The sequence below is a fragment of the Solanum stenotomum genome, unplaced genomic scaffold (assembly GCF_019186545.1).
Source record: "Solanum stenotomum isolate F172 unplaced genomic scaffold, ASM1918654v1 scaffold21764, whole genome shotgun sequence".
Classification (NCBI taxonomy): Eukaryota; Viridiplantae; Streptophyta; class Magnoliopsida; order Solanales; family Solanaceae; genus Solanum; species Solanum stenotomum.
In genome coordinates, this window is record NW_026026690.1 from 56,745 (window position 1) to 128,833 (window position 72,089).

The following is a 72,089-nucleotide window of genomic DNA, read 5'->3' on the forward strand; positions in this document are numbered from 1 at the left end:
CGCGGACTTGCTTCCAGACATTGATTTCTTGATCGCGTGTTTAACTATAAAAAAACACTCCTAAACATCATGAGATCCTTTCTATCACAAATCACAATCCTTGAATTCATAAATTCAAATTCAAAGAAAGTTAAGAGCCAAGTCTAGAGAGTTTTTAGAATCATTTCAAAAGTCTTTTGCAAACGTTTTAACTTTGTTTTAAGACTTGAGTTTTGAGTTGAGGAAAGAGTAAAGATCAAAGTTTTGTTCTTCAAAAGAGTATACCGGGACTATGTATTCCCAAAAGAGTAAATGTTTTCACATTTAAACAAGAGAGAAAACACCGATTTCCAAGAGAGCCTTTGAGCTAGTTTTTGAGTAATTATCTCAAACCATAGAAAAAGTTTTGTTTTTAAACATGTGAGCTGAGTATATTTTGGGATTAATATTGAGCACCGATATGGGGACGAGCTCACAATAACTCAAGTCTCCATAAATCATGTAGCCATCGTGGGTAAAAAGGGTCATACTTTTTAGATGATTCCTTAGTGGTTTTTAGCATAGACTAGTGGATCCACTTAGTTGAGGTGTTCTATATCACGGCAAGGTATATGACAGTTCTAGCAGCGTGGCCGAGATGTTGTATCATCACTTTAGCTCATAATGATGGTTGTCGGTTAGAGAAACTCCCACAGTATTATATTACTTTATATGTAAACTGACTTGTTATTGTATTTCTTTAACACATTGAGTTGTCACCTACTATTTTAAATGCTTTGTATAAAATCTTTATTGTTGTTTTACTTTGCATTTGAGTTGAGTAAAGCTAAGGTAAGTGTTCTTTTCAGATTCCTTTCAAGCTTATGTCATGTTTAGTTTTCCCCTCGCATGCTCGTACATTCAATGTACTGATGTCATTTGGCCTGCATCGTTTTATGATGTAGATACAGGTAACCAGGATCAACATCCAGCGCCTCGTTGATCCATTCTAGTACTCAGAGTCAGTTGGTGAGCCTCTTTGCTTTTTGGAGGATCCTCTTTGGTTATGTTTTTTTTTTTTATTGATTTTGGCTATTTCAGTTGTTAGGATGATCGGGAGTCTTGTCTCGACATCCCTCTTAGTATCTAGAGGCTTCATAGACAGTTAGTAGTTCATGTGTCGTTATCTTATTACTGGCTTATGTTTTGAGATCTGAGTTGCCATCTTGGCTAGTTGAATGTTCTTTTAAGACATTCTAAGTTATTTCATGAGTTTATCTTTTAAGACTATTATCTTGTTAATTAAGTCTTCCGCTATGAGTTAAGCCAGGCCAAGGATTGGCTTAAGGCCAGCAATGGTTCTTGAGTGTCAGTCCCACCCAGGGTGTAGGCTCGGGACGTGACATCAACCCTAAAATCTACACCTTACTTCAACCTGGACTCCCGACCTTAACTCGAGACCCAACCTAGGTTCCGCCTCCTGACCCCAACCCATACCAGAGATCAAACTTCCAACCCCAATTCAAGATCCAACTTTTGACCATGACCCCAATTAGGAACAAGACTCCCAATCCTGATCTGAAATTGATCTTGACCACAATATCAAGACCTTGACCCGACCCATGATCAAACCCTGAACCTGACCTCAAGATTAATGGGACCTGACTATTGATTTTGATTTGGGAACCTACTCCTAACTCTAACCTCAACTCCCGACCCCCGACCCAACACAAGAATCTTGACCCTAACACAAATCCATGATCAGACTCCCGACCCTGATCCAACCCGAGATCAGACTCCTAATCTCGACCTTGACCTTATCTCATCAAACAAAATATAATTAAATTTAATCTCAAATTTAGTCTTGAATATCCTATTTTAATTTGTCTCTTCAAACTTGATATTATATTATTCCATCTCCCAGTTATAACAAATTAATCCAAAGATTATAATCCTCATCAAACTTGATGTTATTTTATTCCACCTCTTAGGTGGAAAAAAATAGCTTAAAGACTATAACTTGATTGCTATAATTCCACAATAATTTAGTACGCAAACCAAACGAAATATTTACACGGATAGAAGTGTATTCTTAACCTTCTTTAGGCGTAGTAAACAAAAGAAAACACTGTTTTTGTTGTATGTCTCTTTACAGCATTGAAAATTAACTCCCACTACTGACATATACAGATATATTTAAAATAGTAGTAGGTAACAACATAATTTGCTCAGGAGAAAGTGAAATGTACTCATGTCCCCTAGAGTCATGTAATTTGTACCTTTAAATAGGTTTGCAGCAGTAAATAAATGCGCCATTTTAATTTCAATTATACTAGTGGTAAGAAACCTTCTATAAAGAATTCTATAAAGAAGTATCATCCTGCTAGGAAGCGCTTCCCCCCTCACTTACCCCCCTAAATGTAGCCTATGCTGCGTGAATTTATTATAATTGAACTCCAATTAATTCCACTCATAAGATTTCATCTAATTTGCGAGAGTTCGATTTCTCAATAATTCTCTCCCCATTTCACCTACCTCTCTTACTGAAAATTTACCATAAGAAGAGCATACAAGATCATGTGAAAATATGAGTAAGTTAGGGGTGGTGGGGTATCAACATTACAAGTGACTTTAAATAGCAACAGATGAACGAATGGGAATCTAATACCTCCATTCATGAAAAATAAGAAAAAGGCCCACACACACACCCTTTAGAAAAATACCAAATCCAAATTAGTCACCACTCCTATCCCTTCTCTTACCCATGCTTCATGTCCCCTTCCAACTCCCCATTTTTCCCTTACACAATCCCAACTTGGTCGGAAAAACTAAATTAAAATATATTATAAAATGTCCAAACACTATATATTATAATGGGGGTAACAAAATTTGTTGTGTAGAATCAGATTCTACCAAAAAAGGTTAAGTGAATCAAACTTTGCCCCCTTTTACCTGTCTAATAGCTGGCAAAACTTTGACATATCATTAGGCAAGTGTATATTAGTAAGAATGAAGATATTATTATATTTATTGAATGTTAACATAACCTTTATTAATTAATGTGTTATTTTTGAAAGACACTAAATTATTTTAGTCTTTTTTCAATGTACAAGAAAAAAAGTGTATATTACAACTTATAAGGTGAACAGTGTCATTTCATTATAAGCTACTCAAATCACTTTCAATTTGCAATGATTCAAGAAAATCAAACATTTAATTTGATGACTTTATTATACCTAAGAAAGCCAATGTTGAATTTAACAGGAATTTTCCACCCTGTCATCAAAGAGAGAGAGAGGATTAGAGAAGGCACCAGAGATAGAGGCTTAGTGGAATTTTGTTTCCTTTCTTAGGATAAGAAAGAAAGAAAGATATAAAAATAAAATCTTGAAAAACCATAAAGTTGTGGTTGCAAATCTCCCATAAGTTCTCATGTTACCCCACCACCATAACCAATCACACTCAATCTCACTTTCTACCCCCTCTTTCTGTAGAGGGTTTTTTTTTTGGGTGGCCAATGCCTATAGTAACTTCAGAAGAATAGCATCTCATCATACATCCAAGAATAACATTTGGGGCTTGTTAAAGTTAGGTTCTTTACTAGAATTTTGCCTTAAAAAAAATCATCTTTATCTCCTCAGTGAAAGCTACAGGGAACAGTCAAAGTATAGATAAGATTAACCCCAATATACTTCTGTCCAAGAAAGACTCAATAACATGGTGTTTACATAGAAAGAGAGAAAAATAGAGAGAGAGAAAAAGAGTAGTCTTTGGTGTTGTTGAAGGAAGATGTCAGGTGGTGGTTGTAGCATAGTATGGTTTAGGAGGGATCTGAGAGTGGAAGATAACCCTGCTTTGGCTGCTGGAGTTAGAGCAGGGGCAGTTATTGCTGTGTTTATTTATGCTCCTGAAGAAGAAGGGCATTATTATCCTGGTAGAGTATCAAGATGGTGGCTTAAGCAGAGCTTGGCTTATCTTAATTCATCTTTGAAGAGTCTTGGAACTTCCCTTATTACAAAGAGATCTAATGATAGTATTTCTTCTCTTCTTGAAGTTGTTAAATCTACTGGTGCTACTCAGCTCTTCTTCAATCATTTGTATGGTTAGTACTTGTTTCCATTTTTTGTGGTTTTCTTTCTTTAAAAGATAAGAGTACCACTTTTTTAGTTCCTTTTTTGGCTTTCCTTTGTAATCATTTTCTTTGATTTGATTATTCTTTATGTTGTTTTAAAAGTTAATAGCACTATATTGTTGGGATGGCTTAATTGAGAATGGTGCTTCCTGTATATCCTTTTAAGAATAAGATATTGAGTTGTCTTCTGGTAAATAATAAATTATTAGTATGTGTCTTCCTCATTAACTAATGAATTTTAGGTGCAATAGATTTTGCTATGCTCAATCCTCAGTGCTTGTTGCATTCTCTGGCCACTAATTTGTTTAGTGCCTGAATTAGAAATACAGTAATCTGGATTTGTTGTACTAAACATATTCCATATCCTTATTATTTGATTAATAGAAGCAGAAAGGGTGTTGCTTGGCATTTGATCTGATCATGGTTGAATGGAAAATTGCTAGTAATAGATATGGATGGATTTTATTTTAAGCATTTCTTTTCAGTAGAAGGATTTAAAAGATGCATAGTTTTGCTCAGCCAATTTCATCCACTGCCTTATCCTGACCAACACCTTAACTTCTTTTGCTTTAGATCCTATTTCACTTGTGAGAGATCATCGCACAAAAGAAATCTTAACAGCTCAAGGTATATCTGTGCGTTCCTTTAATGCTGATTTGCTCTATGAACCATGGGAAGTTAATGACAATGAAGGTCGCCCGTTCACGACATTTTCTGCTTTTTGGGAGAAATGCCTTAGCATGCCTTATGATCCAGAAGCTCCACTTCTTCCTCCTAAAAGGATTATATCTGGTTTGTAGCTTCTCCTATATCTTGTTGGCTTTCTGGATAAATTTCTATTCTTGTTTGTACATATTTTGTTCAACATACGGTGCTTAGGGTAGAAGGTTAGTAGGGCATGGAGGGTCTTTCAGAAACAACCTCTCTACCTCCACAACGTAGGGGTTATGTCCGCGTATACTCTACCCTCCCCAGACGCCGCTTGTGGGATTATACTGGGTATGTTGTTGTTGTTGCTTGCCTTACTGTTATGTTCCACCAATGATGCACACAAATTAGGAGATCTCCCTCAAGGTAATAGATATATTAATTGTCAGATAAAAATAATGTCATTGCACCGTAATGAACGTGTCGCTACACTCTAAGCTCGGAGATTGCTACATGGTGCATAATGTGCATGTTGGTAGGTATTCAAGTCCTACAAAAATAGAAAGATGGTGCTGAACATCTAGATGTTTGAGCTGTCACTAATAAGCTAAGGGTTAAAACAAATTCCTAGGATGGTATTAATGTACTTATAAAACCACTGCTTTAGATTTTGATTTGGTTTTTACATGGTTTCATGTGCAAACATTCAGGTGATGCATCAAGATGCCCTTCAGACAACTTGGTATTTGAAGATGAATTAGAGAAAGGAAGCAATGCACTTCTTGCTCGGGCATGGTCACCTGGCTGGAGTAATGCTGATAAAGCACTAACTACTTTCGTTAATGGACCATTACTTGAGTACTCGCAGAACCGTCGGAAAGCTGATAGTGCAACAACATCCTTTCTATCTCCACATTTACATTTTGGGGAAGTCAGTGTTCGTAAGGTATTCCATTTTGTTCGCATCAAGCAAGTTCTCTGGGCCAATGAAGGAAATAAAGCTGCTGAAGAGAGTGTTAATTTGTTCCTTAAGTCCATTGGGCTGAGGGAGTACTCAAGATACATGAGTTTTAATCATCCTTATAGCCATGAAAGGCCCCTGCTTGGTCACCTAAGGTACTTCCCATGGGTAGTGGATGAGGGCTACTTTAAGGCATGGAGACAAGGTAGAACAGGTTATCCTTTGGTTGATGCTGGTATGAGAGAGTTATGGGCAACTGGCTGGCTTCATGATCGTATCCGAGTCGTGGTTTCTAGTTTCTTTGTGAAGGTTCTGCAGCTTCCATGGAGGTGGGGAATGAAGTATTTTTGGGACACATTGTTAGATGCAGATCTTGAGAGTGATGCTCTTGGTTGGCAATATATCTCTGGTACCCTACCTGATGGTCGTGAGCTTGATCGGATTGATAATCCACAGGTATGTTAGGGTAATCTTTGATGAGAATCTCTTCTTTCAATTGAAATTTTTCATAACTTCATAGTTGAAATTCCTTTCTTCTATTTCTTCTCTAACATAGTAGAGTTGCTGGAACACTATAATTTTTTGTAATAACTTTACGACTAGTGTATACTTCGAATGCTTATAGCCTTCCACATTGTGGTAATTGTTATTTTCAGATTGTAAGTTAGTTCCAAGGCACTGACTTGCTAGTAGACTTTGCATGAACATCTCATGGGCCTCAATCTTCTTGCAGAAAGTGCTAAAGCTAAGATAGAATGTGTATGTGATTGCCTAATTGCAAATTGTACTTCTTTTATATCCTGAGATATTGCTTATTAGTACAGTGTTTGCGAGCTTCTTTTGGTATTGTGTTGATATGCGAGTCTTTTCAATAGAAGGAATCCTTCCTTCTGTTTCTCTTTCTTGTTTTTTCATGTTAAACAAAAGGGAGGCTGCAGATTCTCTATATCCCTTTTTCCATTTCTGTTCTTGTTTTTTCATGTGAATTTTCTTGGTAAAGGCTGACTAGTTATTTGAACCTGTTCTCTTTCTGGCAGTTTGTGGGATACAAGTGTGACCCTCATGGGGAATATGTCCGGCGGTGGCTTCCTGAACTTGCTAGGCTGCCCACCGAATGGATACACCACCCATGGAATGCACCAGAATCTGTACTTGAAGCTGCTGGCATTGAGCTGGGTTCGAATTATCCTCTTCCAATAGTTGAAATTGATTCAGCAAAAGTTAGACTAGAACAAGCCCTATCAGAAATGTGGCAGAATGATGCAGCTGCAAGAGCTGCGATTGAGAATGGAATGGAAGAAGGACATGGTGACTCTGCTGACTCCCCAATAGCATTTCCTCAGGCCATGCATATGGAAATGGACCATGAACCAGTCAGGAACAACCCCGTAATAGTTACTGTTCGACGCTATGAAGATCAAATGGTGCCAAGCATGACGTCATCTTTGTTCAGAGCTGAAGATGAAGAGAACTCTGTGGACATTAGGAATTCAGTTGTGGAAAGTAGGGCAGAAGTTCCAACAGACATCAATGTAGCTGAAGGTCATAGGAGAGACACTCATGACCAAACCGTCATGCAAACTGCTCGAACCAATGCCACCCCACATTTTAATTTTGCGGTAGGTAGAAGGAACTCTGAAGATTCAACAGCAGAATCTTCCAGTAGTACTAGAGAAAGGGATGGGGGTGTAGTGCCTACATGGTCTCCCTCAAGTACCAACTATTCAGACCAATATGTTGGTGATGATAATGGTATTGGGACCAGTTCATCTTACTTGCAAAGGCATCCACAATCTCACCAGCTAATGAACTGGCAGCGGCTTTCTCAAACAGGGTAAGCTACGTGAGTATCTTGAATAATCAGTAGAAGAAGACATTCATCAAAAAGAGATGAAAATGAGGAAATGGACAAATTTTAACATTCCAGTTTGAATATAAACATTAGCGTTGCATCTAGCACAAACGAACATGACTACTCATGAATGGCACTAGTCACAGATATTCACTGATCATATTACTCATGTCCTTCATATTTCCTGTATGTTATGGTTAGCTGGGGAAAAAGCATTGCAAATTGCATTGGTACGTTTCTCTTGCATATCATGTTTGATACAGCTATGGCTAACTTTTGATAGAAAATCAACTAAAATTAGATGAGCAACAATATAAAAGATTACATTAAATTTAAATTTGGCCACTGACAAGTGCTACATGAAAAGTCTGATTTAAACAAACGCAAGCAAATATGAATTGTGCTTCCTTTAAACTAACTACAAACAAATCTGTATACAAATATGATGCATATTTCCATTTTTAAGACCTTAGGCTCAAGACGACCACCTTGAAGTTTCCGGGAAATGTCTTAACGTTTGGCTTGTTTAACTTGTTTACAGGTGATCATCTATGTGGAGCTACGATAGCTACAAGGAGGAGAAGCAAGTGGCTAATATAGACATTTGGCTCAGCACATTTAGTACAGCATTCACCTACTCTTTCTCTCATAGTCTTGACCTGATCAGCCATCTTTGTGTCTATATCTCTAATTGATCAGGTGGTTCGTCTGGATTTTCATCCTCATCTGTCGGGCATCCCCCCCCCATTTACCTATCATACCATATATGTGTCTCTGCTGTATAGTATAGAAGTTTTTCATAAGGCCAAATAAGTGTTAGAAAGAGGTTGCAGTCCTCTGTCAAGCTCACACTTGTGCCTTTTTTTTCCTTCTCTTTTCTGCTACTTACATTTTGATGGCAATAACGATTATCTGAAGTCCTGGAACTAATTAGATTTTTGTGGATATCATAGTTTCAAACTCTGTTTGACGGATGTACATGTGGTTTAAGCAGCTTCATCTTATATTTTTGTTGTCGGAACATTGTCATTATTCTATAAGATTTCTAGTTTGAACATTTTCATTGTTCTGCTTGGCAGTTGTGTGTCTGTATAGCTGAAAGCTGTAGGTTGAGTTGTTAACATTCCCGGTTTGGCCTTGTGTGTCTGTGTGTTTGTATTATATCAATTCATCAGAAGATATTTGTTGTTCATCTTGTATTCCTAAGATACTTGGAACAAAACTTTGAAGAACTTGATAAGACACAATAAAGTTTAAGAACATTTTCACAACTAGAAANTGGCAGTTGTGTGTCTGTATAGCTGAAAGCTGTAGGTTGAGTTGTTAACATTCCCAGTTTGGTCTTGTGTGTCTGTGTGTTTGTATTATATCAATTCATCAGAAGATATTCGGGTACTTGAACGAGCAGTTCTTATAGGTAATTGTATTACACTTGAATAAGAGAGACTCTTCTGTGTTTTGGACAGAAATGCAGCATCATTTGCAACTTCAGCTAGTCCTTATTGTTGTTGAACATGCATTAGTCAAGTGTTTAGCCAGAAACACCAAAAAAGAAAAGAACATTTCAGTTGAGTAGAAATGATAAGTTTAAAAGAATGTTATGTACATGAAAAATATAGCAATATCTTAGATGACAGATACTAAAACTGAAAGCTTTCAAAATCTAAAGTCAGACTACAGTTTGTTTCAGTTGAGCATGTGAACTAAACACATGGTATAGACACTATTGGTTCAAGTTCTTAATATACTTCCGCACATCTTCTCAAGTATCTATTAGGTAGTTAAGCTACCTAAATAAAATATGTCATCTTTTTTAATTGCACATATCAATTTTAACTGGAACATATCTTAACTACCTAATAGATACTTGAGAAGATGCGTGAAGTTTATTAATAGTTTGAACCAAAAATATTTAATAGAAATAATATGTGTTCAATTGAAATAAATCATAATTTAAATGTGTACGGTCGTTGACAAATTAATTAAAAAAAGAACTCTGATAAAACAAGTATAACCCAGTTTTTTGTTTTTTTTTTTTGTTTTCTTGAATGTTTCAATAATCAAAGCTTAAATAACTCTAAATTGATGCCCTTTAATAATTCATAGATGGGATATGAATTATGATGAAGAAAAGTTGTATGCATAAAATCCATGATTAGCATTTAGCTACCACAGAAGTCAACCACTATCATTCTAACATGAGAATTATGAAAATAAAAAATATTTAAGATAAAATAAATACTCCATAGGGAGGGATATTCTTATTTGAATGATTCCAAAAAAAAAAAAAAAAATTATTTGAATGATTCCCCCTCCTTTTAAAAAAAAAATTAAAAAAATGGTTTAATAGTATGACGGTCCAAACTTATGATACATGCATATTGTTTATTTTGATCCAGTATACTTTATGTATTTAATTTGTCATTTTAGTTGAATCATCAAACATAGAAGTTAATTTGTATGTGTATTATGTATATATATACTTGTTTTACGTTATATTTATTTTTTAAACAGGTTATCTATTAAAAGTAAATTGTCAATCTTTTATCAAGCTCCGTTTAATCATTTGTCTGGACGAGTGTATGTAAGTCGATTTAATTTGAATTTTTTATTTACCAAATCAAAACAACTACGTCGACTTTTAGAAAATTATACACTTTCAAATTAACAAGAGTCATTTTTCTGATCTCCATTTTTTTATTTGGTTCAATTTTTTTGGAGTTCCTTTTCCGATTAAGTATCCACAACAAAAATTATGTAACTAATGCATGCTTCCAATTTTATTTTATTTTTGTCTTAGTAAAATATAATTAAACAAAAATAATATTAAATAAGTCTTGACATTATGCTAAAATATAGTGTCATCAATAATAAAGATAAAGAGATGGTGAAAATGAAGAAGATTTAGTTTGAGTTTTATTTGAGTTATTAGATGTTTATAGCATGTAATAATGCTATCCAAAACTATAAATTCAAACTTGAAATAATCTTAAGAAACATGAACTATGAAAAAGATTAAAATTACTTACAAATTACATTATAATAACTATATTATAATGTAACATACAAATTACATTATAATAACTATATTAAAGTATAATATGTATATATTTATTTATGAAATTTATATAAATATAATGTCAATTTAATTTAAACCTTTTTAAAAAAAAAAAAAAAACAAATGTACGACATAGAGTTCATGAAACGTACCTCAAATAGTTCAATAAACTTTATTAGTCGTAAGTTATCGTACAAAGATTAATAATTGAGTCTGAATTTAATTATACCTAGTGGAAAAATAATTGGTACTTAGTAACAAAATATAGATACAAATTACATCAAAAGTTAAAGAGAGAGATATCACTGATTCTTGATCAAACTTATTGACTTTTTCAAGCATAATTTAATTTAATAATAACAAGTAAACAATAAGTTAACACCAATTATAAGGTTTGTGATTGGTTCACAGACTAATTATGCTAGTTTATAATATAGAAATGGTCTATACAATAAATAATAATGTACAATAGACCTTTTCTTTTTGGCTTCATAGTGAATAACATAAAATTAATCCTAAAGATACATACTCCAATTATATGTGTTAAATATCAGGATCTTTTTATCATATATACTCGATAGAAGGTCAATCGATATATTGTAACACAATAACCCTTAGAGTATACTTGGAAATTGACAAGTTTTTAGTCTCCAAATAAGTTATACACAAATGTTCTAAGAAATGTGCAGTAAGGTTGCACTTTATATAAGTAATTATGTAGAGTTTAATAAAACTATATGTGTTATGGAATGTGCCAATGTGGGATGAATTCTTCAGAAGTATAATATATTTTAAGAATTTGACGTGGATGTGATATTATTTTTTAAAAGTTTGAATAATACACATAGGTAAAAGATTTAACAACAATGAGATTGATTATTATTAATCAACTGAAAAGAGAATTTACAATAGAAAAAATAAGCAACGAAACAATAAGAAAGAAGGAATGAGACGTAAAGAAAGAAGTGAGACGTCAGAAGAATCAAAAGTGAGAAGCATAGACTTTGCTTAAGCACAATACACAATGATTCATTTGCTTGCCTCACATTTTGTTGTTTAAGTGTATTCTTTCCGTCAGTCGGTTCAAACTTACACGCTCGAGACATATTTGTATATTAGGTTCATGACAATAGGTGCTAGCTGGACACTAATTATGGATAACAGTACTCGTGAAGAGGCAGACTTACGTGTATAATTGAGATTGTACAGGCATTCATTAGTTTTAATTCTTTTTAACGTATATATATCTTGAGAAACAATATATATATACACATGACTTATAAAATTTTATTTTAATTTTATATATAAAATAAAATTATGCACCCTTATAAACACTAATGCACTTGGGGTATTGGTTGAAATTGTTGTTTTCCTAGCTGCAACCCTGGATTATATCCGAATTATTGCATATGATTTTAAAGGACTAATTAACCTCAAATGAGGTGAATGCATTTTAGAATTTGAATCCCTTTTTTATATTTTGCACGATACTTATATATTTGTGCACGTAATTAATAACCAGTCGAATATGATATTATTCTTTAGTTATTATTAAAAATTTTGTTATTTGTTTATATTAAATTAATAATATTCATGCGATCTTCCAATTCTTAATTTACCTTGGTGTGAGACTACTAAAATTCGCATTTGTACATTACAATTTAAATTATGATCTTTAATCAACACTCAATTAACCAAATATGATTCATTAACTATAAGCAAATACTATATTAAAAGGCATGCATATTGTAGATGGTCAAAAATTGTGTTCTGAATTTCTATTATAAAATGCATAACTTGATCTCAAGAATTGTCAAGATTTTTGTGGATTTTGTAAGGAATGCTTCAAAGAGAAATATATTTGAAGTCGTACATATAGTAGATTTTTTTATTTTTGGTTTTCCCACAATTTGTTTTTGGGATTAATTAATTCGAGTTTAATGTTGAGAAATTTCATTTTGAAGGTCTCCATTAAAAAGTGACTCATATTCAAAGTTTGAACAGAAAAATATGTATTTTCGTCGTTTCAAAATAAGTGTCTTTTTAACTCTTTTTTTTTCACATTCATTAAGAAAAAACAATAAATATTCCTTCTATTTCATATTAAGTGATTTTTTAGGCCTTTTTTATTGTTCAAAATACTCCCTTTGTCCATTTTTAATTGTTATGTTGCACTTTTTGAAAGTCATTTTGACTAATTTTCCAAGTGAAATTAGATTACATTAATTCAAATTTTCTAAATAAAAATTTAGATAATAAAAAACTATACGAAAAGTACTATAAATTGTATTTTTTTGCATATCAATATGATAAAAAAAATACATCATAAAACGTTAGTCAAAGTTCTTATCGTTTGACTCTAAAAAAGGAAATTGTGACAATTAAAAATGGACGGGGGAATAATTGAATTGTTCAAAGTTCAAGATGAATGTTTGAAATTTTTTTCTCTAGATTTGTCATTTCATTTATTAAAGTTTCATATTTTCTAGAAGATAAATTACACTACTTATAAAGTTATATTTATGATTTCACAAAAAACAATACTCCATAAAAATTATGGTTTAAAGAATGTCCTTAAATATCTTTCTTATATTTGTGCATTGCTTGAATTTGTGAGGCAATATACACATTAAGAAAAACATTCAACAACATAATTTTTCCACTATTGTCTTTTATAAAATCTTAAATATAATTTTGTAAGTAGTGTAATTTATCTCCTAAAAAATATAAAATTTCAATAAATGAAAAGACAAATATAGAAAAAATCTCAAACATCCATCTTAAACTTTGAACAATTCAATTATTTTGAACAATAAAAAAAAAGTCTTAAAAATTTACTTATTATAGAATAAAGAGAGAATATAGGATATAGTTGAAAACAATTTAACATAATTATGTTGAATTTCCTAAAATGATCTATTTTAATTTGTTTTCTAATTTTAACTTAACACGAATTTTTTTAAAAATAAATAAATTTAAATAAAAAATAACTATTTTAAAATAACTTTATTTTGCTATATTACACTAATTTCGAGAGAGATGAAACAACACATCTTCAATATTTGGTCGTATATGAAACCGTAACGCTTTAGCAAAAATAAAATAACATAAAATAAACATTGAAATGTTCAAACAGAGAAGTCAACATTTTATTTTTTAATATTCCAATTTTGCCCCTCCATACTTTCTCTGTAAACAGCCAAAAAATCCTCTCTTTGAATTTTGTCCTGAAGACGGTTGAGAAGAAAAGAACAAGATTCACAAAAGGTTAACAAAATTTCGTAACGTAAAAAGAGGAGTTTTTTTTTTTTCTTTATCTTTTGAGTGTAAAGCCAAAGGGGTTTTTGAGTGTTAAGCTTAGCTTCCTTGCTGTTCACCGTCATTGTTGGTTCGGCAAAAGCACATAAGAAAAAAAAGAAGAAGAAAAGGGGAGTTCTTGGTTATGTAAGCACCCAATTAACCCATCATTTGTTTGAGTTTAAAATTGGTAAGTTTGATTGAGTTCTTGAATACCCTCAAAGTAAATGTTTTTACCCTTTTTTTGGTTTATGGGTTGTGATGAATGATTGAGTTGTAGAGTTTTTTTCATGAGTTTATGGTTGTTTCTTGAAAATTTGGTTGATGTGTTTTTACTTTTGTGGCAGATTATTTAGGATGGTGAAATTGGGCTGTTTTGGTGGACAGGTAAAAATGTGCTTTTGTTTAATTTTGATTGTTCATGTTTATTTGATGATTTTTATGGTGGTGTTATGAGTTCATGTACAGTAATGATAAAAAAAGAAGTGAGCTTTGAGTCTGATTGAGATTCTGCAGAACTCATAAGCAACACTCAGTAGATGTTGCAAATGAATTAGAGTACTTTTTCCTTTCCTCTATGAATGCTACAATTGTAATTGACTACTAAGGTAAAGTTGACCGTCGTTATATTTACTTTAGGATATCTAGCTACTAGATTTCTAAGTGCAATGACTAAAGTTTTGCATATGTTCCTTGTTAAGAGAAAAAAGAAGAAGAAGAAGATAGCCTAAGGTTTTGTCTTAACTTGCATTTCATGGAACTTCTGATGGAAAATTGAACTATATGCTGTTAGTTGCATCAAAATGATGTGAATGGTTGATGCATCCTTGGTTAATTGGGACCAACTTAAAAAAAAATGGGTTGAATATGCTCCACTTAGAAGTTGATTATTTCATGTCTCGTCTTTTCTAGGTTATATTCTTGCTCTTCTTATTCAATCTTCATTATTCTTAATACCTTAGTGGATTTACTTCTTTCAATTTTTCTTTTACTTTAATACTCAGTGCGTAGTTGGAGAGTCTTCTTCTAGCTCTAAAGGAAGAAGCCACGAGGGTAATATTAAGTATGGTTTTAGCCTAGTGAAGGGGAAAGCTGATCATGCGATGGAAGATTACCATGTCGCAAAATTTGTACGTATTGAAGAACACGAGCTTGGCTTGTTTGCTATTTATGATGGTCATATGGGGGATGAGGTTCCTTCTTATCTGCAGAAACATCTGTTTGCCAATATCATAGAGGAGGTAAGTTTTCTATGCATCCTGAATTTCCAATTGCTGTTTGAAATATATAATGTAGTGGAAAACTTTGAGTAGTTGGCATCTCATCTCCGGGTCTGATTTTACTAGGAGGAGTTTTGGGTAGATCCACGACGGGCAATCACAAAAGCCTATGAAAAAACTGACCAGAAAATACTTTCAAATAGTTCTAATTTGGGCCGAGGTGGGTCCACTGCTGTCACTGCTGTACTGATAAATGGCCAAAGATTGTGGGTAGCTAATGTGGGAGATTCACGAGCTGTTCTTTCTCGGGGTGGTCAAGCTATTCAGATGACAATAGATCATGAGCCAAATACAGAACGAAGCAGCATTGAGGACCGAGGAGGTTTTGTCTCAAATATGCCAGGTGCTTTCCTGAAATCTGAGCAATGTAGTCAGTGATTGACAAATTTTTGTAGATAATCTTTGGTGCAATTGACACTCCCAATAATTAACTTGTAATACTCATTGGTTTATTGTTTTATGGCAGGCACGGTTTATCCTTTTTTCTGTCTTATATTTATGTTTCCAGGAGTGAGGAGACTTGAACCATCCAATAAAGCTGTTGTATTTATTTACATCATGCAAAATATGCTTTTGAATGCACTCATGTACCATAGTCTGAACCTCCATCATCTTTTTGTGCTTGTGAACCACTTGCAGTTTTTATATCTGAATGTCACATGACACAATAATAGAAGAACCTTTTTCCATTTTCGATTCCTTTGGTGAGCCTTGGGATAATGTGATGTCTGCTTCTTTCTTCTCTTAGCTACCTTGATTTCCTCTTTGTCTCTTTCTCTTTCTGAGGAAGAGGTCGGTTTATGCTAAAAATTTTATGAAATATATGATCACAATTTTTTGTCTAGAAAGGAAATATTCCTATTTGTCTTTTGAAATTCTTAGAATTAATCATCCACCAAATATAGGATTGGTTTAGAGTGTATGGGAGAGACACTATTTGAAGCTTGAGGGTCAAATAGTCCAAATTATACTTGAGAAAAGACCTCTGAATGATGAGGAGAAAGTAAGGAAAGCAACACTATTTATGGATTACGAGGACAACAACAACAACCTAGCTAGTGAAATCCCACAAGTGGGGTTTGGGGAAGGTAAAGTGTACGCAGAGCATACCCCTACCACGTGGAGAAAGGCCGTTTTCGGAAGACCCTCACCTCGAGTACAACATATCAAAATAGGCATGAAAAAGGGAAACAACAATGGAGAAACAAAACAACTAATAAGGGAACAATAATAACCATAGAATGATGTGATAACCTAAACACAATCAACAACAAGTGATAGTGGAATCTAAAGCAAGACCTTATAAAAATACGACTGAACCCCTCAAAATTCAAGACAACACTCCTTACCGACTAACCTTCTACCCTAATACGCGACCTCCATATCCTTCTATCTAAGGCTATGTCCTCGGTAATCTGGAGTTGCGGCATGTCCTATCTAATTACCTCTCGCCAATACTTTCTCAGCCTACACCTCGTACCCATTATATCCAACCTCTCACACCTCTTCACTAGGCATTTGTGCATCTCCTATTCACATGTCCAAATCATCTCAATCTTGCTTCCCTCATCTTGTCCACCACAGAGGTCACTCCCACCTTTCCCCGGATATCCTCATTCTTTATATTATCTCTCCTAGTGTGTCTACACATCTATCTCAACATCCTCATTTCCACAACTTGCATATTTTGAACATGAGAGTTCCAAACTGGCCAATACTCCACCCCACGTCGGTCTAACCATTACTATGTAGAACTTACCATTAAATTTATGTGGTACTTTCTTATTACACAAGACTCCGCAAGCAATCCTCCACTTCATCCACGCCGCACCAATACGATGTGTGATATCATTGTCGGTGTCCCTACTTTACTAGATTATTAACCCAAGATACTTGAAACTATCTCTCTTGGGGATAACATGTGTATCAAGCCTCACTTTCATGCTCACCTCACTTCCACGCTCGCCTCATGCACTGTATCATTGAATTTACACTCCAAATATTCCGTTATGGTCCTACTTCAGTAATTTACCGGATTTGTTATTTGCCTGTAGTTCTATGCTAGAAAGTTATGTTTTCATATATGGTAGTAGTTTTTGTACATTTTGTGCTATCATTTCTCCATCCCTAAGAAAAAGGGAGAGAAATTGGTGGCTTCATTTGATCAATGCGGAGATTGCGAATAGAAGTTTGAATAGGTTACTCAATTATAAATATGCTCAGATAATCATTACTTACCAAATAATGTATATAAGAGGTTTTTTCTGAACCAAAATGTTATTTACTCTGAGATTTTGTATGTGGAAAACTATATATAAGCAAGAATTACTTGGACTGAGAATGGAAAAAAAATTAAGTGAGTCGACTGAATAAGAAGTGGAGATAGCACCAATAAAAAAACAAATGGAGTGGTGATAGCCTACCACAAGCTACTTAATTCCCCACTATGTTGATTGGAATGATCTAAATTTTAAGATTCAGGAATATGGATCCAAGTATGGATATAAGTGCAGGGATTCGGCTAAAAATAATTCAAATATCTAAAAATAGAGTTATAAAAATATGTCTAAATTATGGTAGACTATTTGGAAAAAAGGGAATGCATGAATTTTTGAGAGGAAGTTTGAATATGTAATAATTATTAAGTACAAATGCATCGACTTACTGTTTTTCTTGTATAACATGGCTATTGCAAATTGATATAGAGGCCATGATAGACTTCTTGAGCTCATTGGTCATTCAACTGTGATGTTGACCCAATGATATCGGTGTTATCAAAAGTGCAAATAAGCTTTAAGGTCCATTAGGGCTTTACGTGCAAATAAAGCGTGGGCTTAAATGAAAACTGTCGCAAATGGAGAAAAAATACAAACACATATGTTTAGTCCAAGACTAATAATTATAAGCATGAATACCCTTCGGGGTGACCTAGTGGTTTGAGTTTGGGACTTTCATGTTGGAGGTCTCAAGTTTGAAACCCCTTGCCAGCGAAAGCAAGGGGTTTGCCTTCTGGGTCGAGCTCGTTGCACCGGGCTTGCCTAGTGCGGGTTACCTCTCCTATGTGATTTGCGAGCTATTGCATAGGAGCGGAGGTTTTACCCTGTGCGCACCCAAAGGGTAGTGGCTGCGAGTTTCCTTTGTCATAAAATAAAATAAAATAATTATAAGCATGAATAAGAAATATATGGACAAAGAAATTGAAAAACAAATAACTCTAAAGTAAAATATTAATTGTGAAGTGTCACTTTCTCAAGAAATGTTCATTGAGAAGGAAAAGTATGTCTTAGAAAGTTGATGACAACATAAAGTGCACATTAAGTGAGCCGAAGCGCTCAACATGTTTTGCGCCTCGCTTCAAGGCCTTAAGCGTTCATTTGAAAACTCTAATAAATATCTTTATAGCACCTTTTTTAACCGAGGTTTTAATACAAATATCTTTTGACAATAAAAAAACATATGCTTAAATTATATATTCACCCTAGCTTTTATTTGACTTCAGAAATCATTGTATGTGTCTCGAGTTTCTCTTATTGATTTTGGTCGAAGTACCGAAAATTGATTTCCCATATCGGGTAAGGATCCCACACCCATGTTGTGTCGACAAGGGTGCGACACCGTCAAGAGTCTGCACAACTTAGATTGCCTATGCTTCCAATCTATAGCTGCTTGTGGTTGATTTGTCCCTATTCAATCTATCACATAAATTAGGGAAATGTTTGGTATATTTATTGCCATTTTCTCTCAACTTTCTCTTACGAGAGAATTTCCTTATTGTGCCATTAGAGAAAGTTTGACACATTTCTATAAACAAAAGCGTTGAATACATATTTACTTACTTTGTCAGGAGTACAGAATAATTGCTTACCCTTTTGTATGTGACATAAGGCTTCTATATAAGGGGCTCTTCTTATAGATTGTAACGCGACCAACTCCAAAAAGAGTTCGCTTCTTTTCTTTNTAGCATACAGTATAATCTAGAAATGTACAAGGGTATCGAAATTGTGACTGTTTGAGTGAAACTTGGGAGAAGACTGGTGTAGTTGAATGACAGAAAAAACCATAAGACATAAAGAAAAGGCGTTTGTTAATCAGGTAAACATAGTTCCTTTGAACAATCGGAGTGGTCATTTACATCGTCTGATGTATTTGTTCAAGTTAAAAGTAGATAGTGAAGCTAGCAGGCCATGTAAAGTTCAATATTTTTACTTCAATAGAGAGGCCTTATTAGTCTCTGGGTCTTGTACATCTGGTGTTTGTTTCTTAAGCAACTGAATAGGTCTAAATCTCCATTTACAAATGGAGTATGTGTAAGTGGAGCCCCTGTAAATTTGTTTTGGCATTTTCATGGTTGTAAGTAGCGATGAACGCTTGTTGATACCGATGATATTTGTTTATTTTTCTATTTTATGTTCCCTTTCTAAAGAACAAGAGCATTTCTGTGGTCACTTCTCCTCAGGAAAGAGGAGAAAATGCTTCATTTATCCTTCAGTATTAGTCACATCTCGTATTCATTTAGTAGTAGTAATTTTGTCCATTCGTTGCTAGAATCTTGTTTTATATTGTTACATCTCCAGGTAGAGAGACAAATTTTTTGTAATGTTTTCTCAGTCCCAAAGTAGACGGAAACAGCCTCTACCTCCACGAGGTAGTGGTAAGGTCTGTGCACACTCTATCCTTCCCAGATTCCACTTTGTGAGATTTCATTGGACATGTTATTGTAGTAATGTAGATGGAAACTGGGAAGGATAGTATTTCTCATAAATCATTTTGCAATATTCATGTCTCTCTTCCTATTAACAAAAACACAACCTCCACATCTCTACTCCTTTTTTCCTTTTTTGGGTACAATGGAAAACTAAATACATTTCTTAATATCTTTCATAAGCTATATGGCTTAAAGTTTGCGAGTTGGGTTAGCTCCATATCCTTGAGCGCGTCTTCTTCATGTTTGTGACCTTCATTCGTCAGAAAATCTGCACATTGATTTGCCTCCCTCTCTCATCCTTGAGTGATTTTCTTCATGTTTGTGACCTCTGTCCGTCAGAAAATCTGCACATTGATTTGCCTCCCTCCGTCATTCGTGAGTGATCTTCTTCATGTTTGTAACTTTCGTTCGTCAAAAAATCTATATATTGATTTGTCTCCCTCCCTCCATATGTGTATATGATAGTGATTTGTTCATTTTGTAATACATATTTGCAATCTTTAATAATAGCCCTAAGAGGATGACACTATTATCAAATTATGCTCAGCTGTGAAAGTCATTAGTAGAGAACTTCAAAAACAAATTAGAGTGGATTACCTATCTACTAGGATCCTAATGTCTGTATATTGAAAGTGGCTTAAAATATAAAGAAATAAATAGATGAAAAAAAATCAAATCAACCTATAGTAGGTATATCGATTGTGGGTGGAACTTTAATTATATATACATAAAATTGGAACGAAAAGTGTGCAACTCTCAATGGTATCATGCACAAATTAGGATAGAAGGTTTATAGGTTGTAAATGCATTGTCTTGTTATTGTCCATTTATCTTAGTAGTCTTAATATTCTAGTTTCTTAACCTTCGATTTTCTATTTGTTATTTCTTGTACCACAATTATCATATTGTTTTATTATAGTTTTTGTTTGTTGTTATTGTTAATTTAAGCGTAATTGAGTTTGAATTTTTCGAGAAGAAAAAAAAGAAGATCGCAATAATTTCTAAAAACTAATGAGATAGAGAATATCTCCCACGAAAAATATTTTTTTTAGAAACTATTTTCTTAAAACAAGTTGATTTCTTATTTATTATCCAATGTTTGGTAAATATTTACTTATTTTTGATAAAATATTTTTAAAAAAATTTATACCACCAAACGTTGAATGAGAAATGTTTTTCTTCCATGCCAAACACACATAATTACAAAGTGATGGGTCTTTCTAACATAATAGAAACTTGAGGTAGTATTTTGCTATTACAAGCAACAACAAGGCCTTTTTCATCAAAGGTGATTCATAAGAAAACCCTAGCCCCACCCCTTATAAATAATGGCCTCTATATTTTGTTAAAAAATGAATAAGAGAAACAGCTTCCACCATTGANAGCTAGAGGCTTTAAAGATCCCCAGAAAGCAGCCAAGCAATTAACAGCTGAAGCGTTGAAGAGAGACAGCAAAGATGACATATCTTGTGTTGTCGTCAAATTTAGGTGATAAACTTGTCATACCATATTCTTATACTTTCAGATAAATAAGTGTGACTAGCATACAGTATAATCTAGAAATGTACAAGGGTATCGAAATTGTGACTGTTTGAGTGAAACTTGGGAGAAGACTGGTGTAGTTGAATGACAGAAAAAACCATAAGACATAAAGAAAAGGCGTTTGTTAATCAGGTAAACATAGTTCCTTTGAACAATCGGAGTGGTCATTTACATCGTCTGATGTATTTGTTCAAGTTAAAAGTAGATAGTGAAGCTAGCAGGCCATGTAAAGTTCAATATTTTTACTTCAATAGAGAGGCCTTATTAGTCTCTGGGTCTTGTACATCTGGTGTTTGTTTCTTAAGCAACTGAATAGGTCTAAATCTCCATTTACAAATGGAGTATGTGTAAGTGGAGCCCCTGTAAATTTGTTTTGGCATTTTCATGGTTGTAAGTAGCGATGAACGCTTGTTGATACCGATGATATTTGTTTATTTTTCTATTTTATGTTCCCTTTCTAAAGAACAAGAGCATTTCTGTGGTCACTTCTCCTCAGGAAAGAGGAGAAAATGCTTCATTTATCCTTCAGTATTAGTCACATCTCGTATTCATTTAGTAGTAGTAATTTTGTCCATTCGTTGCTAGAATCTTGTTTTATATTGTTACATCTCCAGGTAGAGAGACAAATTTTTTGTAATGTTTTCTCAGTCCCAAAGTAGACGGAAACAGCCTCTACCTCCACGAGGTAGTGGTAAGGTCTGTGCACACTCTATCCTTCCCAGATTCCACTTTGTGAGATTTCATTGGACATGTTATTGTAGTAATGTAGATGGAAACTGGGAAGGATAGTATTTCTCATAAATCATTTTGCAATATTCATGTCTCTCTTCCTATTAACAAAAACACAACCTCCACATCTCTACTCCTTTTTTCCTTTTTTGGGTACAATGGAAAACTAAATACATTTCTTAATATCTTTCATAAGCTATATGGCTTAAAGTTTGCGAGTTGGGTTAGCTCCATATCCTTGAGCGCGTCTTCTTCATGTTTGTGACCTTCATTCGTCAGAAAATCTGCACATTGATTTGCCTCCCTCTCTCATCCTTGAGTGATTTTCTTCATGTTTGTGACCTCTGTCCGTCAGAAAATCTGCACATTGATTTGCCTCCCTCCGTCATTCGTGAGTGATCTTCTTCATGTTTGTAACTTTCGTTCGTCAAAAAATCTATATATTGATTTGTCTCCCTCCCTCCATATGTGTATATGATAGTGATTTGTTCATTTTGTAATACATATTTGCAATCTTTAATAATAGCCCTAAGAGGATGACACTATTATCAAATTATGCTCAGCTGTGAAAGTCATTAGTAGAGAACTTCAAAAACAAATTAGAGTGGATTACCTATCTACTAGGATCCTAATGTCTGTATATTGAAAGTGGCTTAAAATATAAAGAAATAAATAGATGAAAAAAAATCAAATCAACCTATAGTAGGTATATCGATTGTGGGTGGAACTTTAATTATATATACATAAAATTGGAACGAAAAGTGTGCAACTCTCAATGGTATCATGCACAAATTAGGATAGAAGGTTTATAGGTTGTAAATGCATTGTCTTGTTATTGTCCATTTATCTTAGTAGTCTTAATATTCTAGTTTCTTAACCTTCGATTTTCTATTTGTTATTTCTTGTACCACAATTATCATATTGTTTTATTATAGTTTTTGTTTGTTGTTATTGTTAATTTAAGCGTAATTGAGTTTGAATTTTTCGAGAAGAAAAAAAAGAAGATCGCAATAATTTCTAAAAACTAATGAGATAGAGAATATCTCCCACGAAAAATATTTTTTTTAGAAACTATTTTCTTAAAACAAGTTGATTTCTTATTTATTATCCAATGTTTGGTAAATATTTACTTATTTTTGATAAAATATTTTTAAAAAAATTTATACCACCAAACGTTGAATGAGAAATGTTTTTCTTCCATGCCAAACACACATAATTACAAAGTGATGGGTCTTTCTAACATAATAGAAACTTGAGGTAGTATTTTGCTATTACAAGCAACAACAAGGCCTTTTTCATCAAAGGTGATTCATAAGAAAACCCTAGCCCCACCCCTTATAAATAATGGCCTCTGTATTTTGTTAAAAAACGAATAAGAGAAACAGCTTCCACCATTGAAATCGATTGTTAATCTTAGAGTTTATGAGTTTTATAAATTATTTATTTTTTATTTGTTATTAAAAATGCCTCTTCTTTCAGCTACAAGGGCAGAGATCTGAGATCGATTTCTTGTAGCTTTGTTCTGGAGGCATATATTTATTTCAATTCGAAGGTTTATTTATCCCCAGATTTTGTTTTTCTGGGTTACTTCGTCTTTGATACATTTGTTCTTTGAACTATTAACATTTTTATTTGATTGGCTTTTTTTTTTTTGCTATTTCTAAGCTACCGGCCGTAGATAATAATTTAAATAGATTGTTTTTTTTTTATCATGAACGTTTTTTTTCATGGAATTAACAGTTTATACTGTCGACTGAATATGGTGTAAACCAATGCAAATATACAATATTTATGTTTGCATTTGACTTATGGCCATTTATTCTTGTGTTATATCGAATTTGAATTAGTCGGACTTCAAATAAAAATCAAAAGCTCAAATTGTAATGGCCTAATCGTGTTCAAATTGCAGCAACAATATTATGATTCACATTCAGTTTGAAACAATAACTAAAAGAAGTTCTCCAGTTTTTATTCTCAACAAAAACTTGTGATCTAGAATATCTATTAAACTATTACTATTCGAACCCAGAATTTATAAATGGAAAATGGTTATTTTATCTGTGTCACATTCATTAGCACAAAAAATAATAGTTATTGGGCCCGTGCGTAAGGGAGTTTATGTCCAAGTATAAAATATAATATTCAATGACTCTTCAAATTTCATTTGTGTTACATAAATTGAGACAACAAAAATAATATATATTGGATCCATTTTAATTTATTTGTCTTTTTTTTTTAGTTTTTTTTATTTGCGTAAAAATACTATAAATCATGATAAATGACAACATAAAATATGTTTTGAAAAAGATACAAAAAATTTCACTGATTCTTGAAGTTAATTTATCGTAAAAATATTATAAATCATGATAATTGACAACATAAAATATTTCAAAAATAAATACATATAAAAAAATTTGATTGATTCTTGAAATTAATCTATCGTTAGAAATTATGTATAAAATAAAATAAATTGTGATAATTGACAACTTAAAATATTTATTTAAAAAGCAGAAAAAAATAAATTGACTGAATCTTAAAATTAATCTATCAATGTCACATAAAATGAGACAAAAGTAGTAATATGTATTGTTTAATGTGAAATTATTGAAAACAACGTAAAATGTATTATAAATCTTAACAATTAACAACTTTTGATTGACTCTTGAAATTTTATCTATGCTGCATACATTGAGACAAGCGGAGTAATATTAAGTATTTAAATATTACGTACAACCATATTGCTTTTTGTAGGCTACGAATTATCGTGGTCATTTTTTAGGCTGATACAAGTTTTGTACATTTTATATTTTTTTTTAATATTATAAATCGCAATAATTAATAATTTAAAATATTTTTAAAAATATATTAAAAATTGAGTTGGTTTCGAGAATTTTATTTATACTATATAAAATGGGACAAAGGAAGCAACATATATCATTTACAAATGACTTAAAAAGCATTAAAAATTACAATAATTACTAATTTAAAATATTTAAAAGCTATATAATAAGATAGGTTCGCTCTCAGAATTCTACCAGGCTCACATATATTGGGACAGAAAAAATAACACATATCATTTTAATATTACCAAAAAAGTATTATAAATAATAATAATTAACAACTTAAAATATCTAAAAGACATTTTAAAAGGGTTAATTTGTCATTTTATCCATATCACATAAATTAGGACAAAGTGACCAGTAATGTAGGTTATTTGAAAGTTACATAAAAATATTATAAATCACAATAATTAATAACTTAAAACATTTTTAAAAAAAATAAATAAATTTGGATGACTCTCCAAATTTTATTTGTGTCACATAAATTGAGACAACAAAAATAACATATATTGGGTCCATTTTAATTTATTTGTCTTATTTTTTTTAGTTTTTTTTATATTTAAAAATTGCGTAAAAATATTATAAATCATGATAATTGACAACATAAAATATGTTTTGAAAAAAATACAAAAAATTCCACTGATTCTTGAATTGAATCTATCATAAAAATTCTATAAATCATGATAATTGACAACATAAAATATTTCAAAAATGTTATATGTGGGTAGTCTTATTATGCCTTAAATAGCGTCAAAGAAAGTACAGGTTTGTGATAAAAAAAACTTATTCTTTTATCCACGCAAACAATCACTTCAAAAACTCGGTTATTAGCCCCAAAACATATCATTTATATTATTGAATCCGTGCATAGTACGGGCAACATTATCTAGTTTTCAATAGGTGAATGAGAGTATTTTTGAACTTTTTCAAATAGTGTATTGGTACTTTTGGTCTTTTTTTATTTATAAATATTTGTTTTGTATCTTCTAAACTTATTTCTCATCTTAACATTTGGGTTTGGTTGAATGTATTATATATTGGAATTGGAATAAAAGAAAAAACTGATTAATTTTAAAAGATTTATGGAATTACACGTCCTAATGTGTGTATAATGTTCATTCTGTGCTAAAACAAAAATTAGGAGATAATAGTACCTCCATAAAAATAAAGTGTCACTAAACTTCAATTATAGCTCAAAAGATATCTATAGCTTTTCCCTTAATTCAATCATTTCTTTTTAGGAAAAATTACGCGGTTAAGCAAACTTATACTACTTAATTACTCATCATAGCTATAGTTTGTTATAATTACCACTCACGACTAACATTATACATTAATTACGCGAGCTGATTTCGAGTTTGTATAATTTGTCACATTTGTATATGTATAATTCACCAGCATATACAAATACATATGTATAATATACAATTATCTAACTTATATACATATACAATTCACCTCTCTCCCGCTCTGCCTTCCCTTGCTCCCCGCTCTCCTCCCTCTCCCAATCTGGCTCGCCTCTCTCCTCCCTTTCCCAATCTCACTCGCCTTTCTCCTCCCTCTCCCAATCTCGCTCGCCTCTCTCCTCCCTCTCCCAATCTCGCTTGTCATATATACAAATGCATAAATATAATATACAATTATCTAACTTATATACATATACAATTCACCTTTCTCCCACTCTCTGCCCTCTCTCGCTCGCCTCTCTCCTCCCTCTCCCAATCTCGCTCGCCTCTCTCCTCCCTCTCTCAATCTCGCTTGCCATATATACAAATACATATGTATAATATACAATTATCTAACCTATATACATATGCAATTCACCTTTCTTCCACTCTTTGCCCCCTCTCTCTCGCCTCTCTCCTCTCTCACCTCTCTCTCCCAGTCTCGCTCGCCTCTCTCCTTCATTTAGCATGTAGCTACGAATTGTAATTATCAAACTATAGCTATAGAAAGTAATTAGGCTATTTTTGAGTGGCTATATGTGAAAGTTCCCCTTCTTTTTATAGCTTAGATTCATCTAGCATGTCATGACTCTATAAATACTTATTGGAACCTTTTTGTTGGTTTTTTTTAGTACCTCCGTAGTAAAATATTTTTAGTTATTGGAGAAACAATTTTATCTATTGTACCACATCTTTGTTAATATAGGGAGAAATAATCTCATTTATTGTATCACATCTTTGAAAATATAGGGAGAAATAATTTCATCTATTGTACCATATCTTTGTTAATATAGGGAGAAACAATTTCAACTATTCTACCACATCTTCGTTAATATAGGGTGAGTAGAACGGTTGTTAACGAAATATTTGCACCATATGGCTTTGTTAGCCCTATTTAACTATTGTTTCCCGTTAGATTACAACAAAAAATAACACGTTAAACTAATTATACAATTAAAGTGTGANAGTTTTCATCCAATGAGTTTACTACTTAGAAACACAATGATACTTTAAAATAGTGAATCAAATTTGTATGAAGTCTGTATAATCTGTTCTGAAATTATAATAGCCAAATATTAATTCATGTGTAGATGGTATCTGAATAGAAGATAGCATATGGTATTATATATCATCAAATACTTAAACAGAAAAAAAATTATCCAAAAGTTAAACAGAAAAAAATTATCCAAAAGTTAAAAAAATAATACATAATTCTTAAAAAGTAGAAGTTGCAATTAACTATTTCAAACTTCTTGTCGGTGGTCTTGGTGTAGGATAATTGGTGGTATCCGAAACATGTTCTTTTGCTATGCGAGGTCCACCAAATTTTCTAGCAACCGTACCAGTAGTGATCGTGCCATCCTCATTCGTTGTTTTTCCATAATGCCACAGGATTGTGGCATACCTTTCACGATGGTACTTTGCATCGATTTCAACAGCTCCCATGTCAAAAACACCATTGTTGATAATTCATATGTTTATACACAATTAAGATACAATAACATTAATGTTAATACATAATTCATATCATTTTATAGTCAAATCCATAAAACATTTTTTTCATAATTCATACAAAATACATCACCCAAATTTTATAGTCAAATCCATAAACATTTTTTTCAGATTTGGAACAAATTTCACACAAACAACTGTTTTGAAAACAATAATAAGAATAATGTGATATAAAAAAATAACTATTTTGAGTAATGTGAAAATAAATTAAATAAAGTACTTACCCTTACAACTTTTTTGGGGTTTTTGTATTTTGGTAATTCCGATTCCTTCTTCTTTGTTTTACTTCTCGTAGATGGTTTTGATGTTTGAGCAACTTCAACATTTGTTGACTACCAAAATCCGAATAGAAATCGAAATCGGAATCAGGAGGGGTTTCAACAAGTGTTTTCCCCTTCCTCTTCTTCCCCTTTTGATTTGCCGGAATAGCACTTTGCTTTGCTTCATTATTTTTATCTTTTTGATTCTTCGATAGAGAGGAACCACCGGTCACCGAAATTTCAATAGTTTTAGGCGGGGGTATTTGGGATAATATATTGAACGATGGAGCATGAACATCATCAATTGAAGTTTCATCAAATTTGGGACTCTTTCGAGAAATTTCAATGGGTTTCTTAAACATGATGATGAATAATCGTGGGGGAGGGGGTGGACTATTTTGAAGTTAGACTTGATGAGAAACAATGGTGAAAGTGGGATAGTGTGTTGTGGCATGTAGGAGTGAATAAGTGTGGGGGAGGGGGTGGGATTGACGAATGGGGATGGTAACGGTAAACAAGGAAAGAAAACATGTATGGAGAAAATCCCTAAAATTGAGTAACTGAAAATTTTAGTTCTAAAAAAAGGAAGTGAAATCAAATTAATTACCTATTATTAATTAATAATAAAAACCTTTAAATAGATTAATAATTTATTAAAATAAATATACTTTGATTTTAGAATAAAATTAAATTTAATTGATATGTCATAACCCGTAAATAATCTGTTATAAGCAAAAAAAATTTAAAAGTAGATTTAAAAATCGTAATATTTACTCTTAAATGTGTATATGGGGTGATAATTAAAATGCAACCTGAAGGGAAGAGAGGTAATTATGTACTAAACTAGTGGGATTTGTGTTGTTTACCCTTAATAAGAAATAAGAATGGTATTGAAATAAAATAATATTCTATGTATTTTAATTCATTTGTCCTATTTTAACTAGAAAAGTAATTTAAAAAATTGAATAGTATAATCTTAAATTAATATGTCGAGCTATATATCTCGTGAAATATGCACGTAATTTATTACACAATAAATTTTTAGAAGGAGAAAGCATGGAGCTCCACGAAGACACGATTCACATTAAAGTTAGCATGGACCATCTTTAATGTTTATTTATTTATAAAAATAAATGAGAACGTATAAAAATATCATAGAAAATACTCCTTTCATCACGTATTACTTCAATAATTCGTTCATAAAATATTTATCAATTTATAAATCAAGCTAGAATTAATTAAAAAATTAATTTACCTTTTACATTATTATTTTTAAAAGTATAAATATTACAAAGTTTTCAAAAAGTTCCTAGTTGAGTAGTTGTTATATCTTTGATATCAATGGATAGTATCCTTCTTATTTGTAATTGCTTAAAAGAGGTTCGAAAAGTGAAAAATGACAAATAATATGAGATCGTGGGAATATGTAGATGTAGTTTTGTTCTCCTTTAACGACAGCCACTCACTGAACCCATATCTGATTCCTTGCCCTTTCTTTAATTTTGTTTTCTTTCGTTTTTATTGCATTAAAATACTGAAAATTTTCTGCAACAATTATGTTGACATGATGATAACACTAAACTGTTTTTTTATTCCAAGTTGGAACAGATGGTAAAACTTTGTTCTGAATAATCATATAAGTAACACTAATACTAGTAGAAAATATAAAATTAGCTATGAAAGGTGTCGATAATTCTCAACTAATCTATTATTAAAAAATTCTGAATTTAATTGAATTGTTAATAGCTTATTACTAATCCATGAAATTAGCATCAGATTTTTACCATGTGGGCTATAAAATTTTGTCCGTTATTAATTTTTTAATTTTGTAGAGATGTAAGTAACCAAACATTTAAAGATGGAAATTATGTGGCCGACGTGCCGACGCTTTTAATGCTTGAAAAATTCCCATCTGTTTTTCTCCGCACATTGGTATTATCAAATTAAAATTATGGTAACCTAATTGTTGTAACAAACTAAAATTTTATATTACAAGATTGTTCAACTTTTGTAACCAAAGATCAAAAGAAAAATATAGAATGACATAACTCAAAATCTCTAATGAGATGGTTTATATATAGGCATTTTTAGTGCACATCTTTATTCCTTTAATCAAGATATTAAATATAGTTATTTGATAGCATATTAATTGGGTTCTCCGTTGTGGATGGATTCATAACAATTGTCTTTTTTTTTTTATGAAAAAAAGAAATTTAAAATATGGTAAAAAAATCGAAACAAAACTAACATATATTGAAAGACGTATAAGTTTATCCACACCCAATATATTACCATGAACTAATTGCAAATGACTTTTACACATCATATAATAAAAAAAAACAATCATTTTACGAGGAAAAACAAGAAATTATAAAAAAAATATTTATCTCAATAGAACTAGTAAGATAAAATCTAACATCCGCTGCTTGTATATTTCTTATTATTATTATATAAATAAAATAAGTTAGCCCCTAGACACCTAGCCTAGCTAGTGGATTTTTCTTAAGAAAAAAAAAACCAAGATATAAAAGTCCACGAAAAGAATTCAAATCAAAACACAAGAATATTCTTATGATGAAGACGTTAGATTACCATTGGAAAATCGAGAATTATTTTACGAAATAACTCCTTATAATTTCCACATTAAAAGTAAAAAGAATATGGTGCTCTATTTGTAATATCATTTTATATTTTTAATGACTTGTCTAGTCTCAAGAAGTTTCGAATGCTAAACCACTTTATTCTAATACTTTTGAAAAGCCAAATTAGCTCAACAACTTTGAATTGTATTCTATAATAATCCAATGCAATACTATAAAACGTGTAAAAGATAATATTTAAAAATTATTTTATGCCCAACTGAGAATTACTTTTCTCAGGTTTATAATCATTTCGAAGTCAATTAGATAGCTTTGACCATGAAAGAGTTTTTTTTTTTCCTCCATCCGGTGTTTGGTGCCCACATTGGAACTCTGATTAATTTTGATAATTTATTTTGTTGTTCTTTTGGAATTTTCGAAAAAATTTATTACCCTTTTGGCTCCAGACTCCTTAAAATACAACTTTAAGTTTGATTTGAAATTTTCATAGTCAAACACTAATTATTAAATAAAATAAAAAATTATTTTAAAAAATTAATAACTTTACAATCAAACGGATATATAATAATTAATAAGTATCACTTGATGTACTCTAACCAATTTGCATAGTATTTGTTTAGACACTCTTATATAGAAATAGCTTTTCGATGTCATTTTCTTATATTGATATTTTTAAAGTTAATGTTAAAAAAAATGAGAGAAAAAAAACAAAATTTCCTAAGAAAATAACTTGGTACCAAATTATTTGTCAACAAAGATTTCTAGAGCACTTATTTAGAGGAAACTTTTTATTGGTATAAGTTCATATTAAGTAAATTATTTAATGAGGTTGTTAATTATTTTAAATTTTTTATAAAATAGTTCAAAAAAAATAGCCTTTAATTTTTTTTCTTAAATATTTTTTTAAATTGTGTGTCATATTCTAATAATTTACTAATATTGACTAGAAGAACAATAATTAACATGATTATTTATCATTAAGCTGTGTTAAGCATTGGAAATGATTAGAAAAATAACTAATTAATACTAACGGTTTAACATAAAAGAAAAATACTCTTTCCATCCTATATTAGTTGATCATTTTTCATTTTGCATGATGCTTAAGAAATTATAAATGAGAAGACAAATTTATTAATTCACCCCTTAAAAATTTTCTTGAGAATTTTACAAATAAATGTGAACAATTTTATAAAAAATTACTTGCAAGGGTAATATAAGAAAAATGTAATTAATGCATTCTTAATTTAATAAAGTGGACAACTATTTTAGTATACTGATCAATTAATATGAGACGGAAGAAGTAAATTTCTTAATATGTTAAAATATCAAGAGTATCAAATTTTGTTTTAATAATAGAGTGAGAGAAATTAATTGAGTTCCCCAAAATATTCATGCTTAAGACATGAAGAGGAGCCAACAACAATAGAAATTTACTTATTCAATATTCAAAACAAAAACACACATTCATCTATGTTTTTGACCATTCCTTTTGACCTCAAAATAATTCATATAAATATAGAAAATTCTTCATCCACTTTCCTTTTTCTTCATTACAATTCCCCATAAACCTCTAATTTTTCTTCTCAAACTCTGAAAACACACACAAAACTTTGTAATTTGCATTTTTCAGTGATGCCCAAGTGCTTTAGCTTCACCGCAACTCAAAACCGGTGCCTCAAATCCACTTTCAGCAGCCGTGGACTCCGATCTACTTTCACTGACCTCAAAGATGGTACCATCATGCATTGCTGGGTACCCAAATCCAAAAAACCGACCCGACCCGATTTGGTCCTAATCCACGGATTCGGAGCTAATTCCATGTGGCAATGGAGCGAAACGGTTAGAATCCTTTCCCGTCACTTCAACGTCTACGTCCCTGACTTACTCTTCTTCGGCGACTCGTACACCACTCGGCCGGAACGGACTGAGTCGTTTCAAGCTCAGTGTGTGAAGCGAGTTATGGAGGCGAACTCGGTGACGAAGATGAGCGTTGTAGGGCTGAGCTACGGAGGATTTGTGGCGTATGATTTCGCGGCGCAATTTGGGGATTGTGTTGAGAAAGTGGTGATTTGCTGCGCCGGAGTTTGTTTGGAGGAGAAGGATTTGAAAGAAGGATTGTTTGCGGTGAGTAGTGTGGAGGATGCGGCCAATATTCTGCTGCCGCAGACGCCGGAGCAAATGAGAGAGCTTATGGGTTACACGTTTGTTAAAGCTCCGGCCAAAGTGTTGCCGTCTTGCTTGCTTACTGACTTCATTGATGTAAGTCTCTTTTTTTTTTCTTTTTTTTTTATTTACTTTCCTTTTTAGTCGTTTAAAAAATATAACCCTTTCCTTTCATGTGCCATATTTAAAAGTTCACGAAACTAAAAGATATTTTGATATTTTTCACTAATCACATCAAAATCCCACAAATGAATTGAAACGATAAGAATGGTAACTTTGTGTTAATTATGATTTAGCACCACTTCATCCCTACATTATTGGAGAATTAAAAATTGATTTTTCATTTTGGAAATAAATGTTGTCTGAATTAACGAAAATTTTGAATTATAATATTTTATATAATTAGGATATACTAATTTTACTTAAAAAATTGTATGCTCTAGTTCACGTAATATGGAGGGAGTAGTATTTTCTTCTTCTTAAATTCAACTATATGTTGTTAAGAAGCAAAGACAATGAATGCGTTCTGACGGGCCGTTGAAATAGATATACCAATTTAATGTTACAATAACTATTTGATCTATTACAATTAAAAAAAATACTGTATTAATTTATATAATAGGTGAAATCTTATAATAAGAAAGGATTATTTACATGAATCAATGTAAAATACAAGTAAGGAATAAAAAACTTTTTTTTTTCCTTGAGATAGGTTACATAAGGATCTTCTTCAATATTATTTTAATAAGGGATAATTTCAAAGATATATAGTAAGTTAGATTCTATTTGGATCGGCTTACTTTAGGCTTTTTAAAATATTTTAAAAATGTTTGGGTAAGATAATAAAAATTAAAATATTTATTCTAAGTTAAAATAATAAAAGTAAATCAAAACTATAACTTATACTCCCTCTGTCTATTATCGACTTAAATGATAGGGGTAATTNCTTAATTGTTCAATCTTCAAGACTATTTTTAAAATATTCTTCCAATTTTACCCCTCATTTGGATTTTCAATGTGATGACTTCAATAAAATTTAATTAATGTTTAGTTATTTTAATTATAAGTTTGACAATAATTAATAAGGGTAAAAATGGAAAACTATGTTTAATTTATGTCTTAATCTACTTTTCTTAAAGGGTGTGAAACACCTCAAAAATTCAATTAATATGAAATGAAGAGAGTAATATTTAATACGTAGCAAAAATAAAATAGACACAAAATGATAAATTATTCATCAATTTTATATTTAAGTATTAGTAGTATTCATTAGACATGCTCTTAATCCTAGATTCTTCTTGCATTTACCAAAAAATATCGAGGAAATTAAAGTGGATCATCCACTTGTGCAAAATGCCAAATCCCCACTTAATTAGGTTGTTTAATATTTTTTTCACATTAGACATGCTCTTAATCCTAGATTCTTCTTGCATTTACCAAAAAATATCGAGGAAATTAAAGTGAATCATCCACTTGTGCAAAATGCCAAATCACCACTTAATTAGATTGTTTAACATTTTTTCATGCCCTCAAGATCCTACCATGCGTAAATTGATGAAATAATCAATTGTGCCCACTAATAATATAATTTAAACAGACAAAAATGATTTTATAAAAATCATTCATTTTTTATTTATATATTCCATGTGTTAGTTTTACCATCTTTTATGAAATAGGTCATATAACTAAAATAATATTTAATTATTTAAAAGACTACAAATTCCCACGTCAATTTATGGTCCCTGCGTAGCTCATAAACATTAGGATTTAACCTATATTGTGTATAAACATCTTTTATACAGCATTATACAGTTTATACAAGTTTGCTATATTATATATAATAATTTTTCCCAAGTATATATTGGTCTACTTAACGTAAATTTTTCAAAAGCAGTAAATATTTTTAAATATTTCTCTTTCCTGTTGACCCTGTTATCGCAATATCTGGCCGACTAGGTGCCTCCAATGGAACGTTTCATGTGTTGTTTACCTAAGCCAATTTCTGTTGTATTATTGTTGAAAGGTCTGAGTTTATTAAACAGGGAAACCAAATGAGGTTAAAGACATTGACGTCTTTTATCAAAAATAAAATAAAAATCGAAGATTAAACTAATGTATTAGAGATAATAATAACTAACAATTCACAAGTGACGTATTAATAATGTGCTCCTCAATCCATATATTTATGTGTTTTAGGCATCCCTTACGAAAGATATATAATAGTCTCAATCATAGAGTACTAATCCGTAATTAATACTCCACTAATTGAGTATGCATATTTAAACACCATTACTTGTCTCTATCATCTTAATTGAATACTCCAACTTACAAGAATGATCATTTAGACCCCTCCAACATTTATGTGTCACGTCAATATTATGTGTTTACAAAAAACAGTGAGGAAAAATTAAGTAAATTTGATATATAAAAATCCCTTATTTGTTTCTTCTTATACTGCTCCATATTGTAATGAAATAGTAAATGAGTATTTTGGGTGTTATATATGTGCAGGAAATGTTTACACAGTATGTAGAGGAGAAGAAAGAATTGCTTCTTGCAATTGCTAAAGACAGAAAACTTTCTGATCTACCTAAGATCACTCAGGTTTTTTTCCCTTTTCCTTGTCTACATTTGCACTTTTCTCTCTATTTTGTCCCCATCTTTAATCTTTTTTACCCTTCCAAGACAAATATTCGCGAGACATAAGTTTATATTTTCATCATAATATCCCACAAGTTATGTCCCCCACCCCCCTCTACTACATTGATCAAGAATTTTTCCTAATATTGCTCTTTATTTTGCAGCCAACATTAATAGTCTGGGGAGATCAAGACAAAATATTTCCTTTAGAACTAGGCCACAGATTGAAAAGGTTCATTTCCCCAACTGGGTTAGTTGAAATTTTGATTTGCACTTTGTCAAAATATTTACATCCCCTAGCTCGATAGACATAATTATACATGTCTGCGCTCATACATCTCGATTAATTTTGTTGGATATATTGTGATAGAATCATGCTTGGTTACTGACTTTCTGAATATTTTTGGGCAGGTATTTAGGTGAGAATGCTCAGATGGTAATCATTAAGAATGCAGGCCATGGTTTTCTTTATGAGAAACCAAAAGATTTCCATAAGCCTTTGAAAGCATTTCTCTTGGGTAACACAAAAACTGCTCCTCCTCAGGACCAAATATGATTTCACTTGCTGCCTACCATAATGTAACTTGGTCATAATGTATCATCTCCATTTTTTGCTATTTAATTCATGTATTATTGCTCTACCACCATCCTAAGAAACATTTTAACTACTATTATAAAAGAATTTTAACAACTACCATAGTTGCTCTCAAATCTCGATTTCTTTCTGGGATTCGTAATATGAAAGGCAATTCAAAGCCACCACACTGTGACATGAAAATGCCACGATCCATTGACGTATAGTAATCATTTGTCTGAATCACAAGCATTTCTGCAAATGAAATTTCAAATACCTGATGGATAGCCCTGTTTGGACTTTGGACCCAACCTGCTCAATTTCCACCTCTAAATTTAGCTATATTTCGAATAGAGCATTCACATCATGCAACAATAGCAGCAATTTTTTTTTACTGAAAATGACAAGTACTCTGGGAATGTTTATGTATATGGAAGAAGAAAGTACAAAGCCAATAGGCATGAATCCCTGAACATTATATGAAAAACAAAGACTTTCCACAAGCTAACATGTCTCTTGAGGAGCCAGCATCACAATGATTCGCCGACACCTCTTGAACTTCAACTAGTTCTGTAAACATGAAAAAGAAAAAGGCAATTAACGTGACAAGACAGGCTTCAATTGTCCAAGCTATACGTAGTTGTATATGGATCATTTCAACAAGGATATAACAGTGATATTGAAGTTGAACCAACGGTTAGAAATCATACCTCTCCCTGGCGCTCATCACCCTTAGAATGCTCACCTGACAAAATGATCACATATCAACGTCATTTCAATCAGTAACTATTTTACTTCTTTATGTTTAATTTCAATAGATCCTATTCGTTGGTATGGATTCAAAATCAGCTCTTCGTTTTCTCTCGTCATATATCCCTTGTAAGTCAGGATCAATATATATTACAGTCAACAGAAATTAATTTTATGGAGCTATGCAGCATAAAAAGGCAAAAATTAATTGCAAAAGCAACACCTTTTCCCATATTTACCAAATGTAACAGGCATTTGAACCTAGCTCATAATCGTCCACAACCATAAGAAAGCGAATTAACTTAGAAAACATTGAAGCATCCCATAAGAAGTACGTACCTCCCTCTTCAAGATCTGATGTCCACAAAGTGAGATTATCCCTTAGAAGCTGCATGATAAGGGTGCTGTCCTTGTAGGATTCTTCACTTAGACTATCAAGTTCGGCAATAGCTTCATCAAATGCCTGCTTGGCCAAGTGGCATGCCCTGGTAGGAGGTGGATTAAACAAAAGAGAAACAAATTAGGTACGGGAAGTATCCTTAATAAAAGCAGATCACAAGTTAAATTACCTTCCCGAGGCACGATCACATGTACAAAGAAAAAGAAGAAATGTCAAATACTCAATACAACAACAACAACAACGACATACCCAGTGTAGTCCTACAAGTCTTGTAGGGTCTGGAGAGGGTAGGATGTACGTAAACCTTACCCCTACCTTTGTGGGGTAGAGAGGTTGCGCCCGATAGACTCTCAGCTCAGAAGAAAAGATTTCAAAGCAGGAAGACAAATATGTCAAATACTCATAGATTACCAAAATTATCCATTGAAACTGTGTAAATATATTTGTAAAGGCAACAGCTCAATATCATCAAATGATTCACAATTTCACAGTTTGATGAGAAAATCATTTTCAAAAGTTCCCCAGTTAGTATCTCCAAGCTCGTTTCATTATGAAATGGGGAACAAGAAACAAGGGGTGTACTTGATGGACAATGATAAGTTAAAATATCTTTTGTCTAGTCATAACATATTTAGCTTCTGTCCATACAGTTGTTATCTAACCTCTCGGGTGAATTCAGAATCTCATAGTAGAAAACTGAGAAGTTCAACGCGAGTCCAAGTCTGATTGGATGAGTAGGAGCAAGATCTGAACTAGCAGTGGCAGTAGCAGCCTACAAAAATAGAGCAATAACCTAAATTAGGAACAAGACATAAAACCAAAGAAAATATAAAAATAATGTGCAATCATGAACAACAAATATAAGAAACAAATGCTGCAGATCTTTTATATTGACGTAGAAGAACATCTGAGCCAAATTTGAAAGCGGTTGAACAAAAGAAACCTCATAAGCTTTAAGTGATTGTTCAGACGCCTCTTTACGATCATCCCCTGCTTTGAACTCTGCTAAATAGCGATAGTAATCTCCCTTCCTGGATGTGAAGTAAAAGGAGGTAAACTTGTAAGTTCATCAATCAATTTTTGGGGATAAAAGGGAAGAAAGACAACAAACTCAGATAAATTAAAAAGAGGGTCACACGGGAAACAAAATGTATTAATCTCCATCACAAATAAGAGAAGAAAGAAAGTAAAAAGGTCAGCAACTTACATCTTGTAGTAGAAGACAGTAGATTCTCCAGTAGTGGACGAAGGAACAAGGTGCTCATCGATCACTGACAATATGTCGCTGCATATTTTTGTAAGCTCGTCTTCAACCCTCTGCCTGTAAGTCTTTATTCTCTTAACATTCTGCTCATGACCCTTACTCTCCTCCTTCTGTTCAATCGAAGACAGTATCCGCCATGAAGCCCTTCTTGCTCCAATTACATTCTTATACCCAACCGACACCAAATTCCTCTCTTCAACAGTCAGTTCGACATCCATCTTAGCAATCGCCTTCATTGCTTCAACCATTTCTGGGACAACAAATAGAAAATGCACAATCACATATTTATCAAACTTTAAGAAAACCGAGCAGTAGTAGTAAGTAAAAGATTGCACAAACTTATTAATTATGAATAGTAAAGCTTCAAGTCTTCTCTCATTTGTATTGCCTGCCTGTATGCACAACATCAATTTTTATTATGAAATTGAAAGCTTCAAGCCTTCTCTGATTCACACTTTTTCGGCTCTACGCACAATAGTTCTTTCTCCTCCATAAGAAAGATTAGATAAGATAGACTTAAGACCAACGGGATCAAGCCAAATTACCCTTTTTATGCTCAAATAAGGCTTCATCCACTCTTCACTTTACATTATAATGTTCATCCTACAGCATAATCAGAAAGGCTTTCATCTCTCAACATGGCATCAGGTACCTTAAAACTTTTTCCTCTAGTTATATTACCATATACAATCATAAGATGTGTTTCTACATCATATAATATTACCCCATTTTTCACAAAACAACGGTGCATTCACATTAGCTTCCACAGTATTTTCCACCACAATACTACATACAACCTAGCAAATACATGTCCTGCTATGTAAAAACTAGATTAACCTAGACAACAAATTATAAAGGTGAACCATTTTCCTCCAAGTCCACTTTAGTTGACATCTGTGCTCATAGATCATCTCAAATAAATGCCAAATTATTCATCAATAGCTTTCATGTTCGCTACACCTTGGTAAAAACTCTCTCAATTGATCTCAAGAAGTAACCACTACTCTTAGAGAAAATCATTCTCCTCTAAAGGGCATTTTAATTCAGTCCATATCTAGCGGAGACAAAAACACAAGGTGATTTCTTCCTATGTGTCCAAACTTCATGGATAGAATTACCCGGTATCAGTGTTGGTGGATCGTATAAACTACCCCATTGAATTAGTCGAGATGTCCGCAAACTGACTAGACACCATGGCTATAAAGAAGAAAAAAAACATCTTTTATAGAACATCAACAACTGTTCAAGGCAATTTCCAGTCTAATTTGTTAAAAAAGACAATCTAGCATAACAATCAGCAACTACATACTAAAGGGGCACCCCAGAATAGAGAAACAAAGCAAATGAGCAAAAAAGATCACAACTTTATGAAATCCCAAAAGAACAAAAAATTTTTGCAACTAAAAAAATTAACTAAACCCCAAAAGAAATAAATCTAGAGATTTTGCAACCAAAAAACACCCAGTATTTTTTTCAAGATTTTGCAACCAAAAAAAAAAATTAAAAAACCCATTTTGAAATCAAAGAAAAAAACAAAGAACTGATACTAAATTTCTACAGCAGCATCAACAACAACAAAAATGAAAGAAATTTAAAATGAAAAATGTATACCATCATATCTCTCAGCTTGCTCAGCCAGCCTAGCCAAGTAAACTTGTTTCTCTCTTTCCTTCTCCATTTCTGCTCTCTCTCTCTCTCTCTCTTCTCTCTTTGCCTATTTTCTTTTGTTGAATTGAATTATATGATGATTCTCTTCTATATGTGAAGACTTTCACCTTTTCTTTGGACTATATTCTTTTTCCCTTTTATTTGTCTTTAACACACAAAAAAATGACTAAATTAAGGCCCTCTTTTAACTTATTAAAATATTGCTATCATGTTTTGATCCAACACTCCAATTCCTAATCAAGTTTTTTCAGTTAAATATGTTGTATTCAAAGTTTTTAAAACAAAACTCACATATTAAACTGTTAAGTTAATCACAAAAATTATATCATCTCATTTAATTATACATATCACTCTCAAATAAAAAATATCTAAAATTTATGACTTATTAAAATAAGAGTATAACTAAATGACATATTTTATCTAATTAACTTAACTATCTACCAGAAAAATAAAAAGATATATAATATTTTTTTAATTGTGAGTCAAAAGTGTGAAAAACTAGAACACATTATTAGAATTAACAATTAAAATCAGTACCTTAATAAGTTGAAAATGTTGTTCAACTATTAAATAATTAAGTTATTTACCTAAAACATATTATTTCCTTAGTTATATCATATATGCATTAACCTTCATATGATTAATTTTTTTTACATACTTTATATAATTATATTAATTTAACTACCTATTAGACATACGAGAACATATATCATATTTTTATAATTAAGTGTATAATTAAAACACATTTTTAGAATTAAAGTTTATAATTGGAATTTTATTTTTTTTAAGATTATGCGGCATTTGGTAACTGCTTTCAAAGGGGATGTACTTGATACTGGTTTTAGTGGGAACAGTGGGCGCTTAAAACTACCTTGGATTTCTCAAATCGCCGGCGATCAAATCTGGACCGTTGATGATGGGGTTAGAGAGAATCACAGCCGTTTGATTGAGCGTGCAGAGCATAATGTTAACAGGAAGCTGTCGGTCACATGGCTGTCGGATTGACTAAGATTTTACTGTAACTGTTTTGAATATTGTCGGATGATAACAAAAAAAAATAAAAATTAACGCAATAAAATTATTTATTTACTTATATAAAATATTTTTCAGTTTTTTTAAAAAAATAAATAAATTATAGTTCTACGAAATTTAACTAAAATATTTAATATGGACTAACACCAATATTAAAACGGAAAAATGTTCAAAATTTTATACTAATATCTGTGATGCTTATAGAGTATGTACATGTCTTTTTTAAAATCGAATCAAAATCAATAATTCAACTACAAAATCAATTCATAACTTATTAATATTGGACTATTGAATTATCCATTAGTAAACAGATGAAAATTTACAATTAACGACTTAACGATGCACAATACATACTACTCAACTTTTTTTATTAGACAAATCGCTTACACGTTAGGAATAATTATATTATGTTTATACCTTTTATATATATATAAAATTGGAATTTATATAAAGTTAAAACGTAAGAGGGGTTCTGCTTAATTTGTTTGGAGTGTCTTTTCTAGTATTTTTTTTCATCTGGTGTCTGATATCTATATTGAAGCTCGACTGATTCGCATTGAAAGTCCCTCGTTGTGGGTAAAGTGTTCCCTAACAAAAAAACTTCATATTTAGGAGAACTCAAACTCGAGACCTCTGATTAAAGATAAATGAGTAATTATTACTCTACCACAATTCTTGTTGGTTCGTTATCTAGTTATAATGGTGGTCTTAGTAATATTGTTGTGTGCCTATTTGGTGAGAATACTTCGGTACGTTGTCAGTTTTGTTTTCTTTCGTTTAATAATGTTGGTACTCATGAAGTAAATGTTTGTGATAAATGGGTGTGATATGTTTTGAATAGTTTTTTTTGAATTTTATTTTCTAAGATTTTGTGTTTGCTACTGTGTGTTCTTATTTAGCAATTGGCATAGAAGTAATAAATTTGAAAGTCATATTTTTTTGACTTAATTTGCTTCACACTATTCAACGATAAACCTTTTGAATTTTACCTTTTCTTATCAGTTATTATTGATAAACAAATAAGTCAATTGAGAACTAATTAAATCAATCAATATCTTATCGATTAAATTAATATATTTAAAAATCGACAAGTGAAATGTTAAGGGTAAATATTCAACTGAATAGCACCTGCCCTAAGCTATATTATTATCTTTTGCTTTTATAAATCTCTTGAACAATTAAAAAAATATCAAATGTACATCTTGCATAAATAATGGAAGTCACATCAAGGAAGATTTGAACTTAACATTTGGACAATTTTTATTGCTCAAGACGATACTTCAATTATTACACTATATTTACTTGACTTACAACATAGCTATTGGTAAATATCAAAAAGTACATGCTACAAATTTGATGTTAGCCTATCAAATCTCCCTAAAATAAAATTGTCTCTAATAAGATTAAAGTGATAGGATTTGAGACGAATCATAAAGTAAATGAATTTGATTTTGCATATGTTTTGTCCTCATTGTATGCATATACGTTATAATAATTAATTTGACCTAAGCACGATGAATAAAAAATAGCAAAGTGAGTGATATAGAAGAACACTACAATTAGGAAAAGGACACGTTCAAATTTACTATAAAACTTGTGAAATGATTCAATTTGTTTTTTGTTAATGGTTGGGTCAACTATAATAAAATTATTATATTGTTATTTATTAAGGACTGAAGCTTTTCAATATATAATTTTTTTTAATAAGAAAAAAGGATCAAAATTATCATTTAACTATGTAAATTGCTCAAATTTACCCCTTAAAAAAATGTTGTTGTTACTCAAGAGAAATATTTAGACTTCTTTTTAATTGTTTAGAATGCAAGACCTATCTTAACCGCAAGTGCATTCGCCATTTGATTCTATCCTAAATCCCACCAATTTCAAAATATGTATCACTTCTTTACTTTTAAGTAATAACTAATAAGGAGAGTGACAAAGGGTATATTTTCTTTTCTATGTCGTCGTCTCATCAATGCGTGTAGATTAATAGACAAATGTATCCTTTTACGCTAGTTAATCTGTATCTCATTCTTCAGATATACAACAATAAAATAAAATATAACAATAGCAATAAATCAACAAAGAACGTATATAAGATAAATAACAAATATTACGAATATTTTTTAACCAAGTGGATCATAAAATAGGTTTTCAGAAGACTAATTAGTGCCTTTAACCAAAAACTAATCCTAAGACAGAATAATTTTTTTGAAAAGATCTCTTAATAAATCTTGTCCAAAAATTAAATCAAAAGTCAAAACTAATCTTTATCTCCTCAGTCCTCACATGCCCTTCTTCAGCAATCAGCACTAGTGCTTCTAAAGTACTTTGTCCATAAAGTTATGTATCTCGTTAGCACTGATGGTTTGTAATTGCATTTGAGCGGAGAATAGTTTTTCGATCTTTATGAGGTAAGAATAAAATTAATATATACTCTATTTTCTCTAAATTCAACTTATGAAATATTACACTGAAATGTCGTTGTTGTTGTCACCAATGGTACAGCATCAAAGTTTTTTTTTTTGGGTATATCAATATAACATTAAAGTACATGGGTGAATTAGAATCATAGCATTCAGGACACATAATGTGTCCGTGACATATTACGAATTAGTTCGAGCGTATTTCATGCAAATTGTCAAATAGGACATGTATTTCTACTTATTCAACTTTATACAAATTTAAGCTAGCGTTTGGCCATAGATTCCCAAATATTTTTGGCAAATATTATTGGGGTGAAAGTTTGGATGAAATTTGGCTATAGTATTTGGAAACATATTTCATTTTTTTAAGAAATATGATTTATATACCCATAAGTTTAAAAACGATCATTACTTCCACAATAAATCTATTGGATCTTCGTTGCAACAAATAACAAGTAGTATCCATGACACTGGAGCAATGTGGTAGTTCGGAGTGAGTGCAACAAGCATCATTCCATATATCGTGAAGTAGACGAAGCACATGACTTTGTTACCCTGAACCGATTGTTCATCATTTTCATCAACAACCATATCATCACTTTCATATTCACTAAATATTTCATCATTGCTTTGGAGTTCACGTAAAAAATTATATAATATAACGTAAACAACTACTATAGAGAATGTTTTTGTAAAAGATAAAATTACTTTGGTGTAGAATTTGAATTTTTAAAAGCACCCAAATAATGAGATTTGACCCAAATACTAGTTTTTTCTAGTATTTGAGAATTTTGGTTATTTGCCAAATAATGGCAAATTGTATGGACAAACACAATGAAATCTATGACCAAACGGGTCCTAAGCAGTGGTGGAGCCATGATTTTCAATAAGGGGTTCAAAATCTGAAAATTTAGGTACACAAAGTAGCCGAAGGGGTTTTGACATCTACTATATCTACCTAAAAAATTATTCTAACCATGTATAAATCATATAATTTTCCGCCGAAGCCCTAATTGTAAGGTGGCTTCGCCACTGGTCCTAAGTGTCTATTTGTACACACCCAAAGTTGAAGATTAACATAGACGACTTCAATTAAGATCAAGTTAAAAAACATATTTATATATTATATGTTTTCAAAAATTATGACCAAACACATGTTAAGCCTTCGTTCCCAAAAATATTTGAGAATCTATAGCTAAATGATGTAACACTTGCTTGTAGATTCCAAAAGCAAAACCCGAAAAAGAAGCAAGTTGATAGCCAAAAATTGAATGATGAAAGAAGCAAGTTGATTGAATTGAAGGATGATGGTCCCAACTACCATTGAATGACCATTTCTTTCAAATTAGCTAAGACTAACGTGGTAGGTTGGCCCAGTCAAGTCATCAATTAGTATATGTTTAGTTGCCACTCAAATAACTGCTTTGTCAACGTCAACTTTTTCCTTATTTAACATCTTTCAATTGCAATCTCTACTTTGTCGTCTGGTACATCATATAAGGATAATAGTTTCAAAATTTAATTGATCATGATTAACTCTATTCATGTTTGATTTAAGACATTAACAAATCCAATGTATCAAAAGATCCTTGAAGGTTGCTTTTCCTACTTCATTAGTTCGCAACTCACCACATTTTTGTAATTTTCACTTACAAAAAGTATGTGATATATATCAAAATCAGGAAGATCGCTTTCTAAGAAAACTTAAAATTTTAGAGTAAAATGTTATTATAAAAGGATCTGATTATATATAAAAAGCTTGTTAATCCATATGGGAATGAGGACTACAAAATCACGCCCTATTGTCACACCTATCGATATATAAGTATTGGAATACGCCTTAATTGTTCAATCATTAACAATGGATGTGATGAGTGATTTCGCTAGAATAAATGTTAACGAGATTATTGTTTTAATTTGGTAAATAATTCGGAGAAAGATATTAAAAATATTGATTCTCAAGAAAGCAAAATAAATTCTTGAAATAGCGAAAGCTAATATGAAAAAAGTTGAAAGGGAAAGAGGCAAATTTAGCTCTCGAACGAAATAGAACACAACCTATATATTTGGAACACGTCCTAATCAAAACTATAGTAAATGTGATAATAATTGTTTTTGAGTGGATAAATCTTCATTTTTATTTTTCCGCAGGTGGAAATTCATGTACTTGGCTATTACCTCAATTCAAGAAAAATAGGCCAAGTTTTGACAAATTTGTTCTTCTGATAGGGAAGTTTTTAATAACAATAATGAGGATTGTGTTGGAGTGATAAGTATTCTTTCATTCTTAATCAAAGTCTCACGTGGAAGTCTTCCTGGGAACATAATCATCTTTATTAGGGATTGTTCTACCCCTCAACATGGGAACTTTGAGACGAGAATTCATATTTAGCAGACTTTAATGTGACTATTGGACACCGGATAAAAAGTCAAAATAAATATATAAAAATAATAGTAATGGTAATAAAAATGGGGTCTTTATACATTGTCTTGAATGTTGAGGGAGAACTTTCCAGTTAAATGAAAAGGCCAACCTTTTAGAAGACCAAAACCAAAAGTGGGTCAAGTTTACTACTAATTGATAAAAAGAGTACTTATTCTAACACACTAAGACCTTCTTTTTTTATTGATAAATCTAATTTATATTTATGCAACTTTCAAGAATTAAAAACTACTATATTAGACTAATCAAATTTAAGCTGTGATCTATATTTTTCTTTACACCAAATTTCATCCTAATATTTAACCGAGAAAATGATCATTAATGTAGTGGTTGAATGATTTTAGTTATTTTATATATACCATGTATCTCAAATGGAGTGTAGGAGAAAATGATTATTTTAGTTCTTCTGTGCAAATTTAGAATGACTTTTGGTTACTTGACATACATGAAGAACTAAAATGATTACGTCTTCTATCAGTAAGGACTATTTTGATATCATTTTTTCTATATAATTGGATCATTTTGGCTAAGTGGTTTGACTCTCGATTAGCGAAAAGTGACAATGTTACTGGTGGGAAGTAGCATGTGTAGTACTAGATTCTAAGCCATTAGGTGAGAATCACAAAAACTCGGCATTTCACCAACTAACACAACCAGATTGTGAAGCAAGACAAGGAGCACGGCGAGTAACAACTACCAGTGAATATAACTAAATGAATCATCGCTGCTTCATTTAAGCTCAATCCGTGTCATCATCATAATAGTTTTTTTTTTTACAGGACACACCTAAACTCTTCAAGTTAACGAGGGTTTCGAGTGCCCAGAAAAGTGAACAAGGATTTTGCGAGGTGAAATCAAAGATAAGACAGCCTTATTCATGATTTAAGATGCATACACTTTCTTTTTCATATTTTCTTTGATAAGGACCTTATTTTCACCTAATACTATGGTACAAAGTCAAAAATGCATAGTTAGTGTGTCAATAATTCAAAAGTGACACAGTAAAGCAATAATCAAAAGGCAGAGTACCTTGTGATTTAAAAAAATCACTATTTGTCAGTTGCCAACCACTTTGAATGCCTAAAATAGGAAAAGGGGACAGTCTAATTATGTTTTATGCCTTACGAAATGATCCTCTAGTTATTTTAACCATCCTAGAGTAAAACATGAGGCCGATAGCAGAGACTAACCATATCACATACAAAAGCTTCAACACTCAGTATAATAGGAAACGAGAATCCTCGAGTACGAGGCAGACCTCAGAACTTTGTTTAATTCAACAACTTTAAAAGTTAAAGCATTTCATGCTCACCATTTCTTGGGACCAACCGAACTCTTCCTGGATTGTGTATCGTTTCCCAGCAATTCTTCAAAACAGATTTAATCACTTCTGCACTTTTTCTCATTAGACACAGAGTGTTTAGAAATAGAAAGCAAAAACATGTGTACTGAGTTTCGATGAGTTACCTGAATTTTGTTTCACAAAGGATCTAATTCAAGACAACTTAGCATACAAAAGGAACTAGACAGTGTCTTGATTTAATTAAATAAACACGGATCTGAATTCAAAAGCTCTGCCTATTAGTTAACGCTATATACAATGTGGTACATTATTTCTCTGACGGTGAGAAAAAAATTCTAATCTACATTACATCAAATTGAAGCAGATCGTTTCAAAAGCTTGATATTGCATAGCGCTGTGCCAATCAGATAAAACCAGCACCAATTATGGTGGCTAAAACAATTATAAAAGAGCACTATGATTTTAGATATGGCCATCAAAGCAATTAGTGAGTTGAACTTACTGGTTCCACCCGGCTAGCGCTAGACTCTCCAAATGAGACAGACGCTAAGGACTTAGAAGCCCATGCCTTGGCGTTCATAGCTCCTTCCTGCAAGTTGCTTCTTTTGCATGGCTCCTTCAGTGAATTACATAATTGTACAGCTCGGTTCAGATATAGCAGAGGAAGCTCCCACAAGCTTCTTATTCTTATTTGTAAAATGCAACCTCCCAAGCCAATTTGAGCAATCTTACGTAAAGCTGGAAATATCATATAAAGTACTTTCATTAGCACAAATGCAGTGGCCAAGGCCAAATATGTCTCTTGCTGAAAAAGGTTTTCAGGAGATCTGGCCCAGGAGAATGGACAGTTTTCCTGGTCACTTCCATGCAGTTTCAAAAGATTTGAGGAGCATCCCATTTTGCCAAGAGAAGTGGCATCCACCGAAGCACTATGAAAACCTGTTTCATATTTAAAAGAGGCTTAAGATAAAGAGGCAACTTAAGCAAGAGTCTTCCCATAGTAGTGGATGTCACACAAGAAACAACTTCGGAATACTTTGATAGCAGTAGAAAAGTCAAACAGCAGGGAGAAGAAGATCTGAACGATGGCTGAGCATAATAAGCTACATTCCTAAAAGATAAATAAATGGACACCATACTTCACAATTCTGATGTAACATGCATTAGCTTGAAACCTACATGGAGCTACAAAATACAGTTAACTGCACATGCGCATGTATATCAAATAGATTAGATAGGCAATTTATGAGAGGGAAATGGAAGTTCTGAAAAGAAAAGGCAAGGCATAGAAAATGTAAAAATGCATGTGCATTATGCAAAACCACCTTAGCAAAAGCGAAAAAGTTACCACCAATGTCAATTCATTCTTACTTTTAAAACTCTCAGGATCCATCAGGCAATTCTCTTTTTGGAGAATTTGGGGTTGAATTGGGTAAGGTTTACTTAATCTATACGGATTTTGTTTTTAGGGGCACTGAATTCAAACACCATAATACAATCTAACAGACACGCTTACCAGTAGTGCCACCATAGAATTCAATCACTGAATCAAGGGAGCGAGAGCCGTGATACCGCATGCGCATTGTTGAGTTTAAAAGGAAGAGAGTAGGAAACCCGTGAACTCCATACTTTGAGATAGTGCTGAAAGGACATTCTTAGTTGTCAGCACAATATAGAGAAAGCAATACGACGTATAACATTAGTTTCACACTAACCTTGGCTTAACAGCTGACTCTTCAATTGCGAAATGGGGAATTGAAGGATACAAAGAAGACATGATGGAAAATTTTGGCCTAAAACTTCTAGAGAAAGGACACCAGGATGCATAGAAAAGCAAAGCAACATAATCATGTGTATTTCGGTGAATCATATTTAGTGCCCTCTGCAATGACAGCTCATCTCCCTTCAAAATAAAACGCAGAACCATTAGAATTATTCAAGAAAATAAAAATGAAAAATAGAATCAATTTTCTGTGGGTGATGGCAGGGGCGGATCCTATGTATGTTGTCCTCGCATCATAAGAAGACAGGGAAGAAGTTAAATGGAGATGGAGGAGGGCAGCAATTACAAAAAGAATTCTGATATTTCAACATATGACACAGGGTGTACCCACTGGTAATGCACATTCAACAGCCAAAGTGATTCAACTTGGTGTGCTCTAACTTCCCCTACATGTAGAATTTGATAATTGCAATGCATCGACCTTGTAATGTCTTGACATGATACTCATGTACTCTTACATCTAAAAAGGTTCCATAACCCTAGATTCATGCAGAGCAGTACATAGATAAAAAGAATTGTATTATTTTGAATAATTGCAAGGTAAGGGCATGAGCAACTTTGCTCTTCATTTTTTTTCTTGTTTCAGTTTCACCAGAACAAATTGGGTTTATTGCTTCTCCTTCGGGTACCCTAGGGAAAATGCATGATGATCCAATGGTGTGGGATCCTCCTGCAGTGAATGAATGAAGACCTATGCCCCACATGTCATGTATCTTTCACTTAGTACGAATCCTCTGGAAAAAATTATCATCTCTAAGCAAGCGCCCATGACACATCAACATAGCAGATTCACGGTTGAGCAAAACCTTGAACAAAAAAAGCATACAAATCTACAAATATATGAAGCATAATAACCACATTAACCACCAATACTAGATAAAGCCAACTTAAAAAATTGGGTGAAGGGTAAGGCTGACGCCAACATGACTATACAAAATAGTCTTCAACGCATTTTGATTTGGGTAGCTCAAGGTGCCACAAAACTGAAACATATCCACAGACTCTGCATTCCAAATATTTGGTTTCTCAAAGCACTACAGTCATTTAACAAATCTAGTAAATTCATTCTACACCGAATAAGATTTAGCTACACAAACCAACACATTTGAACAGCAACGACTATTGCAAAGCATTTGAAGCTCAGACACACAGCCTAATGCAGCTTTCACTATTTCTTCGAGATTAACAAATAAACACAGCAGAAGCTCAGCTTGTTATATATATGACTTGAATACTCAAACATGAAACCAAGAGGGTTCATGAGTCTCATCTAAAAGCTCAAACTCATCAGAACAAGTTTGGTATAGGCCTTCTATCCTACTCTTGCTTCTTCATATGCTGATCCTACACACGGCCCAATTAGTGGAAATTCCATACTATAAACATAACTTAAAAAGTATGCAACAAAATCACAAATATTTCAAAATTCTGGACTAGTTATCTCCAAGACAATTTTCACTCTCTAGAAACATGCAAATCATCCAAAAATAACGCCACAAAAAAACTTACTTATTACTTTGCCATAATTCAACTCAAAAAGACAAGAATCATCACCACCTATTCACTAAACATCCAAAAAAAACATAAATTTTACTGCATCTGCCAATTTGTACCCCACTAGTTAATTAATTTTACCTTTTCACCTTGCTAACAAGGTAAAACACCCAAAATCCAACAGATTCAAACAAAAAGGTGAAAATATTGTACAACATACAATACAAAGAAAAATTATATATACCTGAATAACTTCAGCCACATAAGAAGATTGGATCCCATCTAATGGACAAGTCAAATCTTGAAACCCCATAAAAACCGAATCTTTAACAGATTTCAAGGGGCAAACTGAACGAACCGACACATTAACAGTCTCCGGCGACGCCATCCCTTCAAAGACCATCAATAAAACCACAAACCCAGCTGCAAAAGCACTTAAAAGACCCATTTTTCAAGAACTAAGAGATTTCTCTGTTCTTATAAAATTGGATCACAAATTTCCGAAACCCACCAAGAGAGAAACCCTAGATCGACGAATCGACGGTGGCGGTAGCAGCGGCGGTGGAAAAGAGAGCCCAGCGCATGTTAGCGTTAAGGCTCCAGATTTTTGTTTGAGAGGAGAATATAGTAGTAGTAGAGATAGAATTTCTTTTATTTTTTAAAAAAAAATTATTAAACGATAAAAACAGTGTCTTTTTTTTTTTGGCTTTGTTGGGATTTGTTGGAACATCAAAATCCACTCTGTATAAATGGACCAGTGTGTTTCTGTAGTTGTACTTTTTGCTGATTTTGTTATACTTTATTAAATTTTATTTTTATTATTATTATTACTATTATTATTATTATTATTATTATTATTATTATATGTGAGTATTAGAAATTAAGAGTTAATATCTCAAATGATCACTCAATTATCTACTCTTCTCTCAAAAAGTCACTCAACTTTGTATTTTAACTCAAAAGTCACTCAACTATCCACTCTTTTTTCAGAAAGTCACTTAACTTTGAATTTTAACTCAAAAGTCACTCAACTATCAATTGTTTTCTCAGAAAGTCACTCAACATATTTAATTGATATTTTAATTAAAATTTGCTGATATAATTTTTTTTTTATTTAAAATCCAATTTTTTTTTTAAAAAAAAACAACCATTTAAAACATTTAGTGACCCGACCCGTTAAAATATAATATTGACCCATTTTATTTTACCCATTCTCCATTTCTCCTACCTTATTCCACTCTCTTCTCGGACTCTTTCTCCTCTGTTTTTTTTGTTGTTGTTGGTTCTCCATTGCTGCCTTTTCTTCTTTTAGTTGAGTTGTAATTAGGTATCTCAATTTCTAGTATATGAAATTAAAGGAATCTAATGCATGGATTCGAATTGACACAGATTTATTTCGATTTGTATTTTAGAGTATTGTTTCGATATACGAATATTTGTTCGGAAACTAAGGAGTCCCTTTGATTGCATCTTCCTCAACAAATAATTCTCACAACACTAAAAAGAGGTGAATGTGGCCTGAAGAGAGACATGTAAAAGCAAGTTTAATTACTTAAGGCTCTATGGAGATTCTGGTTCATATGATTCTTTCAACCAAAAAGCAAATTATTACAAGTTAAGAGTTGAATATGGCCAAAGCACATATTTTTATTCGGATTATCAGATTTTTTTAATTTGACTTTTTTAAATCAGATTTCTTTAGTTTCCTACATAATATAGAACTTGAAATTGAAGAATTAAAGGAGAAATGGGTCATAATTAAAAGGGATAATGGTCTGAAAAATACCCCAACTTTGGTCGGATTTGTTGTTGCGATACTAAACTGTCATAAGGACCTATTACCTCCCTAGACTATTTAACATCGTATTTTTTACCCCCTGAACTATTTAATAGTGTATCTTAAAGGTATATATGTGTCCACGTGGACACATTACTATTTATAANGTATTGTTTCGATATACGAATATTTGTTCGGAAACTAAGGAGTCCCTTTGATTACATCTTCCTCAGCAAATAATTCTCACAACACTAAAAAGAGGTGAATGTGGCCTGAATGAGACATGTAAGCAAGTTTAATTACTTAAGGCTCTATGGAGATTCTGGTTCATATGATTCTATCAACCAAAAAGCAAATTATTACAAGTTAAGAGTTGAATATGGCCAAACAGGGGCGGACCCACGTGTTGTCTAGGGGGTTCACCCGAACCCTCTCGATAAAAAATTACACTGTATATATAAGGTGAATTTTCTGGATTTATGTGGATATATATATATTTTGAACCCCCTCAATGACAGGGTGAAGGAGATAGCCTAGCGGTAGCTCCCTTCAATATTAAGCCTGACGTCCAGGGATTGAATCCCTGGGTTAGCATTTTTTTTTTTTAGTTCTAGTTCCGATTTTCATGTTTTTTTTAGTTTTTTTTAATAAAAAGTGCTAAAATGTGGTGTTAAACCCAAAAAATTCAAGGGTCCAATACTCCCATTCCTAAATGCTAATAACTTTTTCACTTTCCAAATCCCTAAATAACTTTCTTGTTCTTCTCCAACACTCAAAACTCAAATATTAAAAGTATAAACTATAGGAACCACATATTATAAGTACTAAATAACATCCTATCCCTTCTAGTTTTCTATTTACCAAAAATTCCTTAAAAATGATGTTTGCGGGATACATAGCGTTGTGCTCGGGATACATTAGGTTTGATACATTCCACATAGCGGGATACATAGCGTTGTGCACATGATACATGCGGGATACATAACGTTGTGCACGAGATACATAGCGTTTGATACATTCCACATAGCACGATACATAGTGTTGTGCACGGGATACATGCGGGATACATAGCGTTGTGCACATCTTTATGTATCTTACAAATTTTATTAATTGGGGGAAATAAGGGATTTTTGAAATTTTTGAAATAAGTAGGGACAAATTGATATTAAGGTAAGTAAAGGAGTGTAGTTAAGTAATTTGTCCTTATTAAAATCATCTCCCATAATATTCTATTGTTGATTTGGCATATTTTAAAGGGCTAACTTTTTGTTTCACTGTAATCACTTATGTTAGTTTCGGATTTCTTGTAACAAAAATAACTTTTTGTACCTATAAACTATATACTACTACTTCCTTGAAAAAAATTTTTGTTGACTTATTTACACGTTTATACTATTATTTTTCGAATCCCCTGAACAAAAATCCTGGGTCCGACACTGTGGCCAAAGCACATATTTTTATTCTGATTATCAGATTTTTTTAATTTGACTTTTTTAAATCAGATTTCTTTAGTTTCCTACATAATATAGAACTTGAAATTGAAGAATTAAAGGAGAAATGGATCATAATTAAAAGGGATAATGGTCTGAAAGATACCCCAACTTTGGTCGGATTTGTTGTTGCGATACTAAACTTTCATAAGAACCTATTACCTCCCTAGACTATTTAACATCGTATTTTTTACCCCCTGAACTATTTAATAGTGTATTTTAAAGGTATATATGTGTCCACGTGGACACATTACTATTTATAATTTTGCATTATTTTTTATGTCCACGTGGGCAAATATATATGTTTAAACTACGGTATTAAATAGTCCAGTGTGGTAATAGGTCCTCGTGAAAGTTTAGTATCGCAACATCAAATCCGACCAAAGTTGGGATATTTTTCAGACCCTTATCCCTAATTAAAATCTATAGGAACTAATTATTACATTATAATTTTGTATATAACATCTATAGAATTTTTATCAAATTTTATAGATTAAAGAGGAAGAAGAGGCAGCAATGGAGAAACAGAAGGAAAAAAAACGCAAAGGAGAAAAGGAGAAAGAGTCCGAAAAGACAGGGAATAATGTAGGAGAATGGGTAAAATAAAATGGGTCAATATTTATTTTTTAACGGGTTGGGTCAAGTGAGGTGGGTCACTAAATGATTTAACTAGTATTTTTATTTATTTTTTAAATTTTGGATTTTAAATAAAAAATATATATCAGCAAATTTTAATTAAAATATCAAGTAAATAGGTTTAGTGACTTTCTGAGAGAACTACTGATAGTTGAGTGATTCTTGAGTTAAAATTCAAAGTTGAGTGACTTTCTGAGAGAAGAGTGGATAGTTGAGTGACTTTTGAGTTAAAATACAAAGTTGAGTGACTTTCTAAGAGAAAAGTAGATAGTTGAGTGACTATATGAGCTATTAACTCTAGAAATTAAGGAACTGTTTTAGCAGAGTCCACACGTGTTATATCAAATGTAGAGTCAGTCCATACATACATACACCAAAAGAAATTAGAGAAAATTATCAAAATGGTTTTTTTTTCATCCAATATTCGGTATGATGGTATCTACGTAAAAGCTTGATAAAATTTATTTCGTATCGAAAAATCACACATTAACAAGTAAAGTGCTCTCTAGTAAAAAAAATATTTATCACTCTATTACAACTCTTGTTGGTATCTAAATGATTGTTACTGTATGAGTTTTAATTAGAGTAATATATTAAGACGATAATAATTTTATTCAGTAAAACTCCACGAAATGGGATTTAAAAAAACATAAAGTATATGCCGACTTTATCAACTCAAATCAAAATTCATAGCATTAACTTGAAAAGAGTCGTTAGAACACCTTCAAGGCAGGGTAAATTAAAAGAAAAACTATAATTTTATGGTGAGTATATTTTATATGAAATTAAACCTAGATATTTTTTATTTGTGCTAAGTTGGTTATGCATTAAAAATATCGAAGTTCTCAACTTCATTTGGACCAAAAAACTAATTATGATTTAATAAATCTTTATTTTAAGAAATTCTATATATTTATAACGATAATGTAAATTTCATAGGTGAGGTCTAGAAAAGATGGTGTGTGCATAACTTTATCTTCTATTTTATGAGGATAAAGAGATTGTTTATAATAGAAGTTCGACACAAATAAAGCACATCAAAACAGAAGAAAAAGAGAACACAAATAGAAAACCTATAATTTGTGAAAATAATTCAAACTTCTCAACTCTTATATAATCTTATCGAATGAGCAAATCATAATTCATAAACAAAGTATCGAAATATCTTAAGTCGTCGCATTAGCAAATCATAAGGATGGCAATGGAGCGGATGCGGGGCGGGGTGAAGTTAAGGCTATGCGGGATGGGGTGGATCTAAGATTGTGCGGGGCGGGAGACTTGCGGGGCGGGTTGAAGTGAGTTTTTTTTAAAACTATACGGGGCGGGTTGCGGTTTATACGACTTGTGGGTTCAAACTTATTTTTAACTTTTTACATGTTATAAGAATGATAAAACATTATTTATTAAGATAATTTCTCAATGCTACTAAAAAATTCAATATAGTAAATGAAAATGATTCAATAAAAAGTAATACAATTTCTTACATGTTTCCCAATTAACCTCTAAAAAATAAATTTTAAGTCATTATCTATCAAATTGATAAAACTTAACGAAAAAAATGAATTTATTTTTATGAATTTTATTTTTAGTATCAAATTTAACTAGAAAAAGAAAATATTAAAAAAATTATGCGGGGTGCGTCTATGCAGGCGGGTTGAAAAAAAAATTATGTGAACGGAGCGGAACGGATTAAAAATTTGCAGGTTAAGCTCAACCGGCCCTGCCCCGCACTTCACCGCCCCATTGCCATAACATATCTCTATATTACTTTTATAAATAAATATTTGTGATTATATGTTGTTACAAACTTTCAAATTCACACATATGTTCACAAATATCTATTGGTCTAGAAAATCAACAATAATAATAATTAGTTATTCATTAATTATAATTAAATTTTTTTAAAATGGTACAAACTGTTCATTCACGTCGACCTTTTTTTTTGTAAGATTTACAATAATGAGCCTTTTTTGTAAACTATAAATTTATGAATTAAATTTACATTGTTTTTTTAAAAAAAATGAACTCCCAACTTAGTATTTGAAATCCTACTTTTTAAATAATTTGAGATTTTAAATTATAATTTGAAATTAAAATTAAAAGTAAAATGTTATTCATATTTTGTAAACTAAAGATAATATCAAATCAAACAAATGCTATCATATATGATATACCTAATAATTCTAACACCAACCACATTCTAAATTCCATGAATCTTTTGCAAAAGAACAAAACAAAAAGGAAGCATATATATTACCTGCTCAATCATGAGATCATAGAGTTAAAAACAGAATGAAGAAATAAATTTAAAACTCAAATTCTAAAAATAAGAAATGTTACACAGCTAATTATTGGCCTACAAGACTATGATTGGTAGTTGACATCAATGATGAACACAACAAGTTGCTTGAGCTATATTATTATTATTAATTTATTGAAATTTTTGCAATAAAAAATACATGCAAGATTTAAAATTAATGGGGTAAAATAAGTGTAATCTTATTACAAATACATATTACTTTTTCAAGTTTATTTTTTTCCATATATATACAAAATATGAATTTAAGTAGTTGAGCCTTATAGAATTCATTCAAACGAAGCGAGAGAAAGTTATTTATAAATCTAAGCTTTTACTTAAGTTTTAGTGAGAAAATGAGTCATGTTCCCAATAGAAAGTTTGGTCCCAAAACTATGTCAACTTGGAGGCCACCTTTAATTTCACTATGCTACACAAAATAGATATGCAAAACACAATCATGTGCAATATACAAATATCTTTTTCTAACTGAATGAAACTTCATACACTATTTTTTTTTTGGCCATACATTAACTAATTAGAAGAAGTTGATATAAGTGTTAGAAACTAGATATGAAGTTACGTGTTTAAATAGGAAGTGAAATTTATATTAGGTCATTACTCCATTAGTGTGTTTGATAAAAAGGTGTTGATAAGTACTTTGATGTTAAATCAACTAAAACTTCCCTAGAATTATTTATCAAAAAAATAAACAGAAAATTTATTTTATGTACTATATAGAACGCATCAATCTAAACTTTTTCCCCCCTTTTTTACTCTCTAACTTACAGGAAGCCTATAGTACTTGTTTAATTGAGAGTTAAATGACTAAATTTGTTATTAAGGGGTGTGTCGTTTGGTAGGCCGCATTAAAATAAATAGGCCATGTATTATGTGTGGTATTATTTAAGGGAAAATTGTATAAAATAATAAATTATTAATTCAAATTGAATGTTATAGCCATAGTTTCTTTTATTTGTAATTCGCAACAAACATTTCATGTTTTTTGCCATCCCATTTGTATATCGAAATATACAAATGCATGACCCATTTGTATACCGAAATATACAAATGCAGGACCCATTTGTATACCNTAATTGAGAGTTAACTAACTAAATTTGTTAATTAAGGGGTGTGTCGTTTGGTAGGCCGCATTAAAATAAATAGTCCATGTATTATGTGTGGTATTATTTAAGGGAGAATTGTATAAAATAACAAATTATTAATTCAAATTGAATGTTATAGCCATAGTTTCTTTTATTTGTAATTCGCAACAAACATTTCATGTTTTTTGCCATCCCATGTATACCGAAATATACAAATGCATGACCCATTTGTATACAGAAATATACAAATGCAGGACCCATTTGTATACTGAAATATACAAATGCAAGACCCATTTGTATACCAAAATATACAAATAGACAGAAATATACAAATGCAGGACCTATTTGTATACCGATGCAGGACCCATTTGTATATCGAAATATACAAATAGACCCAAATACATATTTTTTATGTATATGTATACCGAAATATACAGATTAATAGTCATAGCAAACATAAAGTTTGTTATGGATCGCAATTATACAAACTATAGCTATAACATACAAATATGATTTTTATGTTTGCTAAACCTAAAATTTACTCATTATTAAAATACTATGTTTGGTAGGAAATTGGGCCTATGTATAAATAATTCATGGTTTAATTATACCTTCTACATGGTATTATAGGATGTATTACTAATACCTCTCATTTTGGAGGTATTAGTAATACATGTGATAAGTCTATGTAAAGACAAAAATAATCCTCAAATCATTTTATTGTTTTTTTTATTTTCTTGATTTTATGTTTTATATTTGTACTAGCATATTTATTTAAATAAATTAGCTTACAAATTATTTAGAGAGAGTTGTTTGTTACTAAATAAATCCAATACAAATTAATACAATATTTGAAATGTGAGTTGTTTAATATTAACTAATTAAAAAGACAAATATATCACCAAATGACGTTTGTGATCTTAATTAAATGTATAATTTGTTGATATATGTGTGTGTGTGTGTGTGTGTGTGTGATTTTCTAATTATTTGTGTTTTGAACAATTTATAAAATTGCATACATATTAAAATTACAACTTGCAATTTTTATGTGTAAATGTAGATGGTTTATTCAATTTTACTATTGTTTACCGTCTTTTCAATTTTAAAAGTTGATAATTTATCTTTTTTAAAATTAAAAATTGACATTTTGTAAGTGGATCAATTTACTAAGAAGACAATTATTTATCTTCAAATAATTTAAGTGAAAAAAAAGAGGCAAACATGACAACAAAATTGTTCTTCTCATAGCTACTTAGAAGGCAATAAAAAAATAATATCATCCGGCAATTATTTACCTTAACCCAATTACATAATAATTTAAGGGCATAATTAGAAAGAATTTTTTTATAAAGTTTTAATCTAAACACAAGATGAGATGAGAAATAATAAACCAAACACTTGGTAGAAATAATCTTTGTTCTATTAAATCCTCCATTACTAATCCCTACATTATTAATTATTAATCTTTGTACCAAACGAAATGTTAATCCTTGAACTTGACAAGCCAACTATAAAGCAACCCCCAGCCCCCCACCCCAACACCCAATAAAATAACAAAACGGGATACGAGTATTAGGCATTTTTAGTTGAAAATCAAAAGATCCACAAAACTTAATGTATTTTTGATTGATCTAACCTAAAACTAAACCAAAAGTGGAACTTTCAAACCTAATAATATCCAAGCTTGTCAGTCAAGGGAGCATTGTATAGAATCACATTACTTGCTAAGCTGCATTACCTAAACAACTATTGTGTTTGCCTGTCTAATAAGTAAACAAAAGGCAAAAATACAAAACATAGAACACAGCTGCAAAAACCAACTTCTACCAGAAAACTTAAAAATGCCCAAAGTAGTAAACAGTAACAGAATCACTTGAAAGAAGAATCTCAATGAGATACCGGTAGGGGAGGATATCATTGTCATCTCTGCAAACTGATCTCAAAAATAGCTTCTTCATCCATCCTCCATCATGCTGCTGCTAACCGATCAAACTTGCTTCTTCATATTCTCCCATCCACAACTCAAATCGGAGACGCATTCAGCACCTACCTAATAATCTAAAAATCGTGAAATGTTTTGGTCCGACTGATGGATCCTGATCCTACCATGTTGTGTATAACAGATAACTGGGACTACATTGATTCAAAAAAAAAAAAAAAAGACTAAAGAAGATAAAAATCTCATTATCTTCTCTAAGACACAGTTGGTGGTTTGACTTATTTCAGTCAAAAGAATAGGGAAGGTTACCTACTAATTTAACTAACATCAATCTGGAGTTTCTAATTGTTTTCCAGTTTTGGATGAGCAAAATACCTCCCTTTAACCTAATCCTCTGTCTGAAATCTATGTTCAATAACAAGTGCTACATAAAGCTAAACTGCCCTGCAGTACTCCCACTGCAGGTTGGACACATTGCACCAATTGAACCAGCTTCTAACTGGTTAGAATCTTGATAAAACAGATTTCTGCACCAAACGCATACCATAGTCACCTGATTACTGCCAGCTAAATTTGGCATTAAATTGTCTTTTCCGAGCCAAAATGACGAATTAAATCCTTGTTCTATATCCACATCGTAAGGTAAAACTCGAGGCTCTTCTTGAAGGGAATTTGAACTTTGTGTGCTCATGAAACTATATTCCACTGGTCCACTTCTGTCTGAGCTCAACCCATCAAAGCCAGTGTTGCCATCATACTTCTCATTCTCTCCAAAAAGATTGGGAACCTGTCCAGAATAGCAAGTTAAGAAATATATGATAAGTTATCGAATATAATGGTTAAAAAATACACAACACTCTTCATAACTAAAAAAATATCTGCAAGTCTTTACTGATCGTTTCTAATAGGAAAATTGGTTAATTAAGAGTATATGCAAAGAGAACTGCAACTACTACTTAACTAATATGCTATAGCATTTTTCTTCAAATGCATGGCAGAATGATATATTTCTCAAACTAAACTAGTCAGACACACATATTATATATATACAGAAAGAAAATTAGTCCAATATATTATATTGCATACCTTATCTGACAAAACATCGTAAGTCTGGAAACAATTAGATGACTGCGCTACTGAGGTTGAATTGTCTGCTGAGCCACCTTGCATGACATTTTCTACACCCGCTCTCCAAATACTTCCAGCCATGACATCCTCATTAGGTTTGGCATCTCCACAACCAAAACTAGTAATGATCTTCTTTCCAGAGTTATCAACTTCATCTAATTTGTGTTCATTCCACAATTGACTATGAAAAACGGTGTTGAAATTACTTCCAAAATCCCCTGCTTTTTCCTTGAAAGACGAATCCCTTAAATCAATCCCTACTTCTCCGTGTTTATCGGTCTCCAATCTTTTCTGGAGATTATCCTGAACGCCATATGTTTCCTCCATGCCAAGTTGGAAAGTTGTGCAGTTCAAATTTACACCTAGATCCACATGAGAATTGTCGAAAACAACATTTAGATCATGATGCCTAGGGTTTTCTAGACAATCAAATTTAGATTCTTTCAAAGAGTTGTTATAGCTCATGTGCATGGTATATTCCTTGGTAGAAGCTTCTGGTACATTGGTTGTAGAAAACAATGCACTTGCAGACCTTTGCAGATCATTACCTTCCAGTGTGCTTTGGTAAACTTTGGTATAGTCATCTTCTGCACATGATGCCCTTGCATTCATGGCCGGAAAAAGCGGGCAGAATGCAAGACTTTTTTCCTTCTCTATGTCACTGGCAGCAACTTTTTTCACAGCATGATTGTCACTATTACTTCTAACACTCTGCAGCTCACTAATCTTGGGCTCATCTGCACTTGTTTTCAAATCATTAAAAATCAGAGATTCAACCTCACTGTTCTTGTCACATGCCGGAGAAAGCAGACTACTCTCATCACCTTTCTTCTGTCCAAGCTCCTCTAGAACGCAAGCAGAAACATCAACCGCATCTCTTTCAGCTGTATTTACATGTTTATCTGGATGTGGAACAAATGCATAATTGTCCTCCTTCATAATCAGCTTATGGTCATTTGAATCAACAAGACTGCCACACTCCTTATTTTCCATATCAGACATCATGCTACTAGGTTTATGCTCACCTATGCAACCAGAAAGAACTCCGACATAATCTACAGTGGATCCTTCCTTGCCACAAGATGGGGTACCTATGCTGCTCTTTAAATCTCTGTTTCCTTTAGATGTTTCTGCCAGAAAGGATACACCATTCAGATCATCAATGTTCTTCCCTGAGTGATCTTCAGTATGTGGAATTGGTCTGGCTTTTATCAAACTATTCCCACCCGGCAGACTGGCATTACTGCATAAAACAGTTGTTGACTCAGTATCTACAGACCTACCATCTACTTTGCTCTCATCCACTGTACGGAAAAAATTGCCATCTTCCATACTAACACCACACGAATCAACAATGTCATTTGAACAAAGTAAACCTTCCTGTTCAGGTTCTTCTATGTTGGAGCCGACAATTACTTTGCTTATATCCACACATGTTTTTTCATTCGATGAAATAGGGGAACGGCTCACAGAACTCCCTTCCTGGTTATGACAACCATTACTGGTTCCTTCAGCTGCAATATCAGCAAACAGTTAGTCACGTGGTACAACAACAACAACAACACACCCAGTGAAGTCACGTGGTGTTCCACAATAATTATTATCATTGTCATTGAATGTAAATGCTTCAAAACTTAAACACAAAGTAGTTTTATTACGGGCAGTATCCATAGCCTCACCCAGACCTTCTAGTTTATCGTCAGTCTCCATGTGATCCTCCTCCTGGATTTTACTAGTTGGTGCAGGATTGTCACCAGCATTTTCTGTCAAGTTCCTCGGCAAAGCAACTGAATCCTGCATAATGGGATCCCTCAGCATGGCTCCGCTAGACACCACAGGTTCAACACCCCCTCCCAATTTGATTGGAAGCGATCCATCCACAGTCTTTACCTGCTTCTTAACATGGTTCCCAACATGACCATTGTATCGATGCTTTTCTTCAAATGTCTTATGGCAGAATTGACATTCAAATTTTCCGTCTCTAATTATTACCCCGTCAGTAATGGATTGACCACCATTTCTAGATCTCCTTCTCTGATGGGAAAATAACTGGTGCTGCAATAAATCATCCTTATTATTAAATGTCACATTGCATTTGTCACAGTGCAAGAGATCTCCTACTTGGACCTCCGATAGTTCTCCAAAATTCACTAGAACTTGCAACTCCCCATGACCAACAGCAGCGGATGAGTTATGAAAAACAGAGTTTTCCTTTTTGCCACCATCTTGAATTCTGAGATCTGAAGTCTGAAACATATTTGATGCATCAAAGCTCCATGTAAGGGGAAAATAAAGCAGGACCAGAAAAAATGTGTTATTTTTTTAAAAAAATGGTTAAGCTTACACTAACCAAAGCACATGCATTGGTGATCTCAACAGTTCCACTGCCATTCGCATATGTTGGAAGATTTTCCTTCCTTTCACCATGAAGAAAGAGCAAATATGAAGAGGCTTCCTTGCATGTGCCAAATTGCCGTCCATTAGGGCTGAGAAATTCAAATGTCTCACGTCATCTAAATTGAACGCATATAAGAGAGAGAGAGAGGAGTAAACAAATATCACAATACTAATTCCAAATCATGTGTAAACTGTTGGATAAGCTTGGGTTTTGTTCAAGCTACAAATGTCAGCAATTGCAAATTATGATAACAAGAAGAACCTATTAGAGAAAATGAAGGGAGATGGCTGGAAAAAGTAACCTTAAGATGTTATGAATCTATAAACATGATGCAGGTTACCTCTCCTATGTGGTTTGCGAGCTATTGCATAGGAGCGGGGGTTTTACCATGCGCGCACCCAAAGGGTAGCGGCTACGGGTTTCCCTTGTCATAAAAAAAAATACAATTTTTTGGTAAGGATGCGTTTGCCTCGAATAAGTAAATTTTATGCTTCTACTTTTTACAAGAAGCTGAAGTTTGTAACTTCTCCCACAACACCAAAAAACTACTTTTGTTTTCAAAAGCACTTCTCATTTTTTGCCAAATATCTCCAATCTCCAAAAAAAGTGTTTTCTTTCGGAATAAAAAAAAGGTTTTTAACTTGTCAAAAGCTTGGTCAAATAGGCTATAAATGTCCTTGAGGACATCAAAGAGACCAAACTGAACAAGGTTATTGCGGAAAAGGAAAAAAGCAAAGTCATATATATATATATATATATACACACACAAAATTTGCCTCACAAGAACAAGCTCTCTGGAAGGAAACAATAAAGGCTAGGTTTGGTATGGAGAATTTGTGGATCACCAACCTGTCCACACAACCCTATGGATCTGGAGTATGGAGATCCATCAGAAATTTATGGATCAAATTCTTTAACAAATGCAAAATCAAGGTAGGGAATGGTGGAAGGACTTTGTTTTGGGAAGACAAATGGGTGGATCAGGTGACTTTGAGAAATAGGTTCCCTATTTTGTTCAACATGAGCCTTCAAAAAGAGGCTACAATCAGAGAAATGAGAGATAATCAAGGGTGGGATCTAAGGTTTAGAAGACACCTAAATGATTGGGAGGTCAATAGAATAGTTGAGCTACTCAACATTCTAGGGCAGTGCAAAGATCTAAACACAAATGAGGACAATCTTTTTTGGAATCCAGATAAGCAAGGCAAATTTTCAGTTGGCTCGGCTTATAGAAGCTCACAAAAACCTGGTACTTATATAGGTGGATGGCCTTGGAAGATGATTTGGAAAGTCAAGATACCATTCAAGATAGCATGTTTCACTTGGCTGTTAGCCAATCAGGCTGCACTCACTCAACACAACCTCATGAAAAGAGGTATGCAAATTTGTTTCAGGTGTTGATTTTGTGAATGTGAAGTCGAGACAATAAATCATCTCTTTCTACATTGTAGAGAGACTGCGAAGTTGTGGCAGATTTTCATCAATTCAAGGGGAATCTGTTGGACTATGCCGAGGAACATCAAAGAAGCTCTAGCTTGTTGGAACAGGACACAGGGAGAGATGGAAGATTGTCCCTGCCTACATTTGGTGGTCTATACGGATGGAGAGGAACCAGAGATGTTTTAAAAACAAGAGCTGCTCTATGCAGAATCTAAAGCAGAATTGCCTGGTTCTTTTCTTTTTTTTGGTGTAAACATGAATATCCTCAAGATGCAGGATATTCCTAGTATTTTAGAGTTCTTATGACCTCCATAGGAGTTCTTTGCTTTTTGCAACTTTTGGATGTAAGTATTACTAGAATACTCCTTATGTATTCTTTTGTTTATAATACAAGTTACCTTTCTCAAAAAATTTACATTCTATTCAAATATATTTCTAAGGACAAATTCTTCCAATAATTTTAACTGTGATCCCCCTTTGGTAAATAAAATTCTTACTTACCAAAAGAATTCTAGAAATAATTTCATTTTTCTAATTTGTATACAAAATAGTAACATCAACCTTTTTCAAAGCAAATATTCCCACTGTTACATTATACGTGTCTTACTTTCCTTTTTAGTTTGCTTCGTGAAGTACATCAACTTTCTAGGTTTAGTAATTTTCGAATTCCAACACAATCACTTTACCCTTAATGGCACTTCCTTGTAGAAATAATACTGCATGTTTACAACATAAGATTCAAAGGGCACATTTCATATGTTATACACACCTTTAATTAAGACCACGAGATTCAAAATCTTCTCTACATTCTTTAAACTTTGAGCCTAGGCAAACCAAGACAATGAAATGAGGGAGTAACTTCTATAAAGTTGCAATAGAAACAAGTGAAGAAGTTTTAGGCATACAAACCTATGAATTGTATCGCCATGAAAATATAATCCCGATAAATGTGAAAAAGAATGGCCTAGGAAATTGATATGTAGGACTAAATTACCAACCAAAGTAGCTTGCTGCAGAAGAGAGGATTTATTCTTTGCAGCAGGTGCTTTTATGTGAGAATGCTAGTGAAACGGTGGATTACATGCTACTCTAGTAGCTTTCATGGCAAATTTGATCTATATTTTTATGCATTTTTGGAGTTCATTGGGTAATGTCATCAAATTTTAGAGAGCTACTGATATTTGGCAAACACATAGAATTGTCAGGAGACATAAGAAGCTTTGGAGGACAGTCCCCTTGTGCATAGCATGGACTATATAGCTAGAAAGGAAAAAAAGATGCTATGGTGGGAAGAGGGAATGAGTAGCTGTTACAAAATTTAAATGTATTCATAATTTTTTGTTTCGGAATAGAGGGTCTTTTGCAACTGATGTGTTGGATGTTCTGGACTTGCTAGAGTCTTGTCATAATTTGGACAAGTCCAGTTTGTGTTATCTTTTCAGACCATTTTGTTACCAAGGACATGACCCTAGATAGAAGGATATGGAGGTCAACAACTGGGGTAGAAGATTAAGAGGTAGTCAAGCTTTGTCTATTTTCCCTCATCAGTTTTGCTATTATTACGCATATGCATATTTTCCTTCAATTCTATTATTACTTATTGTTTCCTCTGCTTCGATTATCGTATTATGTGTTATTGCTACTATTCTCTTCTCCATTATGTTTCAGCATGGTTGCTTCACTACTATATTTTCCTTTCCATACTGGTTTTTATTATGCTTTACTTGAGTTGAGGGTTTATCGGAAACAACCTCTCTACATTCACAAGTAGGGGAAAGATTGTGTACACACCACCACCCCTTCCCAAAGGATAACACTAGGTATGTTGTTGTTGCTGCTATCAAAACAAATAAATATGATAGGAAACAAAACGCTAGTTGTATAACTCAAACTCCCAATGAAAGAGTCACGGCCAAATCACTTCATTCATTTCATTATCATCTATGTTAGGCTTTGATGAGAATCATGTCCCTAGAGACATCAAGATCCAGTTGCTTACCATAAATGATCAAAAAAATCAACTATGTATCAATCCTAAATTAGTTAAATTCAGTTCTATGAATCCTCTGTATTCATTGCTTTCTGTTCAAGTGCATTTGCTCAATATTTATGGTTAAACTCTAAAGCCAAATTAGAGTTCTCTAATACCCTAACCATAAAACACTCATGACAAGAAAATCAATAAAGGTAACAAAAGGCAATAAGAGAAACAAAAGCATTTCTAAAAACCTTATGTAGCGTCGACAATGCAACCATGAACGGCCTTCTTTCCTCTTAATAGAAAGCAAAAGCTTCCAACTTTTTGGCAGCACACTCCCAAACTCATCTGCATCCACAATCCTCCTCTTCTTTCGCGTACTCCCCCATTGCCCATTCAATCTCCCCAGAAACCCTAACAACTCCTCTGCATTCCCCAACCCCTCTGTCCTCCGCCTCAGTTCTAGGCCAAACGGATCCACCAATGCTCCTAGAACTGCCAAATCCACTGGTATACCATCCTTATTCATGATCTCTTTATCGCTATCATCCACATTTTGATAAACTACAATGTCCTTCACTACCTCATCCACTTTAACCTCAGCCACCCGGACACCATTCTCATTCTTCCTAGGCCGACCTCGTTTCCTTTTCTGCCCAACTGAACCCACATTGGCCAATTCGAGCCCGGGAACAGGCACATGCGAGGGTACAGATAAGGAATCGGAATAATCAACCCGGATAGGTACCAAATCGGTAGGGTTCTTTTGAGTACCCGAACCAAATAGTTGTTTAAGAAGGGTAACGATTTGGGAACTCTCCGAATTCGCTGGGCCATTGTTTGGAGATGGATTCTGAAGAGGGTGAGGAGAATTACGGAGGTGAGGTGTACGGCTACGGATGGCGGAGGAGGAAGCAGAGGCGGCAGCAGCGGGGGCAAGACGGAGACGGGAATAGGTTTGTTTGCGGGACCCAGCGGATTCATTGAAAACGGAACGGTCGATTTTAGGGATAATGACATCGTCGTCCCGGCAAGGGTTGAAAGCAGCGGTGGAACAGAGAGAGAGGGAGTAAAGTTCAGATTGAGAAAGGAGTCGGAGATCAACGGTTGGGATTGATTCTGCTTGAAGTGCGCCGTCAGGGACGGTGGCGGAAGAAGAATCGACGGTAACGGAAGCCATAAAAAAAGAATTGTATAAGTTTTGGGAGGGAAGATCGATTTGTTTTTACTTTTCAAGGAATTTTTAACTGTTGCTTGGTTTTGTGAACTTCTTTCTATTGGTAGAAGAAGAAGAAGCAGAGTGAGGTAATAGGTTATAGGCCTGTTTTATTTGGTTTGGATCGGTTACTGATCAAAATCCAAATCAAATCAACTTAATCGGTTTTAAAATTATTAAAATCAAATCAAATATAATATATATTTATCGGTTTAGTTGTTATCGGTTTTGGTTCGGATTGATTCTGTTATTAACCATAGACAAAAATGAAAGAAACAATTCAGTCAAAACGTCAAAAAAGTAACTACAATCAATTCAAAACAAAAATAGTTAGAATGACTGACATTACATAACTTTCAACCATTGAATTTACTATGACATTTTCAATCTCATAAAAAATTGTCATAGGCACTCATATACATGAAATCGATAAGATAAATACTATCACCTTGGCATTGTTGCTTTCATAAGTAAATTATAAATAAATCTTGATGAAAACACATATAAGATCTTTAAAATTGTTTGTAAAAATAATATATTATGTATATATAATAATAAAATATATGTATATAATATTGTCGGTTCGGTTCGGTTATTTCTTTGGATTTTTTCGAACAAAACCATAATATCCCCAAATAATATCGATTTTTAAAAATCTAAAACCAAACCACACCTAACCCAAATAAAATCGATTTATTTAATAGGTTTGGTTCGGTTTGAATCGGTTTTTATTCAAACCGTGAACACACCTAATCACCATTAAAAAAATTAGCACTCACATTTTTTTTATTAAGAATTGAACCTAAGAAATTAAGATTGTTAATTTACTTCCTTGATTATAAGTAGATATGTAAAAATTGAATTAACTGATAAATCGAACTGAAAAAAATATTAGAGTATTAATTTATCGGTATTGAATTATTAGGCTAACAATTTTTAAATGGCTTTGTAAGTATTTTTGGAAAAAATGTCTAATTAGATGTACAGTTATATCATATCTACTAATTCAATTTAAGCTTATAAATAACTATTTATTAATGAGAAAAAAGATAAATATACCCTTGAACTATCGTAAATGGTATGCAAATACCCTCCGTCATACTTTAGGGACATTGGTGCCCCTGCCGTTAAAAAACTAGAGCATATATGTCATTCACTCTAACGAAAGACTAAATAGGGACACGTGGCGCAATCTTATTCGTCGATCCGATATTTAATAAATGTTGGCTCGGTGGATAAGATTATGATATGTGTATGCCCGTTAGTATAAATGGTATTTATGCTCTAGTTTTTGGACGACAATGACACCAATATCCCAAAAGTATGACGAAGGGTATCTGCATATCATTTACGATAGTTTGGTAGTATATTTGTCCTTTTCCCATTTATTAATTGTATATATCATATGAATTCAGATACATTACATCACTTCTTTAAAATAGCCTAAAGTAGAGTTTTTCCCACATAATTATCTCCCTAAAATAAAGTCCTCTCACTTAATTATTTTTCTAAAATAGAGATTACCACTTAATTATTTTCCTAAAATTGAGTCTTACCCGCTTAATTATCTTCCTAATTTATTCTTATTTCCATAAAATAAAGTCCTTCGACTTTATTATTATCCTAAAATAGAATTCTACCACTTAATTATTTCCTAAAATAGAGTCTTACACACTTAATTATCTCCTTAGTTTATTGTTTTCACTCAAATCAGCTCAATGTCTCTCCTTAGGGGTGGGCGTTTGGTTCTTCGGTTCGGTTTTAGAAAAGTGTGCACCGTATATTAAACCAAACTAGTTCGGTTCGATTTAGTTCGGTATTTTTAAATCGTTTTTTCGGTGTGAATGAAAAATAAAATAAGGATATAGTATAAGATACTTAGAAATTTAAAACTATGTTAAGGAATGATGCATATTACCGTGGAACACTTATTGTGCTAACCAAAAGACTATATTTGTCTTTATCAAGAACATTGTGCCTCCAACAATTTATCGAGAAAAACAAGTATGAAGATGGTTCCTTTACATAATGTACATTGGTAGAAATATGTTTGAGTTTCTCTTGAAAATTAATATTTCAAGTTAACTATTGAATTGTACATTTGGTGTTACTTTTATTTGTTCATGAATGATTTAATTGTTGATTGAATTTTTAATTTTTAGTTAAGAGAATACCCATATATATAATATTTTAATTTTTAATTTTAAAAAATAAAAGTTCAGTTTTTCGGTGCACCGAAGTTTTGAGACCCTTACACCGAACACCGAACTTCTAAAAAAATAACACCGAACTGAAAAACCAAAGAACCAAATTAGTTTGATTCAGTTCGATTTTCTGATATTTATGCCCACCCCTATCTCTCCTAATCTTTCTCCTCCCATGTTCTGACTCCAATAAGAGTGTGCAAAGGTCTCTTCCCATGTTCTGACTCCAATGTGCAAAAATTGAACCAATAAATCGAACTGAAAAAAAGTTATTGGTTTATTATTGTTGGGTTAACGAGTTAATGAATTTTTAATGATTTTATAATAAAAATTATCAGATTATCATTTGAATTTTGATATTTAATACTAGTTTATTGGGTGAACCGATAACCCATTAAGATTATAGTAATTTACTATTTTATTCCTACATAAATATAAAATATTAATCTTAGTACCTTAACTGATATTGTCTTTGTCCTTTAGCCTATAATTCACACTTCATAGTGACTTTGAGTTTGAGTTCACAACTTTGCATTATACAAAAGGTTAAAACCTAAAGTAAGAACCTTATTCCTCTTAATTTCTCGTGTTATCCTTGAATAGTAATATTCATGGTAGTTATTACTATTCTATTTTATGAGTGGTTGTAAAGTTATATAATTGTTTTGTCATGTCAAATTGTTGGAGGATATATATTTGTTCTATAAACATTTTCTTATTGGTTAAATAAAAAACCAAATCATTAAGGACCAAAATCGATAAATCGAAAACTGATAAAAAATATCTTATTACTTTGATTATTGGTTTATGGTAAAACGAAACGCTAGTTGTATAACTCAAACTCCCAATGAAAAAGTCACTACTAAATCACTCCGGGAACGTTGGTGTGAAGGATAATATCAAATAGTCTTGGGATTAAACTTTCACATTACTTTTCACATTCATGCATAATTACATTATTTTTAATAACATGTATAACAACATTCACAATCTTTACTACTCCATAATTTTTGATATTTTTTTATTAAAAAATTACACTATATAAATATAATTTTTATTTATAAATTTAATTGATTAATTCTTATGTTTATTTATATTTTGATTTCTCACAAAACATCTTTTACTTTAACAAACTTAAGGTGAAAGTTCTATTTTTAATGTAAATAAAAAGAAAGTTTTATTTTTAATTACATACGGTACCATCATAAAATACAAACAGTAAAATATTTAAGCTAAATAAAATAAAATAAAATTATTTTTAAGAATAAATAACTAAGAGCCTGTTTGGATTGGGAGCTCTAAAGCTTCCCAAGAAAATAAAATAAAATAAAATAAAGTGAATGATATTTTTTTTGTAAAGAAATAACTTATTTTCAAAATTTACGTCATGTTGAATAGTAATATTCATGGTAGTTATTGCTATTCTATTGGCCAAAGTCATCTGCGGCCCCTTAAAGTTGTTCGCATAATTTACTTAGACATCTCAACTAAGAGTTGTACCTATTGAACACTTCTATCGTTCAAAATATGGACCTATTGAATACTTTTTGCTGACATGGAATCATGAGTGTAANTAGTTATTGCTATTCTATTTTATGTGTGTTTGTAAAGTCATATTATTGTTTATCGTGTCAAATTGTTGAAGAAAATATATTTGTTCTATAAATATTTTTTTATTGGTTAAATAAAAAATCAAACGATCAAAATCGATAAATCGAAAAC

At 32.3% G+C, this 72,089-nt stretch overlaps 6 protein-coding genes across 9 annotated transcripts; 3 read left to right on the forward strand and 3 right to left on the reverse strand.

The window, feature by feature from the left end:
• The first annotated feature begins 3,390 nt into the window (after positions 1-3,390).
• On the forward strand, positions 3,391-8,608 carry LOC125851038 (cryptochrome-1). 2 transcript variants are annotated; one of them, XM_049530830.1, is made up of 5 exons: positions 3,391-4,060; positions 4,664-4,882; positions 5,449-6,155; positions 6,737-7,533; positions 8,093-8,608. In XM_049530830.1, exons 1-5 carry the CDS (start codon positions 3,748-3,750, stop codon positions 8,094-8,096), a joined length of 2,040 nt encoding a protein of 679 aa, XP_049386787.1. In that variant the 5' UTR covers positions 3,391-3,747; the 3' UTR covers positions 8,097-8,608. The 2 variants fall into 2 exon arrangements, with proteins under 2 accessions (XP_049386787.1, XP_049386788.1); XM_049530831.1 differs by lacking the exon at positions 8,093-8,608 and having other exon boundaries at positions 6,737-7,537.
• Positions 8,609-13,753: 5,145 nt separating this feature from the next.
• On the forward strand, positions 13,754-15,590 carry LOC125851060 (probable protein phosphatase 2C 9). The gene is made up of 4 exons (XM_049530858.1): positions 13,754-14,096; positions 14,254-14,293; positions 14,911-15,147; positions 15,253-15,590. The coding sequence occupies exons 2-4, from the start codon at positions 14,264-14,266 to the stop codon at positions 15,562-15,564; spliced, it is 579 nt and encodes a 192-aa protein (XP_049386815.1). The 5' UTR covers positions 13,754-14,096; positions 14,254-14,263; the 3' UTR covers positions 15,565-15,590.
• A 16,645-nt stretch (positions 15,591-32,235) lies between these two features.
• Positions 32,236-36,333, forward strand: LOC125851055 (uncharacterized). 2 transcript variants are annotated; one of them, XM_049530850.1, is made up of 4 exons: positions 32,236-33,078; positions 35,494-35,586; positions 35,787-35,872; positions 36,034-36,333. In XM_049530850.1, the coding sequence occupies exons 1-4, from the start codon at positions 32,452-32,454 to the stop codon at positions 36,176-36,178; spliced, it is 951 nt and encodes a 316-aa protein (XP_049386807.1). In that variant the 5' UTR covers positions 32,236-32,451; the 3' UTR covers positions 36,179-36,333. The 2 variants fall into 2 exon arrangements, with proteins under 2 accessions (XP_049386807.1, XP_049386809.1); XM_049530852.1 differs by having other exon boundaries at positions 35,787-35,854.
• Positions 36,334-36,562: 229 nt separating this feature from the next.
• Positions 36,563-40,380, reverse strand: LOC125851059 (14-3-3 protein 7). The gene is made up of 7 exons (XM_049530857.1): positions 40,222-40,380; positions 38,554-38,860; positions 38,290-38,377; positions 38,009-38,118; positions 37,286-37,431; positions 36,907-36,941; positions 36,563-36,766 (listed from the first exon to the last, which is right to left on the reverse strand). The coding sequence occupies exons 1-7, from the start codon at positions 40,286-40,288 to the stop codon at positions 36,761-36,763; spliced, it is 759 nt and encodes a 252-aa protein (XP_049386814.1). The 5' UTR covers positions 40,289-40,380; the 3' UTR covers positions 36,563-36,760.
• Positions 40,381-47,690: 7,310 nt separating this feature from the next.
• On the reverse strand, positions 47,691-51,438 carry LOC125851054 (5'-adenylylsulfate reductase-like 4). Its single transcript, XM_049530849.1, has 4 exons — positions 51,004-51,438; positions 49,198-49,385; positions 48,999-49,123; positions 47,691-48,421 (listed from the first exon to the last, which is right to left on the reverse strand). The coding sequence occupies exons 1-4, from the start codon at positions 51,205-51,207 to the stop codon at positions 47,967-47,969; spliced, it is 972 nt and encodes a 323-aa protein (XP_049386806.1). The 5' UTR covers positions 51,208-51,438; the 3' UTR covers positions 47,691-47,966.
• Positions 51,439-59,885: 8,447 nt separating this feature from the next.
• Positions 59,886-68,237, reverse strand: LOC125851050 (uncharacterized). 2 transcript variants are annotated; one of them, XM_049530844.1, is made up of 5 exons: positions 67,199-68,237; positions 63,482-63,617; positions 62,817-63,378; positions 61,090-62,645; positions 59,886-60,790 (listed from the first exon to the last, which is right to left on the reverse strand). In XM_049530844.1, the coding sequence occupies exons 1-5, from the start codon at positions 68,125-68,127 to the stop codon at positions 60,428-60,430; spliced, it is 3,546 nt and encodes a 1,181-aa protein (XP_049386801.1). In that variant the 5' UTR covers positions 68,128-68,237; the 3' UTR covers positions 59,886-60,427. The 2 variants fall into 2 exon arrangements, with proteins under 2 accessions (XP_049386801.1, XP_049386799.1); XM_049530842.1 differs by having other exon boundaries at positions 62,811-63,378.
• Between the last annotated feature and the right edge of the window lie 3,852 nt (positions 68,238-72,089).

Excerpts from the sequence above, each read along its gene's own strand:
- LOC125851055 (XM_049530850.1), top strand. The coding sequence starts at position 32,452 with ATGCCCAAGTGCTTTAGCTTCACCGCAACTCAAAACCGGTGCCTCAAA. Across the intron at positions 33,079-35,493 it reads TGCTTACTGACTTCATTGAT|GAAATGTTTACACAGTATGT; the intron begins GTAAGTCTCTTT and ends ATATATGTGCAG. Across the intron at positions 35,587-35,786 it reads ATCTACCTAAGATCACTCAG|CCAACATTAATAGTCTGGGG; the intron begins GTTTTTTTCCCT and ends TTTATTTTGCAG.
- LOC125851038 (XM_049530830.1), top strand. The coding sequence starts at position 3,748 with ATGTCAGGTGGTGGTTGTAGCATAGTATGGTTTAGGAGGGATCTGAGA. Across the intron at positions 4,061-4,663 it reads CTTCTTCAATCATTTGTATG|ATCCTATTTCACTTGTGAGA; the intron begins GTTAGTACTTGT and ends CTTTTGCTTTAG. Across the intron at positions 6,156-6,736 it reads ATCGGATTGATAATCCACAG|TTTGTGGGATACAAGTGTGA; the intron begins GTATGTTAGGGT and ends TCTTTCTGGCAG.
- LOC125851050 (XM_049530842.1), bottom strand. The coding sequence starts at position 68,127 with ATGGCTTCCGTTACCGTCGATTCTTCTTCCGCCACCGTCCCTGACGGC. Across the intron at positions 63,379-63,481 it reads TCACCAATGCATGTGCTTTG|ACTTCAGATCTCAGAATTCA; the intron begins GTTAGTGTAAGC and ends AATATGTTTCAG. Across the intron at positions 60,791-61,089 it reads ACGATGTTTTGTCAGATAAG|GTTCCCAATCTTTTTGGAGA; the intron begins GTATGCAATATA and ends TATTCTGGACAG.
- LOC125851054 (XM_049530849.1), bottom strand. The coding sequence starts at position 51,207 with ATGGGTCTTTTAAGTGCTTTTGCAGCTGGGTTTGTGGTTTTATTGATG. Across the intron at positions 49,386-51,003 it reads ATGTGGCTGAAGTTATTCAG|GGAGATGAGCTGTCATTGCA; the intron begins GTATATATAATT and ends TTTATTTTGAAG. Across the intron at positions 48,422-48,998 it reads ATTCTATGGTGGCACTACTG|GTTTTCATAGTGCTTCGGTG; the intron begins GTAAGCGTGTCT and ends AATATGAAACAG.
- LOC125851059 (XM_049530857.1), bottom strand. The coding sequence starts at position 40,288 with ATGGAGAAGGAAAGAGAGAAACAAGTTTACTTGGCTAGGCTGGCTGAG. Across the intron at positions 38,861-40,221 it reads GCAAGCTGAGAGATATGATG|AAATGGTTGAAGCAATGAAG; the intron begins GTATACATTTTT and ends TTGTTGTCCCAG. Across the intron at positions 37,432-38,008 it reads ATTCTGAATTCACCCGAGAG|GGCATGCCACTTGGCCAAGC; the intron begins GTTAGATAACAA and ends ACCTCCTACCAG.
- LOC125851060 (XM_049530858.1), top strand. The coding sequence starts at position 14,264 with ATGGTGAAATTGGGCTGTTTTGGTGGACAG. Across the intron at positions 14,294-14,910 it reads TGGGCTGTTTTGGTGGACAG|TGCGTAGTTGGAGAGTCTTC; the intron begins GTAAAAATGTGC and ends TTTAATACTCAG. Across the intron at positions 15,148-15,252 it reads TTGCCAATATCATAGAGGAG|GAGGAGTTTTGGGTAGATCC; the intron begins GTAAGTTTTCTA and ends TGATTTTACTAG.